Source organism: Miscanthus floridulus, chromosome 14 (genome assembly GCF_019320115.1).
Source record: "Miscanthus floridulus cultivar M001 chromosome 14, ASM1932011v1, whole genome shotgun sequence".
In the NCBI taxonomy this organism is placed as follows: Eukaryota; Viridiplantae; Streptophyta; class Magnoliopsida; order Poales; family Poaceae; genus Miscanthus; species Miscanthus floridulus.
Window position 1 is genome coordinate 55,327,376 of NC_089593.1, and position 72,089 is coordinate 55,399,464.

General features: G+C 44.3%; 3 protein-coding genes and 1 pseudogene across 4 annotated transcripts; all 4 read right to left on the minus strand.

The window, feature by feature from the left end:
- Positions 1-10,940: 10,940 nt before the first annotated feature.
- Positions 10,941-16,063, minus strand: LOC136505247 (isoflavone reductase homolog). Of its 2 annotated transcripts, none has more exons than XM_066500397.1 (4): positions 15,717-16,063; positions 12,018-12,258; positions 11,506-11,643; positions 10,941-11,143 (listed from the first exon to the last, which is right to left on the minus strand). In XM_066500397.1, exons 1-4 carry the CDS (start codon positions 16,044-16,046, stop codon positions 10,980-10,982), a joined length of 873 nt encoding a protein of 290 aa, XP_066356494.1. In that variant the 5' UTR covers positions 16,047-16,063; the 3' UTR covers positions 10,941-10,979. The 2 variants fall into 2 exon arrangements, with proteins under 2 accessions (XP_066356494.1, XP_066356493.1); XM_066500396.1 differs by having other exon boundaries at positions 11,506-11,709.
- Positions 16,064-20,211: 4,148 nt separating this feature from the next.
- On the minus strand, positions 20,212-21,459 carry LOC136502557 (isoflavone reductase homolog). The gene is made up of 3 exons (XM_066497816.1): positions 21,213-21,459; positions 20,613-20,816; positions 20,212-20,273 (listed from the first exon to the last, which is right to left on the minus strand). The coding sequence occupies exons 1-3, from the start codon at positions 21,457-21,459 to the stop codon at positions 20,212-20,214; spliced, it is 513 nt and encodes a 170-aa protein (XP_066353913.1).
- Positions 21,460-53,347: 31,888 nt separating this feature from the next.
- Positions 53,348-63,193, minus strand: LOC136504578 (isoflavone reductase homolog; annotated as a pseudogene).
- Positions 63,194-66,746: 3,553 nt separating this feature from the next.
- LOC136504577 (isoflavone reductase homolog) lies at positions 66,747-69,755 on the minus strand. The gene is made up of 4 exons (XM_066499527.1): positions 69,275-69,755; positions 67,882-68,122; positions 67,405-67,608; positions 66,747-67,065 (listed from the first exon to the last, which is right to left on the minus strand). Exons 1-4 carry the CDS (start codon positions 69,608-69,610, stop codon positions 66,902-66,904), a joined length of 945 nt encoding a protein of 314 aa, XP_066355624.1. The 5' UTR covers positions 69,611-69,755; the 3' UTR covers positions 66,747-66,901.
- Positions 69,756-72,089: the final 2,334 nt, after the last annotated feature.

Genomic DNA, 72,089 nt, shown 5'->3' on the forward strand with positions numbered 1-72,089 from the left:
GATAATATCTATCATGTCTTGGTACTCTGTTTGCTCTTTTCTTAATGAGTCTAAGATGCTCAACCGACTATTGGCAATATCGATGACCATCAATATCCAGTGATTGCTGCATATGTTTTTATACACAAATATGATCGACATTAACTAGAGTCAATATATATATATATATATGGGAGATAGCTTAGCTAGTAAGCAAATAATTGAACAAATGTCCGTATGATCGACATTAATTATTTAACACTCACTTGAAGTTATAAGGGAAGAGTATGTCCTTGTTTTGTTGGTTCACTAAGAACCTCATGAGATTTTTCTCGAGTTCAGCTTTCCATTGAGGCGGGGGATTAGGGTGTTTGAATACGACATTTGGATCAACGAAATCAACATCATTATCCTTTATCTTTCTGAGTTCTGTCATCTCATAGCTACATATATAAAAATATAGTGTGAGGATACATAATTTATATATATATATGTAGCTTTATATATATACACTTTAATAGTAGAAAATAATCACACTTACAGACAATAGAAGCTAATGAGACTTTTGTCGAGAGAGTCCAGGTGGCATAGTTGGTGTAATTCTAAAAACACGACATATATAACGTCATCGCCACGGAAGTAATGTTGGTTTCTAACTCTGACAGAAATAAAGTTCTCTCCCCGTTCAGACGCCGCCATGTACCACTTGTTTAGCAGGTACATTTGCGTACCCAGTTCACCTAAGGCCTCAGGGTTGTATAGACTCTTTCTATGTTCAAATTTCTTCCAAGGATCCACTTTCAGAGCAGATGGTCCTTCAGCGAGCACTTGGGCAAGGTCCAAACCAGTATCCTCGTAAAACCGAACCAGCTCCTCAAAATCGACGTCCGGTAAGTCTAAGTTTGAACCATATTCATTACGAATGATAAGAGGAGGGACTGATTGTTGCGATTGTTGTCCGAGTTGTGCAACACCTTTCCCTGCAAAATCGAGAGAGCGGTCGTAGTCCGATTTTGGCCGGGTCTTTTCAGATTCCCGCTTTTTCTGGTCCACCTTCTTTCTTAGACGATCTGGAGCTAGGTAGAAGTACGGTTTCTCTGGGTTCTCCCTCGCTTCTCGTTGCTTTCTTACTTTTTCGAAGAAACTTTTCACATCTTTTTGTACTGCATCCTTTAATTCCTTTTCACTTTTCTCGTAAGACAGTTTTTGGGGAATAACTGGATTAGAGGAGGCTTTCTTCTTTGCCGGCTGGTGGGCCAACGGCTTCATTTACGGGGTGGACCTCTTAGGAGCCGGCTGCTTCTTGATCATCAAGGGAGGCGGGGCACCCGTTGGAGACCTCCTTGGAGGCGTTGGAGACCTCCTTGGAGGTGGTGGCGGTGGCGGCGTTGCATAATCATTGCCCGGAGCACTATGATGATCTGGAGATTGAATAATTAGACATAGGTTGGCGGAGGCCCTGCTGTGTGATTACAAAAAAGAATAATTAGGTATAAGAAATTGTTATTATTAATCATGCATGTCAATAGAAAATTTGTGAAAAAATTGTTTCGTTCACTTTTGTCCGCACCTATTGTCTGGCAGTTGAGGAAGCTGCGGTGGACTAGAGACCCCGGGAATAATGATGTAGCACTTGCGCCATAGTATGAATGTCTTCTCTGCTTCTCCTAGAGTCTTCTCCCCATCACCTCCTAGAATGTCAAGAGCCAGATCACTAAAACCTTTGTTAACTCTATCCACTGAGACGCTAACATATCCAGGTGGTATTATTGCCCCATGGATTCTTGGTGTCTTGGTAGGATCTGGAGGAGAAAAAACACCGAGAGCCACCATGATTGTGGCATTCTCTTTTGGAATATGTAGCTCACATGATGTAAATGGTGCAGTGATGTCATCCACGGGGAAACGTAGCATTGCGTCATCTTGATTTGGCAACTCCGTGGAAGCGCAGGTGCTTTTCAACTGATCAGGGGGGCTAATATTAATGTTGATTCATGGATCTGATGCCTGCCTTTGGGCACTCATTGCTATTTGCACTTGCTTTATGATTTCGTCCTGCATTCTAGCTTGCATGTCTTTTTCGCGCTCCTGTGCTTGAAGCAACGCCTCCTGTAACTCACGAACCAATTCCTTCAACCTGTAGATCCGCGCTGCATCCTCATCCTTCCTTCTCTGTCGGCTTCTGTAGGTATCTCTGTCGTTAGGGAAACCATGCTCCCAAGAAATGTTCCGTCCTAAACCTCTCGTTCGGCAACTGTGTTCAGCGGTCCCGAGGGCATACGTTAGTTCATCCTTCTCTCTATTGGGCCTGAACGCACCAATAGCTTTAGCTTGTAGAGCATAAGAAAATCTTTGTGTTGCTCTTTCGAGTTTTGGGCCATGAACCAGCTTCCCGGTCTCTAGGTCCAGTCTTCCCCCATGAGCGAAAAACCAATTCTTCCCGCGTTTGGGCCAATTGAGTGATTCTGGTGTGATACCCTTGGCAAGAATGTCCGCTTCCATTTTTTCCCACTTGGGAATGGCAGTCGCGTAGCCACCTGATCCCATGCCATGGTGGTATACCTTCTATCGGGCATTCTCTTGGTTCCTTCTCACCCGTTCCTCACCCTCTTCCAATGTCTTGTACTGTACAAAATCATTCCAGTAGGGCCTCAACTTCACGAGCGGGCCACTAGTATTGAAATTGGGCATTAGGTTCTTCTTGATGTATTTCGTGTATAGGGATTTCTTCCAAGTCTGAAATTGTGTGCCCATCTTCTTCATAGCCCACTTTCGAACTAGTTCCTTCAATTCATCATCGTTGATAGCATCATAATTATCCGCTTGCAACATGAAATGTTGAAGGACATCATCCCAAATTAAATTCTTATCAAGATCAGAGACAAAACTAACATGAGGCCCGTTGATCTTTTGCTTCCATTCACGGGCACTGATCGAAAGTCTGTCCCTTACAAGGCACCCATAGTGTTGCACAAATTTCCTTGCATGTGGACCAAGTGGTTCGCCTGTCTCGATATTAAATTCCGATATTATGTAGCGCCCCTCCAATGGCTTTTTCGGGCCTCGAATATTTTTGCTTTTCGCCGTTGTGGTCGTCGATCCAAAGGGCTACGTATAAAAAAGAATAAATAAATATCATGTGTACACATAATAGATGATAGATATTCAAATATATATATATAATATTCAAATATATATATAAATATATATACCTCGCCAATATTTTCTTGCATAATATTTTCTTGGTTATCTTCAAGAGCTAGGTATTGACTCCCGTCATCTACATCCTGCTGGTCACCATCGGCAAATTGAGTGCCGGTGTTGATAATATCCATCATTTCTTCATCCATGTTGTCTCTCGCGGCAGCCATCTAGCTTTTACACCACTAGATATATCTATAAAAAATAAAAACTATATCTATAAAATGGACTCCTGCAGGACGTGCCACCTCGAGGATAGTAACATTTGTAGATGACATTTGTAGGTCTGAAGTTATCAAATATCCATCAAATTCTTGCTCAAAAACATGTTTAAATAAATAACCATCCGTACTAGTTGACCTTGCTTACGTGATCATCTTGGTGAGCATGTCTCCACCGGACGGTACCGTACTTGGCCACAGAAGAGCTCTGATTCTACGAGGAAGGGAACACGGTCTTCCACGACCGTTGCCGCTCTCCCTCGTAGAATCAAAGCTCCTCCATGATGTCCGTTACCGCTTGGCAGAGAACATGCCAGCCGAGATAAACACGGTCCGCAAGTTCAACTAGTACGGATTTTCTATAATTTTCTAACTATTTTCTAAGTTTTTCATTTCATGGAAAAATTAATTCTAAAAAATAAAAGACATGATTTCTAAGTATTTCATTTCATGGAAAAATTAATTCTAAGTGACCTGCTCGACATCGGCGAGCTCGCGGGCGTTTCATGGAAAAATTAATTCTAAGTGACCTGCTCGACAAAATTGAGAAAAAAACACACGCTCTCATGACCTCACACAACTTCTATGATCACGTAAGCCGCCGCTTGTCGTTCTGATCCGACGGGGTTTCACCAGCGTTGAGCGTCGTTTAGGTTGCCTGCTCGACATCGGCAAGCGGCACATACAAGTGACCTGCTTGACATCGGCACATACAAGACACATACAAGTGACGGTTCATGCATGATTCATGCTACTGACAGGCACATACAAGAGATCAAATGAGCCCTAGTCGTCGTCTTCCAAACACAGAGCAAACTCACACTAAGCATCGGGAGGTAAATTGCATCCAATACACCGGCAACTCCCGGGAACGCGCCAAGTGGACTGAGGCAAAACCCAGGAAGGTAGGAAAGCAGCGAAGCTAGATCGAATCACTGAATGAATCCACGACGAGCCAACAGATCAAAAGCCCCAGCGGCCCCACAGCCAGCGGGAATCGAACCCCCTACAGGGCCTAGGGCTTGGGCCTCAGAGCGGGGCGCCAGGCGGATCGAGACCGAGGGTATCGCCGCAAGCTTGGAGTGGAACCAAACGGAGACGGGGGCAGTCGGTGGCGAGAGTGTAGTGGTGAGGGGAGAGGGGCCGGAGCGGCGGCTTACGTCATTGGTGTGGCCGTGCAACTGCAGTCCGAGGCGCGTGGAGCCGGGGATGACGCGCGAGTGATGAGGCGGTGATGACGAGGACTAGGCACTTCGGCAAGGATGAGGGTCGACAAGAGCGGCTAGCCAGAGAGAGGAGGCATGCCCGTGCGGGCTGGGGATGAAGCCCGCGCGTGACGACGCAGTGCTGGATGTAGGCGCGTGGAGCTGGCGATGACGAGGATGTGGATCGACGACGGCGATGAGGCCGCAGTGGATCCAAATCAGATCTGGGTGAGGGCAAGGCTGATGGCGGCGGATCTGGGTCTAGGCGCCGTGCATGAATGGGAGAGGCATGAGTCGGGCCGCTGGCGGAGATGTTGAGAGACGGGAGAGGCGCGTGGAGGTGGCTGGAGGCTATGGGGAGCGGCGGCGGCGTGGTGGCTCTTGGGCGAAGAATAAAGACGATGGATTGGGAGAAGAAGACGAGGCGATATATATTTGACGGATCTTTAGTCCCGGGTGAAGCCACGGCCCGGGACTAAAGAACCTTTAGTCCCGGGTGCATCCATGACCCGGGACTAAAGGTATTTTTTTGGTGGGCCGCGAAAACATAGCCCACCTTTAGTCCCGGGTGGTTGATCGACCCGGGAGTAAAGGTGGGCTGCAGTTGGCTTTCTGCTGGTTCCAGAAGTTTTTCCTTTTTTTATATATTTCTTTTATATAAATATACAAACAGTTATTAATTGCCTAATAAATAAAATATCATCCAAAAAATTATAAAAAATATTCCTGGACTTGGTTTTGCATTATTATACACAACAAAAATTTGTAATCTAAACTCTTTTGTTTTACTGTATAAATATTTAACATAGTGTAAATAATAATTACAATTTGCACCATGCAAAAATATACTACTTGATTAAAATCATTAAAACTATTACTTTTCGACAGGAAATAAGTTTTCACATCTTATTAACGTTGATCATTTGGTTTTTCATCACACATTCTCCACGGGAAATCCACCGTCAAGCAGAAAATTCATTTAAACCGTAGAAAATACGAAAACACGAAAACACGACAAAAAAATCTAAAGTCACAATTATTACATAATAGGTCTAATACATCACTATATATATCAAGCGGGCACAGTAGTGAACTTCTTCTTAACGTATATCCCTTGGTTATGATCGCGCCATAATCATGGAGTGTCCTCATTATTTAGCTGGATGCTTAGGTCTTTGTTCATTGTGAAGGGTGGAATTCGGTCATCCTTTTCATAATCTTCTGATATGTCTGATTTGTCTTCAATTCCGATGATGTTTCTTTTCCCAAAAAGAACTATGTGGCGCTTTGGCTCATTGATTGGGTCATTGTTGTTTTTCCCTCTCTTCGGTTTTGTAGACATGTCCTTGATATAGAACACCTAATTCACATCCTTGGCAATGACGAACGGTTTATCTTTGTACCCAATATTGTTGAGGTCCACGGTTGTTATTCCATACTGGTTGTCGACTACTACCCCGCCTCCAGTCGCCTTTACCCATTGGCACTTGAATAAAGGTACCTTAAAAGTAGGTGCATAGTTTAGTTCCCATATCTCCTCTATGTGGCCATAATATGTTTGCTTATTTCCATTAGGGTCGGTGGCATCTATGCGGACACCACTGTTTTGGTTGGTGCTCCTTTTATCTTGAGCTACTGTGTAAAATGTATTCCCATTTATCTCGTACCCTTTGTATGTGAGGATATGCCACGATGGCTGCCTAGCCAACAAATATAGTTGCTCATCAATACTCTCATCACCCTGACATTCTTTTCGCAACCAGTCGCTGAAAGTTTCCATGTGCTGACGCGTAATCCAAGCTTCTGACTTCCCTAGAAACTCGGATCAGAGTAACTCTTTATGTGTCTCGATATACGGATCCACCAAGGAGTTTTGCAGAACTGTGTAGTGTGCTTTATTAAAATAATTGTCCTATGTACCAATATATGTTTTCTTCTCTAATGTCCCCTTTCCACTTAGTCTCCCCTCGTGTCGCGATTCAGGAACACCAATCGGGTCAAGGTCGGGAATAAAGTCAACACAAAACTCAATGACCTCCTCTGTTCCATAGCCCTTGGCAATGCTTCCTTCTGGCCGAGCACGGTTGTGAACATATTTCTTTAGGACTCCCATGAACCACTCAAAGGGGAACATGTTGTGCAGGAACACAGGACAAAGAATGCTAATCTCTTTGACCAGGTGAACTAGGAGGTGTGTCATGATATTAAAGAAGGAAGGAGGGAACACCAACTCAAAGCTGACAAGACATTGAACCACATCACTCTATAGTTTAGCTAGATCCATTGGATCGATTGCCTTCTGAGAAATTACATTGAGGAATGCACATAGCTTCACGATGGCTAGACGTACATTTGGAGGTAGAATTCCTCTTAGAGCAACTGGAAGCAATTGCGTCATGAGCACGTGGCAGTCATGGGACTTTATGTTTAGGAATTTCTTCTCTGGCACATTTATTATACCCTTTATATTCAAGGAGAATATAGATGGTACCTTGATGCTTGCTAGGCATTCAAACATGCTTTCCTTCTCTTCTTTGCTAAGAGTGTAGCTGGCAGGGCTTAAGTAATGGCGTCCATCATCTGTCTTATCTGGATGTAGGTTGTCTCGTTCTTTCAAACACCGTAGGTCCTGTCGTGCTTCAAGTGTGTCCTTAGGCTTCCCATACACACCCATGAAGCCTAGCAGGTTCACACAAAGATTCTTCGTCAGGTGCATCACGTCGATCGCACTACGGACCTCTAGGACTTGCCAATAGGGTAGCTCCCAAAATATGGACTTCTTCCACATGGGTGCATGACCGCCGGCGTCGTTCGGAACAGGTTCGCTGCCATGTGCCTTTTCAAATACTACTTTCACATCCTTGACCATATTGAGTATATCCTCACCAGTTCGGTTGCCCGGCTTGGTCTGGTGGTCTGCCTTACCTTTAAAATGCTTGCCTTTCTTTCTTAGGGGGTGATTCATAGGAAGAAATCGACGATGGCCAAGGTACATGACCTTTCGACATTTTTCAAGAATATACCTTTAATGTCATCGAAATAGTGCGTGCATGCATTATATCCCTTGTTTGATTGTCCTAAAAGATTACTTAGAGCAGGCCAATCATTGATTGTTATGAACAACAATGCTCGCAGGTCAAAGTGCTCCTGTTTGTGCTCATCCCACACACGTACACTTGGTCTGTTCCACAAAAGTAGAAGTTCTTCAACTAGTGGCCTCAGGTACACATCGATGTCGTTGCTAGGTTGCCTTGGGCCTTGGATGAGCACTGGCATCATAATAAACTTATGCTTCATGCATAACCAGGGAGGAAGGTTGTAGATACATAGAGTAATAGGCCAAGTGCTATGACTACTGCTCTACTCCCCAAAAGGATTTATACCATCCGTACTTAAAGCAAACCTTAAGTTTCTTGCGTCATTTGCAAACTCCGGGAATTCTCTATCGATTGCTCTCCACTAGAACCCATCAGCAGGGTGTCTCAACATATTGTCTACCTTACGGTCTTCTTTGTGCCATCGCAACAACTTTGCATGGTCTTTGTTTCTGAACAGACGTTTCAAGCGTGGTATTATAGAAGCATACCACATAATCTTGGCAGGGTTTTTCTTCGTGGGACGTTCGCCCTCAACATCACCAGGGTCATCTCGCCTGATCTTATACCACGATGCATGACATACCATGCATGCATCTAACTTCTCGTACTCCTCGCCATGGTAGAGGATGCAGTCATTAGGACATGCATGTATCTTTTGGATTTCTAATCCCAAAGGGCAGACTACCTGTTTTGCTTCATACGTAGTGATGGGCAATTCGTTATCCTTCGGAAGCATCTTCTTTTGGATTTTCAATAACTCCCCAAATCCCTTGTCAGATACACCATTCTTTGCCTTCCATTGCAGCAATTCCAGTGTGGTACCCAACTTTTTCTGCCCCGCATCACAAGTTGGGTATAGCAATTTCTTGTGATCCTCTAGCATGCGCTCGAACTTGATCTTCTCCTTTTCACTTTCGCATTCTCTTTGTGCGTCACGAATGGCCTAACCAAGATCATCAGCGGGCTCATCTTCTGCCACTACCTCTTCTTCAGCTTCCCCCATTGCAGTATCATTGAAGGCACCATATTCAGCAATAATGTCATCATCGTCCCATTGTTCTTCTTCACCTTCTTCCATTACAATCCCGATTTCTCCGTGCTTCGTCCAACAAATATAGTTTGGCATGAAACCCGACTTCAACAAGTGTGAATGAAAACTCCTTGAGCTAGCATATTCCTTCAAATTCTTACATATGGCACATGGGCAGCACATGAAACCATCGCGTTTGTTTGCCTCGGCCACACGTAAGAAAGAATACACGCCCTCAATGAACTCTTGGGAGCGGCGATCAGCATTGTACATCCAATGCCGGCTCATCTGCATTATATGACATACATACCATATTAAAACCTAGAACATAATTAGTTAATTATACGACATGCATGCCACCACACAAGGTATTAATTTATGAAAGTCTCGCTACAATGTAGACAATCCCAACTACCACTAAAAAACTAAAGCTAAAATGCACTTCAGCAGCATAAGGATTTCGCGACCAATCCCAACTAAAATAGACAGATCATGCGTTTGTTCAACATCTATGGGCTTCTTCAGTAGGATCACTGCCTCATCAGCCGCCGTAGCCGCCTGTGCAAGAGAGTTTTGCACATGTTCAACATACTCTTCCTCCCAGTACCAGCCTGAACATCTAGTGCCATCCCACTAAAATTAAAACAAAAAATTAGAACTTTAATCACAATCATCATAAAAATAAGTATAAATTAACCATAATCATCAAATGCGACAAAATAACTCACATTGCGATCCGGACACTTGCAGAAGATACGACCCTTGTAGGGACACTCCTTCCTCACCCGGTACTCCATCACAATCTTCTCCTCACACTTGCCGCATGCAATGAGAGGGAGGTCCGGCCTCAGTCGCTTTGGAACCCGATGAGAGGCCGTTGACCCGGAAGCAGTTGCCATCTACTCTCTATACTCATTTTTAATATAATATAAATTTCTCATTTTATAAACAAATAAAATTTAAAAAAACTCTAAAATTCTCTATATCTCTAAACCATGAAGTGTGCTATGCATGCTAGAAATGAAAGTTGAATACTAGTTTTGAATAACTACTTTAACCTTCCTTCATCCAAATATGCAAACTTTAAAGTGATTTTGAGCTTAAATGGCTTACAAATAAAAAAATCCACTATAAAAACCACATATATCTAGTCCACAAAATGAGATATGCTACTGATGAAACATGAGAGTATAAAGTTGGTAACCTTTAGAATCGAAGAATCGATGGAGGAATCGAAGAAATCTTGTGATTACTGGCGATGAGAAAGAAAAGAGGCCGGCGATGAAGCAAGAACACTGAGCTCGAAGTGGCTCGGGCTCGGGGAGAAAGAAGGGCTATATAGGAGGGGACCTTTAGTCCCGGTTGGAGACAGCAACCGGGACTAAAGGTCCCTTTCTAGTCCCGGACGGAGCCACCAGCCGGGAGTAGACTTTTACTCCCGGTTGGAGGTACCAACCGGGAGTAAAAGTTAACATTTAGTCCCGGTTGATAGCTCCAACCGGGACTAAAGATTCCCTGCAGCAAAAGCATGCCGCAGTAGCCATTGGGCAGGGACCTTTAGTCCCGGTTGGATCTACAAACCGGGACTAAAGGTCTCTCTAGTCCCGGGCGCGAAAAATACCGGGACTAAAGCCAAATTTTGAGCTGGATCAAAGGTCGTTTCTCTACTAGTGAAAACTAGTACGTGGGTTAGTGGGAGTGTATGGTCTACTCATCATGTATAGTGGATGTGAGTCATTTAGACTATAAGACAATACAAAGACCAAACATTTTCGAAGTGTAGAGTTGATATGAACCATTTAGATCCGGTGGCATTAGAAAGATCAATTATTTCTAACACACGGTGTTGATGGGGTTCTAATATTGTAAGACAAGTCTATAATTTGTATACAAATATGGCAAAAGAGTTGGCGATTATATTAAAATGATGAAGAATCTAGACAGGGAAATACAACATAGCTACAATAACTGAAAAAGGCCACATACAACAACAAGTGGTTCATTCAGGACAAGCCAACGATAAATTTACTTTAGCAATTACAGATATCTTTTCATGTACTCGTCCATGCGGGTATACTGAACCTCTGGGTACAACAAAATATGGTTCATTCAGGACAAGCCAACAATAAGTTTACTTTAGCAGTTATAGATACCTTTTCATGCACTCGTCCATGCACATATACTGAACCCTTTGCGCACAACAGAGTATGGTTTATTCAGGACAAGCCAATAGTTACTTTAGAAGTTACAGATATCTTTTCATGTACTCATCCACGCGGGTATACTGAACCTCTGGATACAATAGGGTAGCCTCTGCTCCATCCTCACCGATTTCAAAATTTGTCAAGCAACCTTCATAGAAAATGTGGTAATAGTGTCCCACTCCGACTTGATTGGCAAAGTCTGTATCTACACATCCATGGAAAACCATAATTTACGTTTAATACGGAGATGTGTAATGACAATTTTCGTGGACACTAAAATTGTTTAGGAAATACCAACAATATTTTTTACAAGTAGTAGTGTAGTACACTCCATACATCAGCCTTCAATGTCGAAGTAAGATGATACCATTTTTGGGATCAATTATGTGTACAGGTATCAGTGGAAATCACATCTGTTCACCCTAAACAATACTGATGTGACCCCCTCTCTACCAATTATGGTGTAACTAATAATTACACAAACAAGAAAGAATCTAAATCATATGCATTGGATTTTTCAATAAAAAAACCTTGCATTGCCCTCAGACATACAAATTTTGTAGTTACCTTTCATTGAAGCCAAGAATTCATCTGCAGGAATGTGGATTTTCTCCAGAACATTTCCGGAAAGCTTTTCCCATTTTGCGATCACATCATTTTGACTCAGGATGTTTTCATGTGGTCTTAGGTATATTGTCTTGTTCACTGCACGAGGATCATCAACAGACTTGATTGTATATGTTGCAACATCATCTTCATCACAAAATATAACTGCATGGTACATATATATGTGTCATAAATACGTAGTTAGAAACCATGTTGTTACTTCTAGTTTTATAAATCACCGTGTAAATATGTCCATTTTGGATATGGTATGCTTTACAAGGGACATGCACAATATTGATTTATGTTCAGATAAAATGGGAAAAATCATGTACATATAAAATCGTAAAGTTATAGCTAATATATAATTGTGATCAATTAAACAAACACTATAGTGAAAATGGATATTCATGTCAGATTAAATACAAAAGTAATGATGGGTGGAGGAGACGAACAAGTACTGTACAATGTTTTACCTTTGACATTGCCGTCTCCGTATACATGAACTTTCTCTTTGGGTGGCAAAAGGGTGCGCATTTGACATAGGTTTGGGCAAAAGTAACCAGCAAAGCAATTGGCAGAAACATAGGTGTGGGGAATGTTGGCATCTTCTATCGCCCATCTTAGGTCCATCTTCTCATCAAATGTAACCCTTCCTGGTTCAAGAGCATGCCCCATCTTGGATGGATCCATGCCGAATTCCGATGGTACAAAACGCTGCATCTCCACAATAACTTAAGTTTATTTAGACTCAGTACCTCTTCATCTTTTGTTGTTCTATATATTGAACTATATATACGAGAGTCTGCATCTGTACATGTTAAAGGGCATTTTTACAATGTTGTTTGCATTAGTTTCTTTATTCGTAGCTAATGTGAAGTTGGGAAGGCTCAACAAAAACACACTGCAGCTGCGTTGTTGGTGCTCATATGGGATTGGATAGGATTAGCAGCAACAGTTTGAAGACCAGACACTCAAAACCATTTCCGATCTATAAACAAGTATAACGTACTTCGTTCAACTCAGAATAAGTGTACATCATGTAGTTAACTAATTTTATTTTTGACTATTATCAAATAGTATTGACATTTATATCCCTAAATAATTTAATATGATAATATATGGCATGATTAATTTGATGATGTTTATTTGCTATCATAAACATCAGGGAATTTTGTACATGTTTAGTTAAACCTGAAATTGATTGACTCTTCGAAATACTAGATGTGAGCTTATCTTGGTAGGGACAAGAGTATATTTGTTTGGTTCTTATTCTATATATATATATATATATATATTCCATTTTTAAAAGAAGAGTACATTCCCTTCGTCTTTGCATAACACAAGCACATCCTCAGAGAGCCAAGGAGGGAGGAGTCGGGACATGGTGGTGTCGCCGTCAGGCGTCAGGGATGACAGTCGGGGGCTACCAGAAGGAGTGAAGGGCCGGGGGCAGAGTGAGGATTAGGAAACAGATTAGAGACGGTGATGTGAAACAGAGAAGCACGTAGTCCGGCGATCAGATGCGCCTGATTTTTTTAATTATTATTTTGGGTGCGTGTCCGACTCCCACGTCCTCCTCCTTCCCATTAAAGATTGAGCTTCTTGTTTCCACTCCACTGAAATTTCAAAAAAAAATTATGGTTGAAGTCGTTGGTGGTGTCCCCAAAACCAAATCTGTCGGCAAATAGACGGTGATAGGTAGTGTTGAAAACGGATCAGATTCTATGGAATCGAATCTTGATGTCACCTTTTACCACATTTTAATTCAGATTCCAATACAAATACGGATCTTTGCGAATATGAATACAAATTAGCGGTCCCGTATTCGGATTTCTATTCGAATATTTACTTAATTCAACTCAAAATGCATATTGTTAAATTTAACGTACATGAATAACATTTTATTACGAAATTCGTCGATAACCAAAGTGAAATAAAATCAAAGTACACTTCTAGTAATCATCAATATCGAAGTGAACCAAATTATAATGGATAATATTTAATAAAACGATAGGTTAAGTGAAGAAATTTAAATAAGAATTGTAGGCAACAAGTAGCCATTTTGTTTTATCATTTTTTTTAATTACAAAATTATTACACAAGTAGATAATAAAGTTTGTGGATATATAACATAGACAAGAATAGCTCATAAAAATAATTTAGTTATTAATAAATATTTAATAATTGAATATATAAATTAATGAATCATTATTTATGTAATATCTATCATAAAATCATAAGTTACATAAATTAATTTACATGAGAAAAATAAATTGCAATAACAAATATATTAGGTTTAAACTAAATTAGAAAAATACTAAAAAAATTAATATTTATGTATCATTAATAGTGTTAAATTAATACTAAAAGTCACTTATAGATATACTACTAAATAGTTTCAATGCATTATTAGTAATACCAAAATTAAAGAATTAGTCATTAGTCATATAGAGAGAAAACTTTTAAATAGATTCGTTACATCTTCTTCGCAGATACAGATAAATGTCGAATATTTCATGTTTCTGTCCAATATGTATCTAAAATCGGACAGAAAAACTATTGAAAAATAAATTCAAATACATCCATTTAATATTCACAGTAGAAACGGATACGAACATAGATATCCATATTATAAGTCACTACCGGAAACCTCAAATTTGCTGAGTGTTTTTATGTTTGCCGAGTGCATTCTCTCGGGCACTCGGCAAACAAATTATTTGCCGAGCGCTATCCTAAAAACACTCGGCAAAAAAAAACTCGGCAAAAAGGGGGGATTGCCGAGTGTCAAACAAAAAACACTCGGCAAATAGGAGGTTTACCGTGTCACAAAAAAAACACTCGGCAAAAAGGAGGTTTGCCGAGTGTCCCAAAACAACACTCGGCAAAGCCAAATTTTTTTTTGTATAAACAAAAAAGCCACCCGCCCCTACCGTCCCTCACCCGCACGTTCCCCTCACTCCCCTTCTTCCCCGCCGCACCCTCCCCTCCCCTCCCCAGCCCCCCGCACACTCCCCTCCCCTCCTCCCGCACCCACCCATCCACCGCCGGATCCCACCCCTCCCCTCCCTCCCCTTCTTTCTCGGCACGGCCGGTGCTGCCGCCTCCCTCTCCCCCCTCCCCTACCTTCTTCTCCCTCCCGCTCCCCACCGGCGAGATCCGGCGCGGTCGGCGTTCCCCGGCGCGGCCCCTCCCCTCCCGCTCCCCACCGGCGAGATCCGGCGGCCGGTGCCGCCCCCTCCCTCTCCCCCCTCCCCTACCTTCTTCCCCCCTCCCGCTCCCCACTAGCGAGATCCGGCGCGGCCCCTCCCTTCCCTCCCCCCCCTCCCCTCCCTTCTCCCCCCCCCTCCCGCTCCCCACCGGCGAGATCCGGCGTGGCCCCTCCCCTCCCGCTCCCCACCGGCGAGATCCGGCGCGGCCGGTGCCGCCCCCTCCCTCTCCCCCCTCCCCTACCTTCTTCCCCGGCGCGGTCCCTCCCCTCCCGCTCCCCACCGGCGAGATCCGGCGGCCGGTGCCGCCCCCTCCCTCCCTCCCCCAACGGCGAGATCCAGGGAGGGGGCCCGGCGGCGGCGCACCCCAGGTGGCGGAGGGGACGGCTGCGCGGGCCAGGGGCGAGCTGCAGCCCCCTGGCCGAGAGCGGCGGCGCGGTGGCGTGGTGGCGGAGGCGGATGCGGCGTGGATGGTGGCGGCGGTGCTGGTGGTGCGGTCGTGGTGTCGGCATGCCTTTTTTTATTTTTTTTGAAAAAAAAGTTTGCCGAGTGTTTTCTGGGCACTCGACAACGTCTTTGCCGAGTGCCCGACAAAAAAATACTCGGTAAACTAGCCTTTGCCGTTAAAACATTTGCCAAAGTGTAACACTCGGCAAACTCTTTGCCGAGTGTTTTTGAGACTTCGCGAAGCTCTTGTGTCCGGTAGTGAGTTTTAACAAATACGGATTTAGACAATACGGATTCTGAGACATCCATTTCCAACTCTAGTGATAGGGGGTGTGGCTCCGAAGATCAGAGATGGAGACGTACTGGAGACTGGAGTAGAGAGGCTGGGCAGCTCGCCCAGGAAAGAACAAAATGGATTCAGGAACACAACTCAATTAACAAAACGGATTAAAAAAGAAGCTTTCTGAACCGCCAATAAGTAGTGGCTAGTATACTGGAACAGTTTGCGAAGTGACGCACCTTGATGTTCCCAGCCTCCTTGATAGCCTCGACGAGCTTATGCTGCAGGGAGAGGTTGTGGCTGCGGAAGTGCACCCCGGACATGGCCGAGATGACCACGTCGGCCTGCGCCACGGCGGCGACGAGAGCCGCGTGGTCCTCCAGCGACGCCTCCACCAGGCGCGCGCCCTGCGCCTTGAAGGAGAGCAGCATCTGGAGCTTGTCGATGTCCAGGCCGATCTCCGGCCGCATCAGGACCAGCGTCGGGTGACCCTGCGCCAGGCTCGCCCGCACGATCCGCCGGCCGATGTACCCGGTGCCGCCCACCACCAGGACCCGACTCTTCTCCATGGTTGGCGAGAGGACGACTGACTGCAACAGAGATGCTGATCTACAGGCTGTTGCCACCTTGCTACTTTATTACACGGAAACAGAGACGTACTCCCTCCGTACTTATTTAGGTGACGACGTAGAAATGGTGCCAATCAAATCTTGTCAAATTTGATTTAGAAAATATTAACAATATTTGTATCTCTGGATAAATTTATTTTTAAAATATATTCAATGATCTATCTAATGATACTAATTATGTACTATAAATAATAATATTTTATTATATATATTTAATCAAAGTTAAGTATCTTTGACTTCTCGTGAAGTGAGAACGACACATAAAAAAAGGTACGGAGGGAAAATAGCAGCATGGGTCTATGCTCCAAATAAATCACTACCGGAAACGCCTAAGTTGCCGAGTGTCAGGTGCTTTGCCGAGTGTTCTTTTTCGGGCACTCGGCAAAGACGCCTTTGCCGAGTGTTTTTTTTTTTGACACTCGGCAAAGAGGCTATTTGTCGAGTGTTTTTTTTAACACTCGGCAAAGAGTCTCTTTGCCGAGTGTTTTTTTTTTACACTCGGCAAAAAGCTTCTTTGCCGAGTGTTTTTTTTTGACACTCGGCAAAGAGCTTCTTTGCCGAGTGTTATTTTTTTTACACTCGGCAAAAAAAATTTCAAAGCACATTTTGAAGTAGTAAATTAATTCAAATGAAAAAGTTTTCAACTACAAAGTTGTATAACTCATCAAGATGTACAATGTTTATTTTGGTCTTTTCTTCATACGACAAAGTGAAAATAAATTTGTTCACAAATCTAACATATCTCTCTTGTAGTTTATGAAACTACAAGAGAGATATATAAGATTTGTGAACAATGTTAGAACGACAATGTCGGATGAACAGATGACCAAACAACCAAAATAAACTTTGTAGATCTCGAAAAGTTATGAAACTTTGTAGTTTACAACTTTTTGATTTGAAAATATCTTGTCATGCAAAACTGTGTTTGAATTTCAAAATTTTAAAATTCAAATTTTGTAAATGACCTCGGATGGAAAAACTTCCTATACTAAAAGTGTAGATCTCGAAAAGTTATGAAACTTTGTAGTTTACAACTTTTTGATTTGAAAACATCTTGTCATGCAAAACTGTGTTTGAATTTCAAAATTTTAAAATTCAAATTTTGTAAACGACCTCGGATGGAAAAACTTCCTAAACTAAAAGTGTAGATCTCAAAAAGTTATGAAACTTTGTAGTTTACAACTTTTTTATTTGAATTCGTTTAGGGCCTCAAACATGCAATTTACACTCGGTTTAGTATAATATATTGGGAACTAAAACGGAATCCAGACACAAGTGAGAGTGTGGTGTAGTGGTAGAGGAGGTACGTGCACAGCGGGAGGTCTTGGGTTCGAATTGCGTCGGCCGCGTAGCCATGAAATTCACGCGAAAAATGTCGTAGATGGGTGGGCGCTGACTGGTGGGGGCCTCCATCGATAAAAAAAAAATCCATGTTTTTTTGGTAAAATTTCCTATTTTTTCGGGTTTTTTTCGGTTTCAACTTTGCCGAGTGTCGGGCACTCGGCAAAGGCTTTGCCGAGTGCCCGATAAAAGACACTCGGCAAAGTTGGCTTTGCTGTCACTTTTTTTGGCGAGTGCTGTTCGCCGAGTGTTACACTCGACGAACCATTTGCCGAGTGTTTTATGCCTTTTGCCGAGTGTTTCGGGCACTCGGCAAACTCAAGGAGTCCGGTAGTGAATACAACTCTTCCCTTCAATTTAAAAGTCATTTTTTACCTCCTGCAAATGTCTGCGTATGCTAGAAAGGAGTGAATGGGAGCTGCTAAAAATTCTTCGCCGAGAAAAACTATATATGCCAATTTTAGCCCAACACGTCTCACTCCAAATTGCCAAGGTCACACACGGCAATCAGTTATATATCGACCCTAAGAATAATTAGTAATTTCTCAAAGCGGTACGAAGTGAAGCAACAACGCACGAATTAAACTACTTGCTAATTAGCCGGCTAACAAAAGCTCTAAACAGCATGCGAAATATTAATCCATGTGCTGAAGAGAATAATTGCCCACTAGGCACTAGGTGGAAACTTGTAGCGACTGTTGTCGACTGAGCAAACAACGTACTCGCGCCGTCTTGTAAAAGTGTCATTCTTATTAGTTTTCATCAAGTCAAATATTTTTAACTTTTACCAAATATATATAAGAAAATATTAACATTTCAAAGTTGTGTGCTTAACATTCCTAATCTAGATTGCTTGGTTATAATATCTCGAGTAATAGCGCTCAAATTGGAGCCCCTACTTTAGATTTGAAGGCTCCCCAACTTTTGAGGGCCTTCTTTAGGCTCAGCTCCAACAACAACCCTCAAATTAGAGCCCTCAAATCTATTTCAATAGACATTGACATATGTGACCGGCTCGTCATTCCTATTCCCGCCTCATCATCTGACTAAGCTATGCGGTGGTAGCTGGGGCAGAGCAGCCACTTCGGAGAGAAGAGGATGCTGGAAGGATCCACTAGGGCAGTAGTCCCGACGGATGGGATTCGCCGTTGGGGCAACAGTCCATATGGACGAGATCCGCCGTTAGGGCTGGTGGATCTGCCAGAGCCAAGGAAGAGGACGATATGGAGGTGGATCCACCTGGGCGAGGTTAAGAGAGACCAAGCTTGGGAAGGTTGATGGGGACAGAGTGCGAGGGCAGTGTTGTGGGTTCCGAGTAGCTATGAACCGATTCCTAGTGCCAAGGAAGGAGGCCAGATGGAGGCGGCGGGCGGCGGCCGATGTACCTGGTGCCGCCGACCACCAGGACCCATCTCTTCTCCATGGTTCGCAAGAGGATGATTGATTGGAATCAGATAGTAGCTCGCTGCCACCTTGCTACTACTCTATTACAAGAAACAGAGGTTTAGGGCCGATTTGGTACCGGTACAGATTTTGGCATAGCTTCATAGTGTTGTTTTTGCCATTTATCTACCAAACGGTTCCCATGAAACAGCTTCGTCCCATAATATCTGTAATATGTGCTCTCACATGCAAAAAGTAGATGGTGAAGCTGAAAAAACCCATCTTCACCCAGCTTCCTCTGACACTGGTGGGGCTGAGCATGGCCATGGTGAGGGGCTTAGCTCGGTTACAGGCCGGGAAGGGAGCGCTGGCGAGCGCGCGGTGACCAGGGCACAACTCAAGGTGGACCGTCACGGGCGAGGCCGTCAGGGTTTGGCTCGGGGTGGGCCGTTGCTAGTGTGGCTGCCGGGGCTCAGCTCGAGGCGAGCCGGGGCAGGCGAGGTAGTCGGCGAGTGTGCAGCCGCCGGCGCCGGAGCTGGACTCGTGGTGTGCCAAGCGGGGTGGGTGGCACGCGAGCATCGGCGGTGCACGGAAGGAGGCCGCATGGGTGCCCTGTTGTGCGGTGGAAGAAGAGGCCGTGTGAGTGCCCATGACCAGATAAGGCTGAGGGAGAGAAGAAGCAGAAAAAAAGAGAAGGGTATTTAGACTATGAAGGGCTTCACCACATTCATTGTTAAGGTGGATTAGCATAGCAATTGAAGTTTCTATAGTTCATAACACTAACCCTGCTAGGTTAGTCCTTTTACGTGAAGTAGTGACGGAAGTATAAGTGGTTTAGTGGGAGTGTGCGGTCTACTGAACACGTACAGTGGATCTGAGCGATTTAGACTATGAGATAATACAAAGACCAAACATTTTCAAAGTGTAGAGTTGATATGAACCATTTGGACCCTATGGCATTACAAAGAACAAATATTTCTAACACATGATGTTGAGGGATTCTAATATGATAAGACAAGCCAACAACTTTTTTTGAAACAACAGGCAGAAAAGCGGCCGATTATATTAAAAAGATAAAGAATCCAAACTGAGTAATACAACAGAGCAACGATAACCCAAAAAGGTCACATACAACAACAACTGATTCGTTCAGACAAGCCAACAATAAGTTTACTTTAGCAGATATCTTTTCATGTACTCGTCCATGTGGGTGAAGGTCGCATACAACAACAACAACTGATTCGTTTAGACAAGCCAACAATAAGTTTACTTTAGGAGTTACAGATATCTTTTCATGTACTCGACCATGCGGGTATACTGAACGTCTAGGTACAACAGAGTAGCCTCTGCTCCATCGTCGCCGATTTCAAAAATTTGTCAATCAACCTTCATAGAAAATATGGTAAAAGTGTCCCACAGCGACTTGATTGGTGAAGTCAGTATCTGCACATCCGTGGAAAATCATAATTTATGTTCAACAGGGAGATGTGTAATGACAATTTTCATGGACACTAAATTTTTTGAGGAAATACCAACGGTATTTTTTATATGCAGTAGTGTAGTACACTCCATACATCGGCCTTCAACGTAGAAAGTTTTGGGGTCTTTTATGTGTACAACTATAAGTGGAAATCACATCTTTTCACCCTAACAATACTGATGTGACCCCTCTACCAATTATGGTGTAACTCATAATTACACAAACAAGAAAGAATCTAAATCCTATGCATTGAATTTTTCAGAACTATGCATTGTGCTCAGACAAACAATTTTTGTAGTTACCTTTCATTGAAGCCAAGAATTCATCTGCAGGAATGTGGATTTTCTCCAGAACATTTCTGGAAAGGTTTTCCCATTTTGAGATAACCATTTTTGAGTCAAGATGTTTTTCTGGTGGTCTTAGGTATATTTTCTTGTTCAATGCACGAGGATCATCAACAGACTTGATTGTATATGTTGCAACATCGTCTTCATCACAAAATATAACTGCATGGTACATATATATGTGTCATAACTATACGCCTTGTTCGCTTGGCTTATAAGCCGTACTTTTTCAGCCAACGAATAGTATTTTTCTCTCACAACAAATCAACCAACAGTACTTTCAGCTATGGCCTATCAGCCAAACGAACAGGGCATATGTAGTTAGAACCATGTTATTACTACTAGTTTTATAAATCTCTGTGTAAATCTGTCCATTTTGGATTTGCTATGCTATACAAGGGACATGCACAATGTTGATTACACACTCCACATATGAAAAAGCTAACATATATTTGTGATGAATTAAAGAAACATTAGTGAAAATGGGTCTTGATGTCAGATTAAATAAAAAAGGAATGATGGGCGGAGGAGAGGAACAAGTACTATACAAAGTTTTACCGTTGACATTGCCGTCTCCATATAGACGAACTTTCTCTTTGGGTGGCAACAGGGTGCGCATTTGATATAGGTTTGGGCAAAAGTAACCAGCAAAGCAATTGGCAGAAACATAGGTGTGGGGAATGTTGGCCTCTTCAATTGCCCGTCTTAGGTCCATCTTTTCATCAAACGTAACCCTTCCTGGTTCCAGAGCATGCCCCATCTTGGATGGATCCATGCCAAATTCTGATGGTATAAAACGCTGCATCCACAATGACATAATTTTATTTAGACTCAGCATCTCTTCATCTATCATTGCTTTATATTATGGAAACATATCAGGTGCAAACCAAGCAACCTGTGGAAACTTGAAAACTACCGATCAAAGACACATGATGTCAATCCAATGGATATGGTGAGAGACGGCACGATTTTATGCTTAAGCCCCCCCCCCCCCCCCCACTGGCGGCTTTTTTACCAAAAACCCCCCTGCCTCCTCCTCTGCAAATTCACCGTGAGAGACCTGCGCCGCCCCCAGATCCGGGAGTTACTTCCCTCCATTTGTGTTTACTTGTCAGCAACTTTTTAATATAGCAAATTTGACCATCTGTTTTTTCTTCTAAAAAATCTTAGATACTTCAATGTATATAACACGCGCGGACTATTTTAACTCGCCGTCGCCGGTAGCAGGTCTCTGGCGGCGTATTTTAAAATAGTCCGCGTGTTCCAGGCTGACAGAGATGACAGGGACGACTGACAGGCTGATAGCTACTCCTACAGCCTACAGGGATCCGGCCGGCATCCAGGACAGCAATTGGCAGAAACATAGGTGTGGGGAATGTTGGCCTCTTCAATCGCCCGTCTTAGGTTCATCTTTTCATCAAACGTAACCCTTCCTGGTTCCAGAGCATGCCCCATCTTGGATGGATCCATGCCGAATTCTGATGGTATAAAACGCTGCATCCACAATGACATGATTTTATTTAGACTCAGCATCTCTTCATCTATCGTTGCTTTATATTATATATTGAACAATATGTAATATATTTTGTTGCTCATATGGGATGGGATCGGATTAGCAGCAACAGTTTGAAGACAGAGACACTCGAAACCATTTCCGATCTGTATATGAACAAGTATCATGTACTTGGTTCGGCTCAAAATAAGTGCATATATTGTAGTTAACTAATTTTAAATTTGACTATTATCAAAAATAGTTTGACATTTATATCCCTAAATAATTTACTATGAAAATATATGGCGCGATTAATTTAATGATGTTTATTTGCTATCATAAATATCAGTATATTTTATTTGTACCTGTTCGGTTAAACCTGAAATAGATTGACTCCTTAAAATACTAGATGAAATAATAGATGTGCGCTTATCTTGGTATGCGGAAGAGTATATTTGTTTGGTTTTTATATTCTATATATACTCCAGTTTTACAAGAAAAGGCACAAGCACATCCTCAGAGAGCCCACGAGGAGGGAGTCGGAGAGAATTTTTGTTTTTATTTTTAACACTTTTTGTAAACTAATTTTAAATCTAACATTGTTTTTTTTTTCAAAACTAACACTTTTGCCCGCGCCTATTTCTCTGGCGTGGCGAAACGCCTGTGCCACGCCATGCATGGTGGCGCGGCGAGGGGGATGATGTGGCCACGACCGGGGCGCTGACCGGTGACGTGGCAGGTTCTGCCGCGCCATAGCCCACGGCGCGGCACTGACGCGCTAAGGCCCACGGCGCGGCACTAACGCGCCAAGGCCCACGGCGCGGCAGGACCTGGACGCAGACAGAAGCCGACCATCCTCAATTGTAATTGAATGGGAGCTGTTGTCGGTGCTGTAAACAACTACAAGTGCTGTCGCGATGCATTGAAACGAATATGAAGCAAATAAATGGAGTCCGTGCGCAAGTTGACAAGTTAGCACATAACATTTTCATTGGTTTGACATAAGTTCGACATAAGTTCGACATAACCAACTAAGTCTGCAAGTTTTGGACGACAATATTCGTTCGACATAACCAACTAAGTCCCAGGAGTGTAAGGATCCATCGGACGCCTCTGTCTCTTCAGATTTGTAGGCAACACATTGGAAGTGTAGGCAACATCGGTGTGGTCACGTTGTCGGTGCGTACGGCTCGTACCCTGCAAGTATATGATATGCACGATTACTTATAATCTTTATGATCGTTAGTTCATGGAGCCTACGTATTTAAAGAAACTACCTTTGTTACTACCTATGAGGTTCCTTGGGTATCAAGCAGGGCACCACCTAGCTGAGACATGCCGATCTCGTCCTGCTGCAGGGTCCCACTGGTGGTGCTGTATGCAGAAGCCCGGGGGGTCCTCGTCGTCACCATCGTCGTCCTCGTTTGTAGGGTCCTTCCCAGCGCTATAATATGGTGGTGTACGCACAGCGAAAGCGGCACCTGTCACCGGCTGAGAAGAGACGTCTGGTATCCTCAAAGAGCCAGAAGACGTGCCACCCGACCACGCCGGGTAATCGGGTTCCACCCAAGGAGTGTCCATGCAGCTCAACTTCTGAGCTAGCTTCCTGTAGCTCCGCTTCACCTTCTGCATGAATAGAAGTTAAAGTTAGTGTATTTTTCCAAACACATATGCACTAAAGAAACATTTTTGGAACGGACAAGTTTATGTTTACCTCCACAAAAGCCTCGAGAACGCTTGGTCCCTGCCCTCTAGACTCGTAAAGCCGAAACGCTGCTTCGTTGGACAGCCTTGATAAATGTGTCGCCTGGGTACAGAAACGCGGTTGGACAGTTTTAGTACACATACTTAATACCAAATGGATAACAATTATACCATTCGAGTATCTTACCACGTATCTTTGAAGCGGGGCTCTCTGTAGTTGTGTGTCGTCCCTAGTGGCAACGTCGTACACATCTTCAATCACATCTTCCTAGTCGTCCTCGTTAATCGTCTCCTCAGTGTACGGGGGCTTGATATGGGTCCTCATAGACCTGTGAAACCACCGCAGGTACTCGTCGAAGGTGTGCTGGTCATGTGGGGGACCCGCATCGACTGGCTGCCGGTCCCTAGTCTGCCACAACTGGACGTACGCGTGGTGTGTCACGTGCCAATCCTTGGTCTTGTACCTCTTCCTGTGGTCATACCTGCAACAAAACGATCGTTAGTTGTACCATACACACCTCTGAATTGTAGCTTTGTTATTAATCGATAACGCACCCATGCAATTGTTGGTTGGTGGAGTAAAGCGGTGGTGGGTAGCCTATCATTCTTCCAAACTGCCTGCAAACCCTGATGGGCAAGTGAATCTCGACCACGTGGAAGAAAATAAGAGCGGCGTTGCAGCGATACTCGTCTGACTCATCCCTAGTGACAGGACTCAGATAGTCCTGGAGCTCCAAAGCATCCCAAGGACACCAATGCACCTGAACATTTCGTAATTGAGTTAGGTTGTGATATAGTGTACATCGAACAAGACACATGTATGATAGTAAAGAGAGCGTAACCTGGTGCTGTGTCAGGACGTCGAGACAGTCTGTGTACTCCACGTACTTGCGCCTCGCATTCCCTCTAACTAACTCTGCTTGTGTCCAGATATACAGAGCTGTAGGTAGTGTATCCTGCCTGTTCCAATGCTGCATTGAACACGATAATGAATTAGCCATTAATAATTTCATCATATGTAACTGCCTCGAAGAATATAGTGAACCGAAGTACTTACAGGGAAACCAGTAACATGGGGCCTCCCAATGGGCCATCGTTGCGAACACCAAACCTGGAGTAGGTAGGAGCAACCCCCAAGGTTCGCATACCCTGAGGTGTGATGGCAGGCAACGCATAGCTATCAATACGTCCATGCCAGGACTGCGCTGCCCTAGTTGTACGCTGCTATGTTATCCCACAGCTGGCGTAGTATATCAAGAAAGATCCAGCTGATGGTATTGCCCGAGGCGTTTAGGAATAGGAAAGCACTAAGGAAGTGCCAGAGCCACACTCTAGTGAATCTGTCGATCTGAGCCTCATCAGCCTATGGGACCAAGTAATCAAAGCGCTCTGTGATCCTTGACGACGAAACACTGAAACTTTCCCTAAAATTCACCAAAGAAAATGAGACCGGCTGTAGGAAAGCAATGCAAGTATTAAATAGGCTTGAATTGCTCACTTATTTTTCTTGGAAACCTCGTCGTCCGGTGGAAGAAAGCTAGTTAACTAAGCCACCAGCTCCCTTCAGTGATCGTTGTCAACTATACCTGTCACTAGAAGTCCCCCAACTGAAGGCCAAAGATAGCCATCACGTCCTGCATGGTCAAGGTCATCTCATCGCAAGGTAGATCGAACGTGTGGGTCTTAGGGCTCCACCTGTTATAAGAATAGAACGACTGTTAGTTACCTCAAATTTGTTATAAGAATGTTTACGTACAATGAAGGCACTCGTACCTGTCTACAGCTGCAGTAAGTAGTGCTGAGTCAAGGGGCGGAAGACCGTAGTTGACAACACGGACAAGCTCAAGGAAGCCGACATGCCGTATGTATGACACGTAACGCTCGTTCCACTGATGCACCCTGGTGTGCGTGCGGGGCCTCAAAGAAGGCAAGGGCACCTCTACGTCGGTGTCAGTCAAGAAGTGTGCTCGGTGCGGGTAGTCGTACTCCACCTCAAGAAGGGGGTACAACTGGTGCTGCGTGGGAGGGGTCATCCTGTTACAAATTGATAAACAAAGGGTTAGAGTATTCAAATTAACAATATTCAAATTAACATTATGTAGCACTGCAAATTTTGAACTACTTATTATGCAATACAAACACAATATGAAAGCATATGTATACATTCAAAGTAACATTAACAGATATATTAAACAACTTCACTAGGAAAATAAGCAACTTCTATGTATAGCTGTTCAGACACAATATGAAATCTGGGGTTTGCCGAGTGTCAGATCAGGGGCACTCGGCAAACCCCCCTCATATCCACCCCACCCGGGCCGGCCGCACGCACACACGCACGCACACACACAGCCACCCGCGCCAGGTCGCCTGCCTCGCGCCCGCAGTCGGCCCCGCTTGCATGCCAGCGCTGCCTCCTCCGCGCCCGCCGCCTGCCCCACCCCTGCCGCCTGCCCCGCGCCTCTTCGTCACCAAGCCAGAAGCCGCCGCCCAGCACCTACTCCACCATGGCCACGACGCCTCTCGGAGCCCTGGACCTGCCTCGAGCCTTCGCCACCACAGAATGTGGCGCCGTGTCCAACGCTCTACGCTCAGAACCCTGGCGCGACCTCTCGGAGCCACCTCATCGTCACCACGAATGCCGGCGCGCGCACCTCTGCACCGGCCCTGCCTGCACTGACCCCGACCGGCGTCACGCGATCCGCCTTCACCTAGCCCGCCGGTGAGCAACCCGGCCCAAAGCTCCACCTTTTGGCCTTGACAACATCCCTCTCTTGCTTGACTTGGTCAGACACTAATTTCTGTGAATATAACTTATCAATCATTGCTTTACTTCAAGTCTGGCATTGCCAGATGTCTCTGTATGCTTGATAGCTGTTTCTAAACCTTGAAGTAACAGATTGGCATTGGTTGTTCTGTCGATGATGCTTATGTACGGGTAAGCTAGATAGGGATGCAAGCAGCAGAATATGCCATAGTCTTGCTTGGTGCATATATTATGTACAATTGTGCCTGTCTTTTCAGGAATGGGGAAAAAAGTAGGCTCCTTTTTGAAAGGCACACATGAGCATGCCTATACCATGCTGTTGCGTGCAGATTCTTGATTAGTTCAAACATGGGGTCCGGTCCTGTGTTTATTCTTGTTCTTTATCAGTTCAAACAGATTACCACGAACATGCTTGATTGCCTTCATTTGACAGAGAAACCAATATTCTAAGATTGGCTGGTGAACATGGGGGACATGATTTAGGCTGGTGGTGCCGTTCCACAGCCTTGTCATGCCCTGGTGTTTGTAATATATAAAATCCATGAGCAGAGGTCCCTGAACCATGGTATTATCACTACTGGAAAGTCGAAATACCCTGACGGTTTCGGTTTTTTTACGGTTATTGAGAAAACCGTCAGGGTAAATTCAATTTTTTTTACGGTTATCGTAAAACACACAGGGAAAATGAATAACCATCAGGGAAATTTGTATTAACCTGTGTGTTTAAGAAACCAACAGGGTAAATAATTACTCTGTCGGTTTTTGAATTTACCCTGACGGTGATTTTAATTACACACAGGGAAATTATTGGAAGGCGTGAAAATGCTGAAAAAGGCCCGCCAGAAGTTTCCGCCATCCCTCCAAAGAATGAGAGGCGGGCTTTCTCCAAAGAATGAGAGGCGGGCCAAAAGCCCGCCAAAAAATTCCATCCCGTATCCCCAATGCCTTCAAGCTCTTCAGGTGGCCGATGCTAAAAAAAAAGTGGCTGCACGCCGTAGAAGAGGGAAAAAAGAAAAAAAAAAGAAAAAGGCAAACCCTATCTCCCCACACCACACCGCACGGTACTCCCACCTCTCCCAAGCGCTGCAACAATTTCTTCTCCACTGCGCCCGGCGCTGCCTCCCCACGCCGACTGTTCCTGCTCACCCTCCCCCACGCCGCCGCCCCCATCTTCCCCACGGAGCTCCTGCGCACGGGTGCGGTCTCCCTCTCACGCCACCCCCATCTTCCCCACGGAGCTACCGCACGCCGCCGCCCCCAACTTCCCCCACGCCGCCCCGCCTCGTCGGCCTCCCTTACGCCGTCCGCAACCCCATCTGTGCCCTCCACCACGCCGCCCCGCTTCGTCCGCCTCTCTGCTACTCCATGCCGCCATGGCTCCCCTGCGGCTCCTCCACACCAAGTGCCGCCCTTGAGACGGACAGGACGTCGCGGCTCCTCGGGACACCACTCGGCTCCTCCACAGTCTCCATACAGGTGTGTTCCTGTCTTCCACTATAGATCGATTGATTCTTCCTGTTAACTGAGCTGTGCATGTATCAGTTATCACACCTGTTAATGGCAATATAGAGTTATTTTATTTGAGACAAATCAGTCTCCATTATAGGCACGTTCCGTATCTAATTGATGTACGTAGACTATTGAGTCTTGGATGCAGGAAAACATATATTACGTACTGTTTCTTTGTACAGCTTCTGTTACAACTTGATAGTTCGGACCCTTGTTAGATAGATCTTTTAACAATTAAGATCTTCATTATTGGGATAACTAACAGGAGTCCAGGATTCCGCAGTCTCCATTCAGGAACTCATCTGCTGCTCCATCGAGAAACACGCGAGCAGTGGAGGTCCGACGGAAGTTTGGTGACACTGGATCTGGAGAAGACAGGATCCACGCTGGAGGTGAAGGGCCCGTGAGCTGAGCTTCCTGGTTCCAGAATCAAGGTTAATCTATGTTCCTTTCTTGTTGTGATGTTGCCTGCATTTATTTTCCTTTGGCATTTGGCTGTGATGTTGCAAAGCATGGCACGAGAAGTTGCACATCTACGCTCTGAAAACACAAGGCTACAACAGGAAAAGGACAATGTAGGCAAAATGGCACTAGGCTTGATAGTGGTATGTGCAAATATCTGAATCTAAGATTTGTTGTTTCGAACAACATTTGTTCACATTAACGTGGTACATATTCGTGTGCAGTGACTTTATCGGCGCGTGGGCGAGGAAGTTCCAGAGGAAGCACTAAGCATTCTATCAACAACACAACCAACTGTGAGTATATAAAAAATATTCTATTAGCTATAAATCATGGATGGAAAATAAACAAAGTGAAGGGAATTTTACTCTTCTTTGTCTGGCATTCAATTTAGGCATTTGGCTCCTATGTTTCAGTTAGCCTAACTAGAGCTTTTTGGTATTCAGCATGGCAGTACCCAGTGCACCAGTGAGGAAGTGGCCTCATGTTGATTCTTTTGTAGCTATGGACTTTAGTTGCACAGAATCACATAATCATGTTACACTGAGAGTCCAATGTTCACATCTGGTGGTAAGGTAGAAATTCACACTTTTTCGGTTTTGAAGAACTGGGAAGAATTAGTATGTTATGCAAATAGGGCACCACAATTTCTATTAGCTGAACTGATTCTGGACTAGTGGTATTAAAATAATTAGTAAATTATTCTTAGCTGAACATGTATACCTTGGTCAGTAACACATTCTTAGGTGAACATCTTTTGTTTTCAGCTGAACATCTTAGCTGAACATTCTTAGCTAAAAACAACTTTTGTTTTTAGCTGAACATGTTTTAGCCTTGTACTCATATTGACTGAAACACATGCAGTCCGGTGACTAATAATCTTTTACTTTTTCACATGCCGCCGGTGACTGGATCATCTCATGTGGGTTCCAAATCGACTAATGACGATGTTGCAGCAAATGAGAGACTCCATGGTGGAAGTAGAGCTGCATTGGAAACCAGGAACTATCATAATAAAGCCACATGTGCAGGTGCTGGTGCTGATCTCACTGAAGACTGAATGGCTGTGTAGCCTGTTCTTTTGAAGTGTTTGCCCCTGCATACAATTTGGTTGGTACTAACCTTCAGCTAGTTCTTAGTGGCGTGGATGTTGAGCTAGTACTAACCTTTAGCTCATATTCTTTTGAAGTGTTTGCCTCTGCATACACTTAGGTCAGTACTAGTGGTGTGGTTATTGGGCTAGTACTGATCTTTAGCTAGTACCGGTGGTGGAAGGGAGTTATGTTGATGCCAAATATTTGGAGAAGTTATTTTGGGTAGATGGGTGCTAAATATTTGGACATCTCATGTATTTACCAATGTTGATGCAAACAAGACATCTATGTATGTAATGAATTTATGCTAGACTAATATATATATATAGGATGGTGTATTGTATTTATCTTGGTATATGTCTCCATGGTTCAGTGTATATTATATTCAATATATCTGTTTTAAATTATATGGAAAACAGTATGTCAGTTTTTTCCTGTCGGTGTGATTTTTCCTGGCGGTTTGGGAAAAGAATTTTCCTGATGGTCCTCTTTCGACAGGGAAATCACCACCGACAAGGAAAAATATATTTCCTTGATGGGAAGAAATCGACAGGGAAAACAGGCACCGGCAGGAAAAAAGCGAATTTTTTTGACGGTGTGCAGACCGTCAGGGTAAATGATATAATAGCTTGTCGGTTTTGCACCGCCAAGGAATTTTATTTCCTTGTCGGTAATCCATTTTTTTACGGTTTCTACCGTTAGAGAAAAGAGATTTTTCTTGACGGTTTTGCAATTGACCTGTGGGTTATCCACCGTCAGGAAATTAAAATCGTATTTTCCTGACGGTACACCGTCAGGGTTATAGCATTATCCCTGTCGAGCCAGCCCTGATGGTTATTCCCTGGCGGTTCACCGTCAGGGAATTTACTTTTAAATTTCCTTGACGGTGTTTTACATTTCCCTGACGGTCTGTACACCGTCAGGGAATTTCGGCTCTCCAGTAGTGTATAGTGGGTCTCTGGGTACTCTGTATCTGATCTAACCTTAGACTAATCCAGGCATTAGTTTATGTGTTGCTACCTGTTTGTTTACTTGATATAATATATGGTTGCAGTTAGATATTTGGGGAAATTCTGGTGTGCTCTTTCTTTTTGTGTGTGTGAATTGTCCTGCTGGTGTAGTGGTGTTTTTGATTCATGATGAAGAGAGTGTTTTTGATTCGTGGTGAAGAGAGGTGCGTCTCTGAGATTGGGTGAAAGTGACCTGTTTCTGGTGCTTGTGCCGTGTAAGCAAAGACGGTTGATTTTGTTGGTGACCTGGCGCGTTCGGGACTAGAAATAACAAGAGATGAATACCAGTAGTTTGGATGTCGAAATGCATGATTGATCTCCCTGCGAATACATTACTGAATTTCTTTTGTGTGGTAAGGTCATATATTTCTGTTGTTTATATGTTGTCTTTTTCACATTTGTGTGGGTAGTACACACTACTGGAAACAGAGACTTTGCCGAGTGCAAAATTCTTTGCCGAGTGTCAAAAATCGGGCACTCGGCAAAGAATTGCACTCGGCAAACCAGGGCACTCGGCAAAGGACTTCTTTACTGAGTGCCAGACTCTCGGTAAAATCTCTACACTTGGCATAGGCTGCCCGCGAAACGGCGTTCGGTCACGGCCTTCTTTACCGAGTGCCTGTTGTTAGACACTCGGCAAAGATTTGATTTTTTTTTTAAAAAAATTCTTTGCCGAGTGCACCAGATCTGGCACTCGGCAAAGATTTAATTTTTTTTTAAAATTCTTTGCCGAGTGTCTCAGATCTGGCACTCGGCAAAGAAAAAAAAATTTAAAAAATACTTTGCCGAGTGCCCCTGGCACGGCACTCGGCAAAGATTTAATTTTTTTATATAATTTCTTTGCCGAGTGCTCCTGTGGATGCACTCGGCAAAGAGGAAATTTTTTTAAAAAAAATTTAAACACTCTTTGCCGAGTGCCTTATGCCTGGCACCCGGCAAAGACACCCTTTGCCGAGTGCCATACCCCGGCACTCGGCAAAGATTTTTTTGTTTTTTTGTTTTTGGCCTCCAATTTTTTTGTGCAGCCCTTTTAAAGCACCAGGAACTCCAAGTTACAATTTGGGGATTTTTTGTGGCTTTTTGATATATTTAGTTACTTTATTTTGTTTACTTGAATTTTTTCGAAAAATAGAAATTTGAACTGCACGTGGTACGAATAATGGAGTTTAATGATTCAAAAATTGATAGTCATGTTAGTGAGTGTTGTGAGAGACCGTATGCAGGAACGGACCCGAAATTTCGGACATCTTGTTCACGAAACATGTCCGCGAAATTGCGTGTGAAGTGTTTTTAAATTCTATAAAAAGCAAACGAAGTCCGAAAATCATGAAACTTGTTGAGATGTCGTGATATCATATGTGGAGGCTATGATAAAAATTTCAGAAGATTTCATGCACGTTGTCACGTACGATGCTTACAAACCAGGACATCTCTACATGTGATATCAGATCACACATGATATCAGATCACACCCGTGGACTGCCCGCCCCGACGCCGTCCGTGCCCGACGCCGTCCCCGACTCCGGCGACCCCGACTCTGCCTGATCCCGACGCCGCCCGCCCCTACCCCGGCGCCCGTCAGGTATGCCTTCTCTCTTATTGTTGTCGAGGTAGTGGTAGTTGTAGTAGTATTAGTTGTACTAGTGGTAGTAGTAGTACAACTAGTGGTAGTATTAGTAGTAGAATTAGTGGTAGTAGTAGTAGAAGTAGTGGTAGTAGTAGTACAACTAATGGTAGTAGTTATAGCAATAGTTGTAGTAGTAGTAGAACCAATGGTAGTAGTAGTAGCAATAGTGGAAGTAGTAGTACAAGTAGTGGTACTACTTGGATATATTCTTCTGCATGGATTGATATCCAAACTACATGGCTTCTCTTGAGACATATGTGCTTGTCGGCCATCGTGCCGTTATTTTTTGCAGGTTTTGGAAACCTCACTGTGCAGGGGAGGTTCTGCCAAATTTTTTTTTGTAAATGACAGTATTTTGTTCCATTTTTGTAGAGAAGAGCCCGTCGGAGTTGAGTCGGAGTTCTCGCCACCGTGCCGGTCTGCCTGCACCGTGTCGTCTCGCCACTGCACCGACCCGCCATGGCCCCGCTAGCCTGACTCCGCCGCCACCCTAGGTATAACCCCTCTTTTCGTATCATGGTCGTAGATCGCGTAACCCAGTTAGGCGTCTCCCGTTCAAAAGAGATACGGTTGGAGGTATGCAGATCTTTGCATATCTATGACCGTATCTATTTTGGATTGTCCACACTTTTTGGACAGCCCGCGGATGCGTAGATGGGTTAGTTCCTATGTTCTGCTCTGGTCCGAGACAGAGTTTCGGCATCACCTCCCTGTTGTTCTCCGGATACGCACTCTTCTTTGGCAGGACGTGTATCTGGAGAACAGCGGGGAGATGCTGCCGAAATTCTGTCTCGGATAGGAGTAGAGCATGGAAACTAACTTCATCTACGCATCTACGGGTGGGATTAGGACCTATCCTCACCTATTAGACAGTAGGACACCATGTAGATGCAATTGATGGTTACATTACTCGCTGATACATATGTTAGAGGATGGATGACCGTCAGTGGATGTACACGGGCTGGAGAAGTCAGAGTGATTACACCACGGAATGGATGAACAAGACCGATGCTTTTTTGAACAGTGCATTTGGCAATGCTGCTAAAGGACATTGCCTAGTTTTGTGTCCCTGCAGCAAATGTGGAAACAGGAGAAGGGTAAACAAGGTGGAAATGGGTAAACATCTTGTGAAGAATGGATTTACGCCGGACTACACCCGGTGGGTCCACCATGGTGAAGCCCATCGTATGAGAGAGGAGGTGGTGAGACCACGGGTGGAGGCTTTTGATGCTGATGCTGGGGTAGCAGACATGTTAGATGACTTTCACCAAGGACAGTTCGATGAGGGACGTGAGAAGGAGGAGATGGAGGCAGCCGCATAGGCGTTCTACGACATGATGGACTCAGCACAGAAACCCCTTCACGATCGGTCAACAGTGTCTCAACTGGATGCCATTGGATGCTTAATGGGGTTGAAGTCTGAGTTAAACTTGAGTCGACCTGGCTTCGATAAGACGTTGGCCGTGATTGGCACCCTACTTCCGGAGGGCCACATTCTGCCAAACAGCATGTACGAGTCACAGAAACTCCTTCGAGCACTTAAGATGCCGTATGAGCAGATACATGCTTGTCCGAAAGGGTGCGTCCTATTTAGGAAAGAACACGAGCATGCAAAGTTCTGTCCAAAGTGTAAATCCTCCAGGTACCTAGAGGTAGACTCTGATGATGGCCAGAAGAGGCAACTTACGATCCCCATGAAAATCCTACGGTACCTTCCGTTCCTACCAAGGATCCAACGGCTATACATGATCGAGGAATCTGCGAAACAGATGACATGGCACAAAAATGGCAAACGGTACAATCCCGACAAGATGGTACATCCATCCGATGGTGAAGCTTGGATCCGCTTTAATGACAAACATCGTGACAAAGCAGAGGAGGCTCGTAATGTACGTGTCGCGTTGGCAACAGATGGGTTCAATCCTTATGGAAAGATGGCTGCCCCATACACATGTTGGTCCGTCTTCGTTATCCCCCTTAATCTCCCCCTCGATGTCTCCTTTCAATGACATAACGTATTCTTGTCGTTGATAATTCCTGGACACCTAGGGAGTAATATGGGTGTGTTCACGGAGCCCGTGTTTGATGAATTGGTCCGTGCTTGGGACGAAGGCGTATGGACATACGATCAAGCTACAAAGACAACCTTCAAAATGCACGTTTGGTACCACTACTCCCTGCATGACTTCCTGGCGTATGGGATATTCTGCGCCTGGTGTGTTCACGGGAAGTTCCCATGCCCAATATGCAAGGAAGGTGTGAGGTTTATTTGGTTGCAGAAGGGTGGCAAGTATTCATCGTTCGACAGACATCGTCAATTCCTACCTCTTGACCATCCATTTAGACAAGACATCAATAACTTTACGAAAGGTGTCAAAGTGACAAACCCTGCACCGCGGATGATGACTAGTGTCGAGGTTCATGCTCAGATAGGTGCTCTCGTGCCCAATGAAGAAGGTGGTTTTGTGGGATATGGTGAGCAGCATATGTGGACTCATATCTCGGGCATGACGAGGCTCCCCTATTTCGATGACCTTCTTCTACCATATAACATTGATGTAATGCACACTGAAAAGAATGTCGCCGAGGCACTTTGGGCAACACTCATGGACACTGAAAAGTCTAAGGACAACCCAAAGGCTGGAGTAGACCTGGCAACGTTGTGCGATAGACCAAATCAAGAAATGCAACCTCCTAGTCGTGGCAAGACCTGGAGAAGGCCTAAGGCCGATTTCGTCTTAAAAAAGGACCAAAGGAGGGAAGTACTTGAATGGATCAAGAAGCTAATGTTCCCTGATGGGTATGCAGCGAATCTAAAGAGGGGAGTTAACTTATGCACTCTGCGAGTCAACGGGATGAAGAGTCATGACTACCACATATGGATTGAGTGGCTTCTTCCGGCGATGGTTCGAGGCTATGTCCTGGAGCATGTCTGGCAAGTGCTGGCAGAGTTGAGCTACTTATTCCGCCAGCTTTGTGCCAAGGAGCTGTCTCAGACCGTCATTGATGACTTGGAAAAAGCGGCACCCGTGTTGCTCTGTAAGTTGGAGAAGATCTTTCCACCCGCCTGCTTCTTGTCGATGCAGCATTTGATTGTGCACCTCCCGTATGAGGCACGAATGGGGGGGGGCCGTGCAGAACCATTGGTGCTATCCAATCGAGAGATGTCTGAAGACTCTTCGCAAAAAATGTAGAAATAAAGCCATAATTGAGGCTTCCATTGCAGAGGCATACATTCTAGAGGAGGTGTCGAACTTCACAGAGAAATACTACACTGAGAAACTTCCTAACGTTTATAATCCACCCCCTCGTTACAATGCTGGTGAAAATGAATCGAACCTCAGCCTTTTCTAAGGGCAACTCGGAAGCGCAAGTGCATCGACCACTAAGCAATTGAAAAATGAAGAGTGGCGCAGTATCATGCTATATGTGTTGACCAACCTTGTCGAGGTGCAACTGTTCATTGGGTAAGTTCTGAACGAACTTGTTTTATTTTGCCGTATGTCCTTGTTTCTTCGTCCAACCCCCTTGTTTCTTATTGGTACAGGGAATTTCTTCGTCAATCCTGGCATGGATCGAGGCAACCTACCCCGCAAGAAAATGATACCCTTCTTTCACGGGGTGCAGGACCAGGGAGCCCCGATTTCATTTGTTGGTTCAAACAGAAAGCCCAAACTGATGCGCCTATTTGTTGGACTTGTGGACTTATTTGGATGGACTTGAGCACTTATTATTATATATGTGATATATATTGTGATGGATGTGATATGGACGGATGGATGTGTGGATGGATGAGATATATATGTGATGGATGAGATATATATGTGATGGATGAGATATATATGTGATATATGTTTGTATGAATGTATTTGTCATCATGGAATGTAAAAATAAAATAAAATTTACCGTTTTGGGTCACTTTGTCGAGTGTTGCACTCGGCAAAGGACCTCTTTGCCGAGTGCAATGGTCACAGCACTCGGCAAAGCTGGAAAAATGGGCGACCAGAAAACAGATTTTCCAGCTTTGCCGAGTGCTGTGACCATAACACCCGGCAAAGAATTTTTTTTACAAAAAATTCAAACTTTGCCGAGTGCCGGCCATAGGGCACTCGGCAAAGAATTTTTTTTAAAAAAAAATTCAAAACTTTGCCGAGTGCCATCCATAGGGCACTCGGCAAAGAAATTTTAAAAAATAAATAAAAAATCTTTGCCGAGTGCCTTCCTGGTTGACACTCGGCAAAGAAATTTTTTTAAAAAAAATGAAAAACATTTGTCGAGTGCCCTATGGCTTGCACTCGGCAAAGAAATTTTTTAAAAAAAATAAAAACACTTTGCCGAGTGTCTGTTGGGTTGGTACTCGGCAAAGAAATTTTTCAAAAAAAATAAAAGCTCTTTGCCGAGTGCCTTCCGGGTTGGCACTCGGCAAAGAAATTTTTAAAAAAAAATAAAAAATCTTTGCCGAGTGCCTGACGGGTTGGCACTCGGCAAAGAATTTTTTTAAAAAAAAATAAAAAAATCTTTGCCGAGTGCCTGCAGGGTTGGCACTCGGCAAAGTGACCGTCAACGGGACCGGCGCCGTGACGGTCGCTTTTCTTTGCCGAGTGTCCCCGGGGCACTCGGCAAAGCCTTTGCCGAGTGCACGATAAAAGACACTCGGCAAAGAGGGCTTCGCCGATCAAATTTTTGCCGTGTGTTCTTTGCCGAGTGCCGCACTCGGCAAAGGCTTTGCCGAGTGCCTAACCTGAATCCAGTTGTGACAGTATAAAATTTGGAAATCAGTGGTCCTACAACTTTTGTTGATTAATTTGTACTTTTGTAGAATTCATTCTGTAACTTCTTTTACTAATTTGCTGAGGGGATCATTTACATGTCTCTGCAATTTCACATACCATCGCACTCCTTAAACTGTACCGCTAAACGAAGAAAACATGTAATTTTGCCTTGTGGATAACATAATTGGGATGCTGGCAAGGAACATTCTTTTGTGAAGCATGGACTGTTCCTTCTCTAGCTTTATTGTTAATGTAGGTTTCCGGCTTTTAGATAATTGCAAATGAGAGATTTGCAATGACTTTAACTAAATGAAAGGTACTGCCACACTGTTTTAAAACTTCATTTATCTATCATTGTTGGCTGAGAACAACAGTATAAATTGAGTGAGGCAGGGGGGGAGCGGTTGGGAAAGTGCTTGTGCTGAATCGGATTTACATTTAGTCTATTGACAACTTGACATTTTAGGAATTTCTAACTTAATGGAACCTGTCAAAGAAAGTAGTTTTGGTTATATCACCGTGCAGGGGAGGTGCTACCGAAATTTACAATTGACACTATTATGTTCGTTTGTTTCAGGAGAGGCTATTGCAAGGATCATTCCCCACCGTCCTGTGCATTCTGGGACAAAAATGGCTTCTTTGCCGAGTGTCTGCACTGTGAGACTCGGCAAAGAAGCCAACATTTGTATGTTCTGGGCCAGTCTTTGCCGAGTGTCAGGTATTTGACACTCGGCAAAGAAGGCAGGTTTGCCGAGTGTCCCAGAGTTGACACTCGGCAAAGGAGCCAGGTTTGCCGAGTGTCTGGGAGTTGACACTCGGCAAAGGAGCCAGGTTTGCCGAGTGTCAGGTCCGGGACTCTGGGCAAACGCACTGTGACCGTCTCGGCGCCGTCACGTTACTTTTTTTTCGCCGAGCGTCAGTTTCAGCTCTCGGCAAAGTATTTGCCGAGTGCCCGATAGAAAACACTCGGCAAAGAGACGCTTGCAGGCACTGTATATGCCGTGTGCTGTTTGCCGAGTGTTACACTCGGCAAAGCCTTTTCCGAGTGTTTTTTGGTCTTTGCCGAGTGCCTGTTGCACACAGCAAAGCCAGTGTTTCCAGTAGTGTATGTGCTTGCACACATCCTGTGCTCTGCATTGGGAACCAACTCCTGGACTGCCTTGAGTAGACCCTGCATAAAAGTAACAGAATCACAGTTAATTTAAGACATCAGTACCGTCAACTTAAGACATGTATGCATTAAACTTAAGACATCAGTACAATAAACTTTAGATATTAGTACAGTTAATTTATAGCAGCACTACAATAAACTTTAGACATCAGTACAATAAACTTAAGACATCAATACAGTAAACTTAAGACATCAGTACCTTTTGCTGGTCAGATATGAGTACCCAACCTTGTCCACCATTACTGATCTCAAGGTCTTTTTGCAGCAAGCCCTGCTCCGGTCTCCCAACCCCGCCTCTGCAGATGCAACACCTGCCTTTCAAGCTGTATATACTGAACTCATTTTTTTTTTGCAGGGAAGTTAATGATTTTGCATGTTTCTTTGTTCCTCAGGTTCACCTGGTGAACCTCTACTACCCTTATGCTAAGCATGTAGGGGTTCCTAATCCTTTTGGTAATCAGATTCAACTAACTTCATTGGGGAAGGTTCTCAAAACCGAGTCTAATGGATATGATGTTAATCAGAGGAAAAATGTTATTATTTGAGGAGTCCTTTCTGTAACGGTCATCTTTGCAGAGTACATGCCACCTATGTACATTGGTGGCAAAGCTAACCCATTTGTGGTCCTGTGCTTAAAGAGGTGAGAAACCAAAAAGAAGACAAGGGTTATTGTCTTTCCCAATCTCAGAGTTATGTATGTCCATATATTTTTTTTCAAGGCTCTCATAATTCAGTATTATTGCAGGTTGTGACAGTCACGCTAAATCCAATATGGAACCAGACATTTGATTCATTGTACAAGATGCACTGCATGATTTGCTCATGGTGGAATTATGTGACCATGATACATTTGGAAAGGTGTGCATTCTGTCTCTTGCATATTGTTTGTTCATTTGAAATCTAAAACTTCCTACCTTGATTCTTTGTGGCTTCGTGACATTACTTCCGATTTGTCCCTGTGTTATTCTTTATAAGTTTTTTTCCATTTCGTCGGCTTGACCAGATAAACATTCTGGTTTAACAAGTTAGAGAAAAACTGTGCGAGAGGCTAACCGAGTGGCACAGCTAGGTTTTTGATTGCTGTATGCAAGATTCTCTTGTTTCACAATTTCAATGGTACCTAAACACAATAATATATTATTATAAATAGCTGAATACTTTAATAACATTAGACCAATGAGTTTAATAATAATCTTGCAGTAACCAAATCTGTAATCAAACCTGTGTTGTTTGCAATCAGCATGCTTGGATTAGGATGACGTTGTTAGTTAACATCGACCTTAGCCCTTAACTTTGCACGATAGTTACGGTGATATTCCCGAATTTTAGCCCGTCTTTCTGTGTCTGCGTCTTTATCATTACATTGTACACCAGTATGTTCTGTTTCACATTTCAGTGTGTTTTGCCTCAAATATATAACATTTAATAGTACTGCAGTAATATTTTAAATTTGTAATCAAACTTGTGTTGTTTGCTATCATCATGTTTGGATTAGGATGATGTTCTTCATTAGCACTGGCCTTAGCTCTTAACTTTGCACGATAGTTACGTTGATATTCCTGATTTCTAGCCCGTCTTTCTGCCTCTTTATCATTAGACTGCACACCAGTACGTTCTGTTGCACATTACAATTAATTCTATTACACATTTATAACATGTAATAGTATTGTAGTAACATAATTAACATAAGTTTAAATAAAACCTGGTTGCTTCGCTATTATCATGCTAGGATCAGGGTGTTCTTTTTGGCTATTAACAGCCTTAGCCCGTAACCGTGCACGATAGTTACGCTGATATTCTCGGCTTCTAGCCCGTCTTTCAACATCTTTATCACAAGTCATTACGTTTCCTTTTATATCCTATTGAATTTCTATTCACCAAGCCGACTTCATCCTCTAACAAATATACAAAAATGTTATTTGATTTGGAAATAAAAAATCCACGTAGACTGATTTTTAAAAAACAAATAACATATCACCTTGAACATTGCCATCTTGTCTTGTGGTCGAAGCCATAACGAGGTTTAGGTTGTCATGTTTATATTAATATGGAGCACTGCAAACAAGGAATTTTAAAGCAATGGTGAAACAAAAAATTTAAGATAAAGGCATTTAAGCAATTCAGGATGTGAACAGACAGGCAGGACAGGAGGCGCAGGTGGGTAGAATTTAGTCTCGGGTAGAATTTTGTCTCGGTGAAAGACGCCATGATCGTTCGGGAGTGGGTGCGTGCGGGTATAAAATTGTCTCGGTGAAAAAAAAAACAACGCCGGCAATGGAATTGTATGGCAGGAACGCAAAAATCTTACGTTTTTGTAAGATGTGGCCCACTTGTTAGGAGGTAATGACATTTATTATCCCTTAGATCAAGATCTCAAATCACATCTAAGGGTTAAAACATAGGGTGGGTAGGAATTTTCAGGTAACAGGTATTTTTCAATTCTTTCGCTCTTTTTAGTATATATAGATTAGTATAGCATATTTGGACTGAAAATAGAAAAAGAAAAAAGAAATAAACATTGGGCCGCATCGGCACAGCCGGCCGTCCGCTTCCCAAGCTATCTCATGGCAGCCTTCGCGTCCTCCCTCCTTGCAGTCGCCGCATCCTCATCCTGCGCGGCCATCTCTCCCCAGCTGCCTCGTGGAGCTCCGGCCCCGCCTCCGTCCCCTCGCCGTCGCGTCAGCTATTCCCTCCACGCTTCCCCTGCGAGGCGCCATCGGATGGCTTCATAGCCAGCGCCGCTCATGCAGCCTACGGCGGAGTCCAGGGTCTCCACGGTAGTGGATGTCGACCTCGGCAACCATAGCTATCTGATCTACATTGGCGCAGGCTTCCAAGATGAGCCAGACCTGCTGCAAAGGTAGTCAAATTATAATTTTTTTCTCGACTGTTAAGTGTATGATCCTTATTTCTGTTTGCGCAGGCATGTTCATGGTAAGAGATGGCCGAGCTCACCACCAACTATGGCTATATAGGTAGTTTACTTCTGAAACTTTTGGTAGTTCACTTCTAAAATATTTTCTTACGGTAACAATGCAGGTCCATGAGCCCATGGGTAACCTTTGGACATTCTGCTGTTCCTGAAACCAATCAATTGTAGTGTTGCCTTCTCCGGTTCGCCTAAACGGTTCATAAATATTTAATTCTCTCAGATTTTTCTGTAGTTAATTTCCTGGTAGCTAAGTTAGCCTTTTCCTGGTAGTTTCAGTTTGCTGTAGCCTTCCTACCTTGCTTGTGCAACTTAAGTAGTAGTAGTTCAGTTGCATTTTTCCAGTGCAGAAGTTTCCGAAATGTAGCCTCTATTGCTAGCTATTTCAATTCTTCTCAAGTGTATTAAGCGCCATGCTTCTAAATCCTGTGTTTGGTCTTTGATTTTTCAGGCTACCGGAAGCAGAACTAGTAGCGCAGAGAAGAGGGCAAATGTATTTGTTCGAACCTATCCTTTTTTGTTTTTAGGGCTGGATGACAACTTTATGTAAAGCTGGATGAAAACTTGTGTATGTGATGCTAGATGAAAACTTGTATGTAATTGAAAATGAGCTGATATATGGGCTGTATGTTGTATGTGCCATAATAATCGGCTGAAAAAAATAAATTGAAAAATATGCTGAAACAGGATGTAAATGGGCTAAAAACATGTTGCAAATGGGCTAAAAACAGGCTAAAAAAGTGGCCCATCTTTCATATTGGGCTGGGATGCCCACGTAAGCATCTATGATGATTGTTTTTTTTAGAATTACATAGTACAATGTCGACGCCCACAACACGAACGCACACTCACACCTATGAATACACGTACGTAAACCCTACCCCTATGAGCACCTCCGAAGTACTGAGCCGGCAGATCTCGAGATTCACGAAGTCACCACAGGTGCCTTGCTGTCGACGGAGACGTCGCCTACCCCTGAAAGCATAGCGATGTTAAAGCCTAGAATAAATCCAGGAAAATACGAGCATCCGTGCCAAGTCGAGGACTTGAACCTAGGTGGGCAGGTTCTACCACAAGGAACCCAACCAACTTATCTATGATGATTGGTGATGTGGAAATTTATCCATGACGGTTATTTTTTGTCACAGGAAATGGGTTTGGGCTGGGCTAACTAGGCCTCGGGCTCTACAGTGACGGTTTAAAACCGTCACCGATTCTCTTAATCCGTGATAGTTTTCAATAAACCGTCACAGGGGTTAATCCATGACGCTCAATCCATAATGATGTCTGAAACCATGACAGATGTTGCATAGTGACGGTTTTTTGGTGATTGGTGACGGAAATTTTCCATCATAGATCAGCAGGATTCTTGTAGTGTTAATTAAAAAAACTCTTAGGTGTCATGGTCTCTTCACTGGGTTTCGCCACCTTCGTTATATATTAAGGTGGCTTAGTACAACAAATAAAAGTTTCTAGAGTTCATAACAATAACCCTAGGTTAGTCCTTTTACGTGAAGCGGTGACAAAACTGTACGTGGGTTAGTGGGAGTGTACGGTCTACTCATCATGTATAGTGGATGTGAGTCATTTAGACTATGAGACAATACAAAGACCAAACATTTTCGAAGTGTAGAGTTGATATGAACCATTTAGATCCTGTGGCATTAGAAAGATTAATTATTTCTAACACACGGTGTTGATGGGGTTCTAATATGGTAAGACAAGTCAATAATTTTTATACAAATCTGGCAAAAGAGTTGGCGATTATATTAAAATGATGAAGAATCCAGACAGGGTAATACAACATAGCAACAATAACTGGAAAAGGCCACATACAACAACAACTGGTTCATTCAGGACAAGCCAACGATAAATTTACTTTAGCAATTACAGATATCTTTTCATGTACTCGTCCATGCAGGTATACTGAACCTCTGGGTACAACAAAGTATGGTTCATTCAGGACAAGCCAACAATAAGTTTACTTTAGCAGTTACAGATATCTTTTCATGCACATATACTGGACCCTTTGCGCACAACAGAGTATGGTTTATTCAGGACAAGCACTACTGGAAACGCGTGCTTTGCCGAGGGCCTGAGGCTTTGCCGAGGGCCAAATCTCAGACACTCGGCAAAGACACTCTTTGCCGAGGGCCAGCCACAGGAGCCCTCGGCAAAGAACGGCCCTCGGCAAAGAGGCCTTTGCCGAGGGTTCGGCCCTCGGCAAAGACAGGCCCACGGCAAATCAAATCTTTGCCGAGGGCCGCGGCCCTCGGCAAAGATGCCCTCGGCAAATTAGGCCCGTTGGGTCACGGCAGCCATTCCCGTCAAGCTTTGCCGAGGGCTACCCGTTAGGCCCTCGGCAAAGGTTTTTTTTTTCTGTGAAACCAGTTTTTTGGCAAATTTTTTTTTTTTAAAAGTCTTTGCCGAGGGCCCTAGACCAGGCCCTCGGCAAAGATTTTTTTTTTGAACCAGTTTTTCGGCCAAATTTTTTTTTTATAAATCGTCTTTGCCGAGGGCCCGAGGCGAGACCCTCGGCAAAGAAGCCCTTTGCCGAGGGCCAGGCTAGGCCCTCGGCAAAGATATTTTTTTTTGGTTTTTTTAGCCCAGTTTTTTTGTGGTGCTACAATACATTGTTTTGAACTCAATTTTAAAATTTGGGCCAATTTTAACTTTTTTTTGTATATTTCCTTAATTTATTTCGTTTCTTTGATTTTTTTTCGAATATGTCAAATTTGAACTGCAGGTGCATGGAATATTGCAATGTAGTGTTTCAAAAAATGTTATTCATGTTAATTGGTGCATGTTGAGTCCCTATCCACGAACTCGCATCAAATTTCGCGCATCTTCTTCGCGTAACATGACGACCGACTTGCCGGAAAAGTGTTTTAAAATTATATAAAATCCATACGAAGTCCGAAAATCACGAAACTTGGCGAGATGTCATGTTATCGCATGTGTAGGCTGTGGTAAAAAATTGAGAAGGTTTTGAGAGAGTTGCGACGTCGGATGCCTGAAACCAAGCCTACACATACGATAACATGACATCTCGCCAAGTTTCGTGATTTTCGAACTTCGTATGGATTTTATATAATTTTAAAACACTTTTCCGGCAAGTCGGTCGTCATGTTACGCGAAGAAGATGCGCGAAATTTGATGCGAGTTCGTGGATAGGGACTCAACATGCACCAATTAACATGAATAACATTTTTTGAAACACTACATTGCAATATTCCATGCACCTGCAGTTCAAATTTGACATATTTGAAAAAAATCAAAGAAAAGAAATAAATTAAGGAAATATATCAAAAAAAGTTAAAATTGGCCCAAATTTTAAAATTAAATTTTAAATAAAGTATTATAGCCCCACAAAAAAACTGGGTCAAAAAAACCAAAAAAAAATTACAGAGGGCTCTTTGCCGAGGGCCTGGCCCGTGGCCCTCGGCAAAGAATTTTTTTAAAAAAAATAAAAAAATCTTTGCCGAGGGTCCCTGGATCTGGGCCCTCGGCAAAGGGCCGAAACCTAAATCGGGCCGCAGCCTGTCAAAAAAAATCCCGATCGAAACCACATCTCCCTCCCCACGCGCCCGCTCGCGGCCGGCCCCCGCGCCTCCACCGCCGCCGCCGCGCACCCCGCCGCCCCACGCGCCCCACCACCGCGCGCGCACCCCGGCCGCCCGGCGCCTTCACCACCGCCGCCGCGCACCCCGCCGCAGCGCGCCCGGCCGCCCGCGCGCCCCACCGCCGCGCGTGCACCCCGGCAGCCCCGAGCCCGACCGCCCCGCACGCCCGACCGCCACGGGCGCACCCCGGCCGCCCCGCGCCTCCACCACCGCCGCCACGCACCCCGCCACCGCGCGCCCGCCGCTGCGCGCCCGGCCGCCCCGCGCGCCCCACCGCCGCGCGTGCACCCCGGTCGCCCAGCGCCTCCACCACCACCGCCGCGCCCGCCACTGCGCGCCTGGCCACCCCGCGCGCCTGGCCACCCCACGTGCCCCACCGCCCCGCGCTTGGCCGCCCAGCGCGCCCCACCGCCCCACCACACCCAGTGGCGGCCGAGGTCGCGCCCTGCCTCCCTTCCCCGTCTCCGTCGAGCAAGGGGAGGTCGGCCGCCCCGGCCGGCCCTTCGGCGGCCCCCACTCGCCGGCCTTCCCGCCCCGACCCCAGCCCCCAGGCCGCCCCCGTCGCCGGCTACTGTTGGAGGGGAGGAGGCAGAGGGTGAAGTTGGAGGAAGAAGAGAAGGAGACGAGAAGGAGAAAGGGGAAGAAAAGGAGAAGAAGAGGAGAAGGAGGAAGGGGAAGAGAAGGAGAAGAAGAGGAAAAGGAGAGAAGAAAGGGAAGAGGGGGAGAGGAGTACTCCAACGCCGCTCGACCTCGCCGGAGAAGAAAGTGACCCCCGCACCGCGACGCCCGACTCCACCGCAACCCTAGGTAAAACTCTCGTTGTCAGCCTTCGTGCCGTATGTGGTTGTGTGGGCCTTCGTGCCGTAGGTTGATATGAGGGCCTTCATGCCATAAGTTGATATGAGGGCCTTCGTGCCGTTGTGGTTGTCGGTAGGTTTTGGAAAAATCCCCGTGCAGGGGAGGTGCTGCCGAAATTTTGAACAAACAATAACCTATTGTCTTTTTATGCAGGAGAAGAGTACGTCAGAGGGGACCCGGAGGACCCCAATTGTCTTCGTCGACGTCGTGGTTCTGCCTGCACTACGTCGCCTCGCCACTGCGTCGATTCGCCACTGCCCCGCTAGCCTTACTTCACCGACACCCTAGGTATAAATAACCTCTTTTTCTGCATGTCTGTCGTAGCCCGCGCGTAACCCAGTTAGGCGTCTCCCATCCGAAAGAGATACGGTCATAGGTATGCGGATCTTTGCGTATTTGCGACCGTATCTGTTTTGGATTGTCCATGTTTTTTGGACAGCCCGTGGATGCGTAGATGGGTTAGTTTCCATGGTCCGCTCCGGTCCGAGAAGGAGTTTCGGCAACACCTCCCTGTTGTTCTCCAGATACACACTCTCCCTTGTAGGACGTGTATCGGGAGAACAGTGAGGAGGTGCTGCCAAAATTCTGTCTCGGAGAGGAGCGGAGCATGGAAACTGATCTCATCTATGCATCCGCGGGTGGGATTAGGACCTATCCTCACCTATTAGACAGTAGGAACACCGCGTAGATGCAATTGATGGTCACAATACTCTATGATGTAAATGTTAAAGGATGGAGGACCGTCAGTGGATGTACACAGGCTGGAGAAGCGGGAGTGACTATGACTATGAATGGGTGAAGGGGATAGATGGTTTCTTGAAACATGCATTTGGCCCAAGAGCAGGAGGACATTCTCTAGTTTGGTGTCCCTGCAGCAAATGTGACAACAGGAGAAAAGTAGACAAGAAGACCATGGGTAGACATCTTGTGTTCAATGGTTATACGCCTGGCTACCAGTAGTGGATCTACCATGGTGAAGCAGATCATATAAGAGCGGAGGTGGTGAGACCATGCCTCGAGGCTTTTGATGATGATGCCGGGGTAGCAGACATGCTAGATGACGCCCACCAAGCTCACTTCGCTGAACGACGTGAGAAGGAGGAGATGGAGGAATCCGCAAAGGACTTCTACAAAATGTTGGACTCGGCACAGAAACCCCTTCACGAGCATACAATGATTTCTCAGCTGGATGCGATTGGACGCGTAATGGGGTTGAAGGCTGAGTTAAACCTGAGTCGAGAAGGCTTCGATAAGATGTTGGCCGTGTTTGGCACCATGCTACCGGAGAAGCACACTTTGCCGACAAACTTGTACAAGGCAGAGAAACTCCTTCGTATGCTTAAGATGCCATATGACAAGATACATGTTTGTCCGAAGGGGTGCGTCCTATTTAGGAAAGAACACAAGGATGCAAATTACTGTCCGAAGTGTAAATCCTCCAGGTACCTGGAGGTAAACTCTGGTGATGGTCAGAAGAAGCAGCTTCTGATCCCCACGAGAGTGCTATGGCACCTTCCTTTCCTACCGAGGATCCAACGGCTATTCATGACTGAGGAATCCGTGAAACATATGACATGGCACAAAGATGGCAAACGGTACAATCCTGGGAAGATGGTACATCCGTCTAATGCTGAAGCATGGACGTATTTCAATGACAAACATCGTGACAAAGCAGCTGAGGCCCATAATGTACGTGTCGCGCTAGCAACAGATGGGTTCAATCCTTATGGAATGATGGCTGCCCCATACACATGCTGGCCCGTTTTTGTTATCCCCCTCAATCTCCCTCCTGGCATCTCCTTTCAACGGCATAACGTATTCTTGTCGTTGATAATTCCTGGACACCCGGGGAGTAATATGGGTGTGTTCATGGAGCCTGTGATTGATGAATTGATCCACGCTTGGGAGAAGGGGGTATGGACATACGATCGAGCTACAAAGACAAGCTTCAAAATGCACGTTTGGTACCACTACTCCCTGCATGACTTCCTGGCGTATGGGTTATTCGCCGCCTGGTGTGTTCACGGGAAGTTCCCATGCCCAGTATGCAAGGAAGTCGTGAGGTTCATTTGGTTGAAGAAGGGTGGCAAGTATTCGTCGTTCGACCAGCATCGTCAGTTCCTCCCTCTAGACCATGAATTTAGAGAAGACATTAAGAGCTTTACGAAAGGTGTCAAAGTGACAGACCCTAAACCGCACTTGAGGACTAGTGCCGAGGTTCGTGTTCAGATAGTTGCTCTCGTGCCCAATGAAGAAGGTGGTTTTGTGGGATATGGTGAGGAACATATGTGGACTCATAAATCCAGCTTGACGAGGCTCCCCTATTTCGATGACCTTCTTCTGCCACATAACATTGATGTAATGCACACTGAAAAGAATATCGCCGAGGCACTTTGGGGAACTCTCATGGGCACTGACAAGTCTAATGACAACGTTAAGGCTAGAGTGGACCTAGCGACGTTGTGCGATAGACCGAATCAAGCGATGCAGCCTCCTAGTGGCCGAAACAAGAACTGGAAAAGGCCTAAGGTCAATTTCGTCTTGCAAATCGATCAAAGGAGGGAGGTACTAAAATGGATCCAGATGTTAATGTTTCCAGATGGATATGCAGCGAATCTTAGCAGGGGAGTGAACTTAGGCACTCTGCGAGTCAACGGGATGAAGAGTCATGACTACCACATATGGATTGAGCGGCTTCTTTCGGCGATGGTCTGAGGCTATGTCCCTGAGCATGTCTGGCAAGTGCTGGCAGAGTTGAGCTTTTTCTTCCGCCAGCTTTGTGCCAAGGAGATATCTCGGACCGTCACTCAGGACTTGGAAAAAGCGGCACCTGTGTTGCTCTATAAGCTGGAGAAGATCTTTCCACCCGGCTTCTTCTTGCCGATGCAACATCTGATTGTGCACCTCCCGTCCGAGGCATGTTTGGGGGGGGGCCATGCAGGCCCATTGGTGCTATCCAATCGAGAGATGTCTAAAGACTCTTCGCAAAAAATGTACAAATAAAGCCAGAATTGAGGCTTCCATTGCAGAGGCATGCCTTCGGGAGGAGGTGGCAAACTTCACAACGCTATACTACAAGCCGAACCTTCCTAGCAATCATAATCCACCCCCTCGTTACAATACTGGCAAAAATGAATTGACCCTGAGCCTTTTCCAAGGCCAACTCGGCAGCGCAAGTGGATCAACCCCAAAGCTATTGGGAAATGAAGAGTGGCGCAGTATCATGCTATATGTGTTGAATAACCTTACCGAGGCACAGCCGTTCATCAAGTAAGTTCTCAACGAACTTATTTCAATATGCCGTCACTATTCTGCATCCAACCCCATTGATTCTTGTTCGGACAGGGAATTTATTCGTGAATTCTGGCATCAATCAAGGGATCCTACCTCGCATGAACAAGACACCCTTATTTCGCGGGGTGCGGGAGCGGGGAGGCCTGATTTCATTTCTTGGTTCAAACAAAAGGTAATGTCCAATTTAGCTCTTACGTTCGATCATCCAAGGTGATCGTACGTTTGATTAATATAACGATCTATCATGCTTCACCTTGCAGGCCCAGACCGATTCGTCCATGAGTGACGAGTTGAAATAGGTTGCAAACGGCTGTGACGTTAGGGTGAAGTCATTTACCGGCTATGATGTGAACGGATATCGCTTCCACACAACAAGTTACGAGCAGATTCAGCCCAAACAAAAAACCACAAATAGCGGAGTTTGTACGCCCGGCACTGATGGCCTCGACTATCATGGTAGAGTTGAGGAAATCTATGAACTCTCATTTCATGGAGACGAACCTCTTAAACCTGTCATGTTCAAATGCCACTGGTTTCATCCTCGATCAACGAGACGAACCCCTCATCTTGGGCTAGTCGAGATTTGAGAAGATTCCATCTATCCTGGAAAAGATGTCTACATTGTGGCTCAACAGGCCGTGCAGGTGTATTATACTCAATACGCCAACCAAGACAAAGAGGATCTTAAGGGTTGGGCTATTGTGCACTAGGTATCTCCACATGGTAAACTACCTGCCCCAAACGATGATGATTACAACTTCAACGCAAACACATATGATGGACAGTTCTATCAAGAAGATGGGCTACCAGGCACGTTTGAGATAGTCTTACCCGAAGCAATCGAAATGGAAGTAGACAACGAAACGGTTGATGACGAGGTCGATGGAGATGTGGTGGTAAATGCCAAGGACATAGCAATGCTTGAGCGATTACTTCTAGGCAATGACGACGATGACAACATAGAACCTTCGGATAGTGTTGCCCATTTGGACAATTTTGACAGTGATAATGAGACCTATGATCCCAATCATGAAGATTATTCGTAATACATGTAATACTATGGTTTTTTAATTTGTGTTTTGTTTATATATTTTGAATCTATTTCTAATATATGTACTAATTAGTCTTGTTCATTCTTTGTGATTGTAGGTGATTGGACAAAGATGGCGAGCAGACATCCACGCCGTGACACGCCCTCAGTTTATGGGAGAGACCGCCCTCTCCTTCGAGGTGAGGGGTCGTCGTCCGGGGCAGCATCCGCAGGAGGTGATGAGAGGAGGACTAGGGACAGCCGCCGCAGGAGGCAGCGGTCTCCTCCCTCGACACGTGATGAGGTGCTGGAGGAGGAGCACGTGACGGCCATGGCCACGTCCTCGTCGGAGGACGAGAGGGGTCAGCAGATGGGCGAGGGAGGCGAGGCGCTCGAGGGCGAGGGAGAGGGTACCGCTACCCAGACTCTCTACGAGCGAGGTCCCGCGAGCCTCCCTCTGGTTCCGCTTCCTCACAACCGCCCAGTGATTCGGCCTATGTCAAAGAGGTAAGTAACTATGGATGTTATCACAACTACTTCATAAGATATGTTGGAAATCTTAAGAGAAACTGATAAATTTTCTTAATCACTTGTGCAGGGCCTGGTTGGTTTTGTCGGGTACTCCAGCACGCACCCCCACGAGCATCCTTGGTGTTTTGTGCAGGAAATGGTACCCCGGCATTGTGCAACTGTCCGAAGAGCCGGTGGTGCGGGAGCCGACCTCCAACTGGGACAGGTACGCGCCGGTCACGGATGACACTTACCGCAACAAGCAGGAGCGAGTATTGGCGAAGTTTTAGGTAAGTCTCTCTCGCACAACATTGCTTAATACATCGCATTCATTGGTTAAATCTTTTATTGAAATAATGAATGGATACATCGGTTTTGTATGCAGAAATATTTCAAGGCCGAAGAAGGACTTGAGGCCCAGGCGGATCGAGCGGCTGCCGCAGCTTGTAGGAAGTACGTCACCGAGATGCACCACCATGGGCGCGTCCAGGCCCACATAGACTACTATAGGTCGGTACTTAGGCAGTCCCTCCCCAAGCCTCAAGCAAGATGGATTACGCTGACCCGGGACCAGTACCTTGAGGTAGGCGAATAACATTCATAATGATTCGTTTTGATATTAAGTAGGTTCAATTTCATCTTCTTATATGTCAAATACTCGATGACTTGTAGGTGATTCCCTGGTGGTGCCGATTGTATCCCGAGTGCTGGGCCATGATCGTGGATAAGTGGTTATCACAGGACTTTGTTGACACGCACGAGAGGCAGCGGGAACAGCGTCTGATGACGCAAGGTCCTACTCACCATCAAGGCAGCCGTAGCCTCCCTGAATACAAACAAGCATATGTAAGTGATTTCTTTCATTTATTTTGACGCTCAATTCTGCTTGATTTCTCACATGGGCAGGGCGTCGTCCTCTGTCTCCTTCGACCCGGCTGCCCCGCCCCGGGCGTACTCCGACCCGAACGTGTACACTAAAGTCCAAGAGTACACGTCAACGGTAAGGGAGATCTATGGGGAAGATTACAATGTGCGCACTGAGCCCATTGATGCAGAGGCGATCATGAGGCTCGGAGGAGGCAAGAAGCACGGGCGGCTGCGGATTGCAGACGGCGCCATCGACTCCACCACTATTCCCTCCCTCGACACTATCCGAGCACGGAGCACGAGCTCTAGCCAGCCCATACATCCACGGCCTTCTCCAGTACTATAGCAGGTCCAAGCACTCCAGGTAATTCCTGTTTTACTCGTCGTACGTAGATATTTACACACCTAAATTAGATTTGCATTACTGATACATTGGAGTGAAATATTGCAGGCCGAGCTGCAAGAAACAAAAAGGCAAAGTCAAGAGCAGAACGCGGAGCTGACCGCACAGCTGCAGGCCCAGAAGGTCGCGTTCGAGGCCGCGCAGAAGCAGATGGCGGAGATGATGGTGATCATGCAAAGTCTTGGGCAAGCATCGGGTGTACCTGTGCAGTTTTCAACTCCTCCACCTCCTACTCCTACAGCTACTCCTGTAAGTATGAAAGTTCACTTTTCGCTTGTGCTTTGCATGTATGTCGGCCTTCGTGCCATTGTGGATGTCGGCGTTCGTGCCGTTGTGGATGTCGGCGTTCGTGCCGTTGTGGATGTCGGCGTTCGTGCCGTCGTTTCTTGCAGGTTTTGGAAACCTCCCCGTGCAGGGGAGGTGCTGCCGAAATTTTCAATTGAGTCTAATCTTTTTGCATTCCTAGATTACTAGATGCAATCTCTAAGTTTCAAAACTGTTTTCCCGGATTACTCACACATGCAATCTCTGCTCCTTTGTGCAGCTTCCGTCCGCGGGTTCCAATCAACCCGCTAGTGCGTCACCGGGTGATCCTGCTTTTCCTTCACCATCGTCTCATAGGCTAGCTTGATGAGGACTCGTGCTATGTGATGTGGTTGGACTTTAGCGTGATTTGTGATTTATGGTTGTGACTTGTGCTTGGATTTCATTAACTTGTCGTAATAAACATGTGAATGATGATGAACATGTGACTTGTCGTTATAATATATTGTGACTTGTGGTTCACAATTATGGTTGTGATATATTGTGAGAAAATGGGTTCTATGTGATATATATATATGTATATATATATGAAATACTTGTGTCGATGGAATGCAAAAAACAAAACAAAAATTTAAATTTCTGCCTCTTTGCCGAGGGCAATGACCAAGGCCCTCGGCAAAGAAGGGTCCTTTGCCGAGGGCCCTAGCAATAGCCCTCGGCAAAGATTTTTTGGGAAAATCCTGAAAATTTCTTTGCCGAGGGCCAGGGAGCAGGCCCTCGGCAAAGGTTTTTCAAAAAAAAACCATTTCTTTGCCGAGGGCCGTCCCTCGGCAAAGATTTTTTTTAAATAAAAAACCTTTGCCGAGGGCCCTGGCAATAGCCCTCGGCAAAGATTTTTCTGGGAAAAATCCTGAAAATTTCTTTGCCGAGGGCCAGGGGGAGGAGGCCCTCGGCAAAGGTTTTTTAAAAAAATAAAAAAATTTATTTGCCGAGGGCCGGCCCTCGGCAAAAATTTTTTTTAAAAAAAACCATTTCTTTGCCGAGGGTCGGCCCTCGGCAAAGAAACCGCCAATGGTGCCGGCGCCTGACGGCTTCTTTTCTTTGCCGAGGGCCGTCCTGGCCCTCGGCAAAGGCTTTGCCGAGTGCCCGATAAAGGGCCCTCGGCAAAGACCGCTTCGCCGTCTAAAAATTCCCCGAGGGGTCTTTGCCGAGGGCAGCCCACGGCAAAGCCTTTGCCGAGGGTTTCTGGGCCTTTGCCGAGAGGCCCTCGGCAAAGCATGCGAGTCCAGTAGTGAAGCCAATAGTTACTTTAGCAGTTACAGATATCTTTTCATGTACTCGTCCACGCGGGTATACTGAACCTCTGGGTACAATAGGGTAGCCTCTGCTCCATCCTCACCAATTTCAAAATTTGTCAAGCAACCTTCATAGAAAATGTGGTAATAGTGTCCCACTCCGACTTGATTGGCGAAGTCTGTATCTACACATCCATGGAAAATCATAATTTACGTTTAATAGGGAGATGTGTAATGACAATTTTTATGGACACTAAAATTGTTTAGGAAATACCAACAATATTTTTTACAAGTAGTAGTGTAGTACACTCCATACATCAGCCTTCAATGTCGAAGTAAGATGATACCATTTTTGGGATCAATTGTGTGTACAGGTATAAGTGGAAATCACATCTGTTCACCCTAAACAATACTGATGTGACCCCCTCTCTACCAATTATGGTGTAACTAATAATTACACAAACAAGAAAGAATCTAAATCATATGCATTGGATTTTTCAATAAAAAAAACCTTGCATTGCCCTCAGACATACAACTTTTGTAGTTACCTTTCATTGAAGCCAAGAATTCATCTGCAGGAATGTGGATTTTCTCCAGAACATTTCCGGAAAGCTTTTCCCATTTTGCGATCACATCATTTTGAGTCAGGATGTTTTCATGTGGCCTTAGGTATATTGTCTTGTTCACTGCACGAGGATCATCAACAGACTTTGATTGTATATGTTGCAACATCATCTTCATCACAAAATATAACTGCATGGTACATATATATGTGTCATAAATACGTAGTTAGAAACCATGTTGTTACTTCTAGTTTTATAAATCACCGTGTAAATATGTCCATTTTGGATATGGTATGCTTTACAAGGGGCATGCACAATATTGATTTATGTTCAGATAAAATGGGAAAAATCATGTACATATAAAATCGTAAAGTTATAGCTAATATATAATTGTGATCAATTAAACAAACACTATAGTGAAAATGGATATTCATGTCAGATTAAATACAAAAGTAATGATGGGTGGAGGAGACGAACAAGTACTGTACAATGTTTTACCTTTGACATTGCCGTCTCCGTATACATGAACTCTCTCTTTGGGTGGCAAAAGGGTGCGCATTTGACATAGGTTTGGGCAAAAGTAACCAGCAAAGCAATTGGCAGAAACATAGGTGTGGGGAATGTTGGCATCTTCTATCGCCCATCTTAGGTCCATCTTCTCATCAAATGTAACCCTTCCTGGTTCAAGAGCATGCCCCATCTTGGATGGATCCATGCCGAATTCCGATGGTACAAAACGCTGCATCTCCACAATAACTTAAGTTTATTTAGACTCAGTACCTCTTCATCTTTTGTTGTTCTATATATTGAACTATATATACGAGAGTCTGCATCTGTACATGTTAAAGGGCATTTTTACAATGTTGTTTGCATTAGTTTCTTTATTCGTAGCTAATGTGAAGTTGGGAAGGCTCAACAAAAACACACTGCAGCTGCGTTGTTGGTGCTCATATGGGATTGGATAGGATTAGCAGCAACAGTTTGAAGACCAGACACTCAAAACCATTTCCGATCTATAAACAAGTATAACGTACTTCGTTCAACTCAGAATAAGTGTACATCATGTAGTTAACTAATTTTATTTTTGACTATTATCAAATAGTATTGACATTTATATCCCTAAATAATTTAATATGATAATATATGGCATGATTAATTTGATGATGTTTATTTGCTATCATAAACATCAGGGAATTTTGTACATGTTTAGTTAAACCTGAAATTGATTGACTCTTCGAAATACTAGATGTGAGCTTATCTTGGTAGGGACAAGAGTATATTTGTTTGGTTCTTATTCTATATATATATATATATATATATATATATATATATATTCCATTTTTAAAAGAAGAGTACATTCCCTTCGTCTTTGCATAACACAAGCACATCCTCAGAGAGCCAAGGAGGGAGGAGTCGGGACATGGTGGTGTCGCCGTCAGGCGTCAGGGATGACAGTCGGGGGCTACCAGAAGGAGTGAAGGGCCGGGGGCAGAGTGAGGATTAGGAAACAGATTAGAGACGGTGATGTGAAACAGAGAAGCACGTAGTCCGGCGATCAGATGCGCCTGATTTTTTTAATTATTATTTTGGGTGCGTGTCCGACTCCCACGTCCTCCTCCTTCCCATTAAAGATTGAGCTTCTTGTTTCCACTCCACTGAAATTTCAAAAAAAAATTATGGTTGAAGTCGTTGGTGGTGTCCCCAAAACCAAATCTGTCGGCAAATAGACGGTGATAGGTAGTGTTGAAAACGGATCAGATTCTATGGAATCGAATCTTGATGTCACCTTTTACCACATTTTAATTCAGATTCCAATACAAATACGGATCTTTGCGAATATGAATACAAATTAGCGGTCCCGTATTCGGATTTCTATTCGAATATTTACTTAATTCAACTCAAAATGCATATTGTTAAATTTAACGTACATGAATAACATTTTATTACTAAATTCGTCGATAACCAAAGTGAAATAAAATCAAAGTACACTTCTAGTAATCATCAATATCGAAGTGAACCAAATTATAATGGATAATATTTAATAAAACGATAGGTTAAGTGAAGAAATTTAAATAAGAATTGTAGGCAACAAGTAGCCATTTTGTTTTATCATTTTTTTTTAATTACAAAATTATTACACAAGTAGATAATAAAGTTTGTGGATATATAACATAGACAAGAATAGCTCATAAAAATAATTTAGTTATTAATAAATATTTAATAATTGAATATATAAATTAATGAATCATTATTTATGTAATATCTATCATAAAATCATAAGTTACATAAATTAATTTACATGAGAAAAATAAATTGCAATAACAAATATATTAGGTTTAAACTAAATTAGAAAAATACTAAAAAAATTAATATTTATGTATCATTAATAGTGTTAAATTAATACTAAAAGTCACTTATAGATATACTACTAAATAGTTTCAATGCATTATTAGTAATATCAAAATTAAAGAATTAGTCATTAGTCATATAGAGAGAAAACTTTTAAATAGATTCGTTACATCGTCTTCGCAGATAAATGTTGAATATTTCATGTTTCTGTCCAATATGTATCTAAAATCGGACAGAAAAACTATTGAAAAATAAATTCAAATACATCCATTTAATATCCACAGTAGAAACGGATACGAACATAGACCATTTCCACCTCTAGTGATAGGGGGTGTGGCTCGGAAGATCAGAGATGGAGACGTACTGGAGACTGGAGTAGAGAGGCAGGGCAGCTCGCCCAGGAAAGAACAAAATGGATTCAGGAACACAACTCAATTAACAAAACGGATTAAAAAAGAAGCTTTCTGAACCGCCAATAAGTAGTGGCTAGTATACTGGAACAGTTTGTGAAGTGACGCACCTTGATGTTCCCAGCGTCCTTGATAGCCTCGACGAGCTTATGCTGCAGGGAGAGGTTGTGGCTGCGGAAGTGCACCCCGGACATGGTCGAGATTGTTAGAAATTTAGGCATTTTCACGGTTAATTTAATTTAGAAATATAATATCAGTAGGTTCGTGATGACATATATATGCATGTGTATATCTCTAATGAACGCTACAACATGCATACATGACATATGGATAGATACAATAAACGCACAAAATACAGTAATAAAAGAGATTAGAATTTACCCAGCGGAGGGTCCCATGCCGAGGACATCGGAGGCTCCATACGCACTAGTCAACATAGCGCGTTGCTCGAAGTCGTGGACCACAGTCGATGCAGGACGATGTTCGCAGTGCAGTCCCACGAACGGATCACTAGGAAGAAGACGGCTTGCTGTTCCACAAGCAATCACCGGGAAGAAGACGGGTTCCGAGAGCGATCACCACCAGGAAGAAGACGTACGAGGACGACCAGTCACGGATCGCTCCCCACAAACCTAATCGCCACTCACCCCGTGCAAGGTTCTCAGGCGGACGAGGGTTCCGGAGGCAACTGCTCACCCGCTACTCCGTGCGCGCAGAGGTACGGGACGGGGAAGCGAGAGGGCTGCTGAGATGTGGTTTCTCTCGGCAGCGATTGCAGAGGCAGAAGCCTAAGATCTGGACTGACGGAGGACTACGGATATATGGTTGCGACGGGAAGGGAGAAAGACAGCGGAGAATCCCAGGAGACGGAGACGAAAAGCGGAAGGGACGGTAACTGACGCAACCAATTCGCCTCCACCATCAAGAAGAGAAACTCCCATGATTATGTGGATTTAAATAGCAAAAGACTGGCCACGCCCGCCCGCTCGCTGCCCGCCTTGCCTCGACACGCCATGGCCATGGCCACGGCCATGGCCTCGTCCCGGCCCGGCCCGGCCCGCGCCCGCGCCCGTGCCCACACCCACGCCCACGGCCACGGCCCGGCCGGCGGCGGGGGCGGCAGCGCGCGCGCGTGTGGCACGCCTATGTCCTTTTTCCAGCTTCTCAATTAAGATGAATAATTTCCAACCATATAAGTTGAGTCAACGTTCAGTCAAAATTTCGTATAGTATTAAACCATACAACGCTAATGTTACGTACCATAGAGTTTTATTTGATTTATTAAATATTATATGGGCCAAGCCCATAATATATCCAACAATCCCTACCAAACTCTAGGGTTTGTAACAAAGTAGTCTTAGAACCATATTTCTTTTATATATCAGTGTTTCAATGGAGAATGTTAAGTTGAACATCCATCTAGAGTAATAGTTTCACTCAGTCACAACTGAACAATGGACTAAGCCTTGAATTGACAGTTTTGTGTGAGGTGAATGTCACTAAAGTCCTTAGCTGATACTTGACTGCAAAAGACATCCCCTCTATTTGAAGCATATAAGTCATACTCCAGTGCCTTTCATGAGTATTTAGAGATCACCCAAATCTCATAGACTGTTACCAGCAGTCTGACTCATATAGGTGTGTTCCTCAAAAGATGTTCTGTAGGACAACATCTTTGCTTTAGCAAGCCACTTGGAACACATTAAGGTAAAAACCAACCTGCCTTACAGAAAGGAAAGATATGCATCAGAAATAATTCTTACTACGGAACTTTCCTCACAATTTACTACTAGCTTGTTTCACCATCCTACTTCACGGGATCTCCGATCACATAGAACAGGTTACCACTATAGTAAATTTCAAGTGGGTCTCAAACCCATCTCTCTCGATGCACTTTCTATCACATTGCGTGACAGACCCTTAGTGAATTGATCTGCCAGATTGTTAGACGTGTGAACATAGTCCAACGCTATTACTCCAGAGTTTCTCAATTTTCTGACAGATTTTAGTCGTCTCTTAACATGCCTTGTGGACTTCATGTTATCCTTAGAACTGTTAACCTTTGTAATCATAGTCTGGTTATCACAGTTCATAGAAATAGCCGGTATGGATTTTTCAACAACCGGTAAATCTAAAAGGAGATCATGAAGCCACTCGACCTCAGAGCCAGCGGTGTCTAATGTTGTGAGTTCTGCTTCCATTGTAGACTTCGTTAAGATAGTCTGCTTGCAAGACTTTCAGAAAACAGCACCACCTCCAAGCGAAACACACATATCCACTTGTGGCATAAAGCCCATCAGCATCAGAGATCCAGTTGGCATCACAATAGCCTTCCAACACCTTTGGATGTCTGGTATAATAAATACCGTAGCTTATAGTGCCCTTTAGATAGCGCATCACTCTCTCAAGAGCACGCCAGTGATCATCTCCCGGGTTTGACACAAACCGGCTCAGCTTGCACATAGCAAATGAGATGTCAGGCCTCGTTGCAGTAGCAAGATACATGAGCGAACCAATGATCTGGGAATATCTCAACTAATCCCTTGCTATTCTCCGATTTTTCCTCAATAGCACACTAGGGTCATAAGGTGTAGGAGCAGGTGCACAGTCACTAAACCCAAAGTGACTCAGCACCTTTTCCACATAGTGGGATTGTAACAGAGTTACCCCACCATCACCTTCTCTCAGAAGCTTGATATTAAGAATAACATCAGACTCTCCTAAATCTTTCATCTCAAAATTATTAGATAAAAATTCCTTTACCTCCTCGATCACTTTGAGGCTGGATCCAAAGATCAGTATGTCATCAACATATAAGCACAAAATGACTCCTTCACCCCCACCATACCGATGGTACACACATTTGTCAGCTTCATTTACAACAAAGCCAGCAGATGTTAAAGTTCTGTCGAACTTCTCATGCCACTGCTTAGGAGCTTGTTTTAGGCCATATAATGACTTTAATAACTTACACATCTTGCCTTCTTGACCATTTGCTACAAACCCATCCGGTTGATCCATATAGATCTCCTCCTCTAACTCTCCATTTAGGAAAGCTGTCTTAACGTCCATTTGATGAACGATGAGACCATAAGAGGCTGCCAGGGAAAGCAAAACTCGAATTGTGGTCAATAGGGCAACCGGTGAATAAGTATCAAAGAAATCCTCACATTCCTTTTGACTATAACCCTTGGCCACAAGCCTTGCCTTGTACCTCTCGATAGTACCATCAGGCCTAAGCTTTTTCTTAAACACCCATTTGCACCCTATAGGCTTGTACCCATAGGGACGATTAACTATTTCTCAAGTTCCATTAGACATAACAGAATCCATCTCACTTCGTACTGCTTCCTTCCATAAGTCAGCATCAGGAGAGGAATATGCCTCTTCAATGGTCGTCGGTGTGTCATCCACAAGGTACATAATATAGTCATCACCAAAAGACTTTGCAGTCCTCTGTCTCTTACTTTTCCTTGTGACTATAGTGTCATCCTCCTCAGGATTTTGCATATAGGGTTCCTCAGTTTGTTCTATCAGAGTAAAATTTTCATGCTTATGGGGAATTATAAATTCATGACCAGTCATGGTAGGTGCATTTTTCATGGGAAACGCATTCTCAAAAAAATGTAGCGTCTCTATATTCCATGATTGTATCAACAGCCATTTCAGGAACACTAGAGTTTATAATTAAAAATCTATAACCCACGCTGTAAATAGCATAACCAAGAAAAACACAATCAACAGTCTTTGGTCCAAGCTTTCGCTTTTTGTTTATTGGCACATTCACCTTTGCCAAACAACCCCAAGTTCACAGGTAAGAGAGATTTAATCTCTTCTTCTCCCATTCCTCGAATGGTGTAATTTCTTTATTCTTTGTGAGCACTCTATTCAGGATATGACACGCTGTCAGTATAGCCTCACCCCACCATTCCTTAGATAGTCCCGCAGTCTCTAACATGGTATTAACCAAATCAGTTAGAGTGCGGTTCTTTCTCTCAGCAATCCCATTGGACTGTGGTGAGTATGGTGGCGTCCTCTCGTGAATAATTCCATGCACCGCACAAAACTCAGAAAATTCATTTGAGAAATATTCTTCCCGCGATTGGACCGCAAACGCTTGATTTTCTTCTCAAGTTGATTTTTTACCTCAGCTTTATAGACTTTAAAATAATGCAACGCTTCATCTTTAGTTTTCAATAAATACACATAACAAAATCTAGTACAATCATCTATAAATGTCATAAAGTATCGTCTACTGCCTTTAGTCAATTCGCCATTCATTTCGCATAAATCAGAATGAACGAGTTCTAATGGTGCCAAGTTCCTCGTCTCAGTAGCCTTATGAGGCTTGCGCAGTTGCTTCGATTGCACACACACCTAGCACTTAGAATCTGTGACTAAGTTAAATTTCAGGATTAAATTCAGATTCGCAAGCCGCGTGAGACAGCCAAAATTAATGTGATAAAGTCGTGAATGCCATATATTTGACTCATCCGAAATATTAACATTGTTCACTACTTTATTACACACATCATCAAGTAAAGATAAGCGAAACAAGCCTCCGCAGTCATAACCTTTTCCAACAAATGTTCCATGTCTCGACACAACACACTTATTGGACTCAAGCACAATTTTAAAGCCACCACGACACATTTGAGAAACGCTAACAAGATTCTTCTTGATGGAGGGGACATGCTGCACGTTCTTTAATAGCACCGTCTTTCCTGAAGTAAACTTCAGAACAATCGTACCAGCACCAAGAACACGCGCATGCGAACCGTTTCCCATCAGCAAGGTTTCAGTCCTGCCGGCCTGATAGGAAGTAAACAAAGAAACATCAGCACACACGTGAATATTAGCACCGCTGTCCATCCACCACTCAGGTGAAAGACAAATTGAAAGAACAAAAGGTAAAGAATTACCATACCCAGATGTTCCTCCTCCAGTTTCGCTAATCACCACGTTTGCTGATTTCTTTTCTTGCTTATATTTGTGGTCTAGGCACGCACTTGCCCAATGCTCATCACTCCCACAAACAAAGTAATCTCCACCTTTCTTGTTATTTTTCTTTTTAAATTGAGCAGTCTGCTCAGGCTTTGCATTGTTGTTCTCTTGTATGTTCTTCTTCTTTTTATTATGGGATGTAAATGAGTTTTTCTTCTGCACCATATTGGCAACGGAAGACTCAACTTCTTTTCCATGTTTGTCTTTTGCTCTCGCCCTCTCCTCAACATCAAGAGGTCCAATAAGCTCAGCCACGCTAAACTCTTGTCTCTTGTGTTTTAGAGAAGTAGCAAAATCCCTCCTAGAAGGTGGTAGCTTGGCGATTATACCGCCGGCCACAAACTTGTCGGGCAAAAACATGGGAAATGTTGTAGTTCCTTTGCTAGCGCCTGTATCTCATGAACCTGTTCGACTACAAAACGGTTTTAAACCCTTTTATAGTCATACAGCTGCTCCATAAGGTACAGCTCACTGCCAACATCAGAAACTTCAAACTTTGCCTCAAGAGCATCCCGTAACTCTTTGCTTGATGTGCAAGATATGTAGTTTTTCAATTGTTAGAAATTTAGGCATTTTCATGGTCAATTTAATCCAGAAATATAACATCAGCAGGTTTGTGACGTCATATATGTGCATGTGTATATCTCTAATGAACGCTACAATATGCATACATGACATACTGATACATATACAGTAAACGCACAAAATATAGTAATCAAATAGATTAGAATTTACCGAGCGAAGGGTCCTATGCTGAGGGCATCGGAGGCTCCATTTGCACTAGTCGACGTAGTGCGTTGCTCGAAGTCGTGGATCACAGTCGATGTAGGACGATGTTCGCAGTGCAGTCCCACGAACCGATCATCAGGAAGAAGACGCATTGCTGTTCCGCAAGCAATCACCGAGAAGAAGATGGGTTCCGAGTCCGATCACCACCAGGAAGAAGACGTACGAGGACGAGCAGTCGCGGATCGCTCCCTAAAAACCTAATCGTCGCTCACCCCGTGCAAGTTTCTTAGGCGGACGAGGGTTCCGGAGGCACCTGCTCTATGCCCACCTCGCCCTCGGCCTCGGCCCGGCCGGCGGCGGCGGCGCGCCCGCGCGTGTGGCACGCCTATATCCTTTTTCCAGCTTCTCAATTAAGATGAATAATTTCCAACCATATAAACTGAGTCAACGTTCAGTCAAAATCCCATATGGTATTAAACCATTCAACGCTTAATGTTACGTACCGTAGAGTTTTATTTAATTTATTAAATATTATATAGGCCAAGCCCATAATATATCCAAGAGATGACCACGTCGGCCTGCGCCACGGCGGCGACGAGAGCCACGTGGTCCTCCAGCGACGCCTCCACCAGGCGCGCGCCCTGTGCCTTGAAGGAGAGCAGCATCTGGAGCTTGTCGATGTCCAGGCCGATCTCCGGCCGCATCAGGACCAGCGTCAGGTGACCCTACGCCAGGCTTGCCCGCACGATCCGCCGACCGATGTACCCAGTGCCGCCCACTACCAGGACCCGACTCTTCTCCATGGTTGGCGAGAGGACGACTGATTGCAACACAGATGTTGATCTATAGGCTGTTGCCGCCTACTTTATTACATGGAAAGAGCATCTCATAACTCTTTGCCTAATGTGTAAGATATGTAGTTTTTCGATTGTTAGAAGTTTAGGCATTTTTATGGTCAATTTAATCCAGAAATATAACATCAGCAGGTTCATGACGGCATATATGTGCATGTGTATATCTCTAATGAACGCTACAACATGCATACATGACATACTGATAGATATAGTAAATGCACAAAATACAGTAATCAAAGAGATTAGAATTTACCCACCGGAGGGTCCCATGCCGAGGGCATCGGAGGCTTCATTCGCACTAGTCGACATAGTTCGTTGCTCGAAGTCGTGGACCACAGTCGTTGCAGGACGATGTTCGCAGTGCAGTCCCATGAACCGATCACCAGGAAGAAGACGCCTTGCTGTTCCGCAAGTAATCACTGTGAAGAAGACGGGTTCCGAGAGCGATCACCACCAGGAAGAAGACGTACGAGGACGAGCAGTCGTGGATCGCTCCCCAAAAACCTAATCGCCGCTGGTTCTCATGCGGACGAGGGTTCCGGAGAGGCACCTGCTCTACGCCCGCCTCGCCCTCGGCCCGAGCGGCGGCGGCGCGCGCGCGTGTGGCACGCCTATGTCTTTTTTCCAGCTTCTCAATTAAGATAAATAATTTTCAACCATATAAACTGAGTCAACGTTCAGACAAAATCCCGTATGGTATTAAACCATACAATGCTTAATGTTATGTACCATAGAGTTTTATTTAATTTATTAAATATTATATGGCCAAGCCCATAATATATCCGAGAGAGGACCACGTCGGCCTACGTCACGGCGGCGACGAGAGCCGCGCGGTCCTCCAGACCAGGCGCGCGCCCTGCGCCTTGAAGGAGAGCAGCATCTGGAGCTTGTCGATGTCCAGGCCGATCTCTGGCCGCATCAGGACAAGCGTCGGGTGACCCTGCGCCAGGCTTGCCCGCACGATCCGCCGCCCGATGTACCCAGTGCCGCCCACCACCAGGACCCGGTTCTTCTCCATGGTTGGCGAGAGGACGACTGATTGCAACAGAGATGCTGATCTACAGGCTGTTCCCGCCTACTTTATTACACGGAAACAGAGGTTTAGATGGGACGTACTCCCTCCGTAGTTATTTAGGTGACGACGTAGAAATGGTGCCAATCAAATTTTGTCAAATTTGATTTAGAAAATATTAGCAATATTTATATCTCTGGATAAATTTATTTTTAAAATATATTCAATGATCTATTTAATGATACTAATTATGTACTATAAATATTAATCTTTTATTATATATATTTAGTCAAAGTTAAGTATCTTTGACTTCTCGTAAAATGAGAACGACACATAAAAAAGGTACAGAGGGAAAATAGCAGCATGGGTCTATGCTCCAAATAAATACAACTCTTCCCTGCAAATTAAAGGAGTGAATGGGAGCTGCTAAAAATTCTTCGCCGAGAAAAACTATATATGCCAATTTTAGCCCAACACGTCTCACTCCAAATTGCCAAGGTCACACACGGCAATCAGTGATATATCCACCCTAAGAATAATTAGCAATTTCTCAAAGCGGTACGAAGTGAAGCAACAACGCACGAATTAAACTACTTGCTAATTAGCCGGCTAACAAAAGCTCTAAACAGCATGCGAAATATTAATCCATGTGCTAAAGAGAATAATTGCCCACTAGGCACTAGGTGGAAACCTGTAGCGACTGTTGTCGACTGAGCAAACAACGTGTCATTCTTATTAGTTTTCATCAAGTCAAATATTTTTAACATTTACCAAATATATATAAGAAAATATTAACATTTCAAAGTTGTGTGCTTAACATTCCAAATCTAGATTGCTTGGTTATAATATCTTGAGTAATAGCGCTCAAATTGGAGCCCCTACTTTAGATTTGAGGGCTCCCCAACTTTTGAGGGGCTTCTTTAGGCTCAACTCCAACAACCCTCAAATTAGAGCCCTCATCTATTTCAATAGACATTGACATATGCGACCGGCTCGTCATTCCTATTCCTGCCTCATCTTCTGACTAAGCTATGCAGCGGTAGCTGGGGCAGAGCAGCCGCTTCGGGGAGCAGAGGATGCCAGAAGGATCCACTAGGGAAGTAGTCCCGACGGATGGGATTCGCCGTCGGGGCAACAGTCTAGATGGACGAGATCCGCCGTCAGGGCTGGTGGATCTGCCGGAGCCAAGGAAGAGGACGATAGGGAGGTGGATCCACCGGGGCGAGGTTAACAGAGACCAAGCTTGGGAAGGTTGATGGGGACAGAGCGCGAGGGCAGTGTTGTGGGTTCCGAGTAGCTCTGAACCGATTCCTAGTGCCGAGGAAGGAGGCCAGATGGAGGCGTCGGGGCGGCAGCCGATGTACCCGGTGCCGCCGACCACCAGGACCCGGCTCTTCTCCATGGTTCGCAAGAGGATGATTGATTGGAATCAGACAGTAGCTCGCTGCCACCTTGCTACTACTTTATTACAAGAAACAGAGGTTTAGGGCCGATTTGGTACCGGTACAGATTTTGGCATAGCTTCATAAAGTTGTTTTTGCCATTTATCTACCAAACGGTTCCCATGAAACAGCTTCGTCCCATAATATCTGTAATATGTGCTCTCACATGCAAAAAGTAGATGGTGAAGCTGAAAAAAACCATCTTCACCCAGCTTCCTCTGACACTGGTGGGGCTGAGCATGGCCATGGTGATGGGCTTAGCTCGGTTACAGGCCAGGAAGGGAGCGCTGGCGAGCGCACGGTGACCAGGGCACAACTCAAGGTGGACCATCACGGGTGAGGCCGTTAGGGTTTGGCACGGGGTGGGCCGTTGCTGGTGTGGCTACCGGGGCTCAGCTCGAGGCGAGCCGGGGCAGGCGAGGTAGTCGGCGAGTGTGCAGCCGCCGGCACCGGAGCTGGACTCGTGGTGGGCCAAGCGGAGTGGGTGGCGCGCGAGCATCGGCGGTGCATGGAAGGAGGCCGCATGGGTGCCCTGTTGTGCGGTGGAAGAAGAGGCCGTGTGGGTGCCCATGACCAGATAAGGCTGAGGGAGAGAAGAAGCAGAAAAAAAGAGAAGGGTATTTAGACTATGAAGGGCTTAACCACCTTCGTTGTTAAAGTGGATTAGCATAGCAATTGAAGTTTCTAGAGTTCATAACACTAACCCGGCTAGGTTAGTCCTTTTACGTGAAGTAGTGACGAAAGTATAAGTGGTTTAGTGGGAGTGTACGGTCTACTGAACACGTATAGTGGATTTGAGCGATTTAGACTATGAGATAATACAAAGACCAAACATTTTCAAAGTGTAGAGTTGATATGAACCATTTGGACCCTATGGCATTACAAAGAACAAATATTTCTAACACATGATGTTGAGGGATTCTAATATGATAAGACAGGCCAACAATTTTTTTGAAACAACAGGCAGAAAAGCGGCCGGTTATATTAAAAAGATAAAGAATCCAAACTGAGTAATACAACAGAGCAACGATAACCCAAAAAGGTCACATACGACAACAACTGATTCATTCAGACAAGCCAACAATAAGTTTACTTTAGCAGTTACAGATATCTCTTCATGTACTCGTCCATGTGGGTGAAGGTCACATACAACAACAACAACTGATTCGTTTAGACAAGCCAACAATAAGTTTACTTTAGGAGTTACAGATATCTTTTCATGTACTCGTCCATACGGGTATACAGAACGTCTGGGTACAACAGAGTAGCCTCTGCTCCATCGTCGCCGATTTCAAAATTTGTCAAGCAACCTTCATAGAAAATATGGTAAAAGTGTCCCACAGCGACTTGATTGGCGAAGTCAGTATCTGCACATCCATGGAAAATCATAATTTATGTTCAACAGGGAGATGTGTAATGACAATTTTCATGGACACTAAATTTTTTGAGGAAATACCAACGATATTTTTTACATGCAGTAGTGTAGTACACTCCATACATCGGCCTTCAACGTCGAAAGTTTTGGGGTCTTTTATGTGTACAACTATAAGTGGAAATCACATCTTTTCACCCTAACAATACTGATGTGACCCCTCTACCAATTATGGTGTAACTCATAATTACACAAACAAGAAAGAATCTAAATCCTATGCATTGAATTTTTCAGAACTATGCATTGTGCTCAGACAAACAATTTTTGTAGTTACCTTTCATTGAAGCCAAGAATTCATCTGCAGGAATGTGGATTTTCTCCAGAACATTTCCGGAAAGGTTTTCCCATTTTGAGATAACATCATTTTGAGTCAAGATGTTTTCTGGTGGTCTTAGGTATATTGTCTTGTTCAATGCACGAGGATCATCAACAGACTTGATTGTATATGTTGCAACATCGTCTTCATCACAAAATATAACTGCATGGTACATATATATGTGTCATAACTATGTAGTTAGAACCATGTTATTACTACTAGTTTTATAAATCTCTGTGCAAATCTGTCCATTTTGGATTTGGTATGCTATACAAGGGACATGCACGATGTTGATTACACACTCCACATATGAAAAAGCTAACATATATTTGTGATGAATTAAAGAAACATTAGTGAAAATGGGTCTTGATGTCAGATTAAATACAAAAGGAATGATGGGCGGAGGAGACGAACAAGTACTGTACAATGTTTTACCTTTGACATTGCCGTCTCCATATACATGAACTTTCTCTTTGGGTGGCAACAGGGTGCGCATTTGACATAGGTTTGGGCAAAAGTAACCAGCAAAGCAATTGGCAGAAACATAGGTGTGGGGAATGTTGGCCTCTTCAATTGCCCGTCTTAGGTCCATCTTTTCATCAAACGTAACCCTTCCTGGTTCTAGAGCATGCCCCATCTTGGATGGATCCACGCCGAATTCTGATGGTATAAAACGCTGCATCCACAATGACATAATTTTTATTTAGACTCAGCATCTCTTCATCTATCGTTGTTTTATATTATATATTGAACAATATGTAATATATTTTGTTGCTCATATGGGATGGGATCGGATTAGCAGCAACAGTTTGAAGACAGAGACACTCGAAACCATTTCCGATCTATATATGAACAAGTATCACGTACTTGGTCCGGCTCAAAATAAGTGCATATCTTGTAGTTAACTAATTTTAAATTTGACTATTATCAAAAAATAGTTTGACATTTATATCCCTAAATAATTTACTATGAAAATATATGGCACGATTAATTTAACGATGTTTATTTGCTATCATAAATATTAGTATATTTTATTTGTACCTGTTCCGTTAAACCTGAAATTGATACTCCTCAAAATACTAGATGAAATACTTGACGTGCGCTTATCTTGGTATGCGGAAGAGTATATTTGTTTGGTTTTTATATTCTATATAAAAAAACATTCACTTCATCTTTGCGTAGCACAAGCACATCCTCAGAGAGCCAACGAGGAGGGAGTCGGAGACATGGTGGCGTCAGGGATGACGGGGTCAGGGGCTAAAGGAAGGAGTGAAGGGCCAGGGACAGAGAGAGTGACGACTAGGAAACAGGTTAGAGCCCGTGGTGTGAGACAGAAAAGCACGTGGACCCGGGATCAGCAGCCTGTTCGGTTGGCTGGTTCGTTTCGTTGCTGGTTCGTGAAGAAGTATTGCTGACTGGTTTGTGTGAGAGAAAAATACTATTCCGGCTAGAAATTTACGATCGTTTACGACAAGTCACAGTCAAACGAACAAATGCGCCTGTTTTTTTTTTATTATTATGTTGGGTGCGTTTCCCACTCCGACGCCTTCTTCCCCTTCAAGATTGAGCTCCTTTTTTCCACCGAAATTTCAACAAATTCTAAATTTGACAAGATGAATTTTCAATCCTTTTTTTCCCCAAGTGAAATCTGCCGCCCATCATCACAAAGCAAAGGTGATCGAGGCAGGGCAGGTCGCCCAGGAAATAAGAAAATGGATTCAGGACTGCAACTCAATTAACAAATTAAAATGGATAAGCTTCTGAACCGGCAGTAGGTACTAGTGGTAGTATACTGGAACTGGAAGAGCTTGTAAATTAAGTGACGGACCTTGATGTTCCCAGCCTCCTTGATAGCCTCCACGAGCTGATGCTGCAGGGAGAGGTTGTGGCTGCGGAAGTGCACCCCGGACATGGCCGCGGCCGAGATGACCACGTCGGCCTGCGCCACGGCGGCGACGAGGGCCGCGTGATCCTCCAGCGACGCCTCCACCAGGCGCGCGCCCTGCGCCTTGAAGGAGAGCAGCATCTGGAGCTTGTCGATGTCCAGGCCGATCTCCGGCCGCATCAGGACCAGCGTCGGGTGACCCTGCGCCAGGCTTGCCCGCACGATCCGCCGGCCGATGTACCCGGTGCCGCCCACCACCAGGACCCGGCTCTTCTCCATGGTTGGCGCGAGGACGATTGATTGGAACAGAGATGCTGATCTACAGGCTCCTGCAAATGTCTGTGTGTGCTAGAACGGAGTGAATGGGAGCTGCTAAAAATTCTTCACCGATAAAATTTTGGTCTATATGCCAATTGTAGCCCAACACCTCTCGCTCCTAATTGCCAAGGTCACAACGGCAATTATGATATGGTGACCCTAAGAATAATTAAGAATTTCTCAAAGCGGTACGAAAGTGAAGCGACACCACACAAATTAAACTACTTCTAATTAGCCGGCTAACAAAAGCTCTAAATAGCATGCGAAATATTAATCCAAGTGCTAAAGAGAATAATTGCCCACTAGGCACTAGGTGGAAACTTGTAGTGACTGTTGTCAACTCAGCAAAGAACATACTCCCTCTGTCTTGTAAAAGTGCCATTCTTAGTTTTTGAGAAGTCAAATATTTTTAACTTTGACCAAATATATATCAGAAAATGTTAACATTCCAAAGTTGTGTGCTTAACAATCCTAATCGAGATTGCTAGGTTATAATATGTCGAGCAATTGCCCTCAAATTATAGCCCCTACTTTAGATTTGAGGGCTCCCCCAACTTTTGAGGGCCTATTTTACACTCAACTCCAACAACAGCCCTTAAATTAGAGCCCACAAATCTATTTCAATAGACATTGACATAAGGGACCGTGTGGCAGAACCACCTAATCTAATGCCTCACAGTAGTACTTATCTTCCATTAGACACTAAGTACTCAAGGGAGAACACTAAATTACGCAGTTCCATCGGACACACCCCAAGGGAGAACAAAAAAATCCACATTTTTCCATCAGGATCACAAATGAGATAATAAAACTTACATCATTATTAACCATTTCTTACATCACTTTTAATACAACATCATAGTATAATATTTATTGTTTATAATAGTGGAATACGATCATGTTATCAGAGTTATGAACAATTTAATTTAACAGCAGAATATAAACATGTGATCAGAGTTATAGCGAAAATAAATATCTATCCATGACATGATGAAACATTGATATATAAACTATGACAACATATTATAAAACTTCTATTTATAAAAACATTTAGTGAGAGTTATAAATAAAACTATGATCGCAGCGTAAAGGAATCCTCTCTGAGCCCACCAGGAGGGATCCACACACAAGAGTTAGTTCTAGCATCCGCCTGTTACCTGCAATAGGGGGGAATAAAACCCTGAGTACTCAATTGTACTCAGCAAGACTTACTCAACAGGAGGAAAGAAAAGACTCCAAGAATATGCAAGGCTATCTAGCTTGTGGGTTCATTGCATCTACAGGAAGCATTACTAAGCGTGCGTCCTTATATTCAATTTTATTAGCAGTAATCATTAGTTCATTAACTAACCATTATATGTAAGCACATGTGCTACTTTCAAGCAGGTGGTAAGCAATCAGAATCATTTTACCATCTTTCATGTTCCAGTTCTTACTACGGTGCTAGATTGTAGACAAGTCATATCGGATCGCCGGCGATTCGCAAATCAATGTGCCCAGCTGGGTACCCTGAAACACACGCCCCGCTTGTACCCTAGGCACAAGCAGGACCAACCCACTACCCTTCTGTCATGGGGTCCAGGTCCCCGTCCAAACTTGGATTCCAAGCCCCCGTCCCTGAATCTCGAACTCAGTGCGGTGCTTGGACCTCCACCCAAAATCCACCCTGAAAGTCGGTCCAGAAAGAGATGGAACCCATGACAAGAGAGTAACAAGTCTTCCCGCGCCCATACAAAAGTATGTGTTCAGGATAATAAGTCTGTGACTTGCCTAGAGTCCAATGCAATGGCCAGTCCTTAACCAACACAGACAAGGAACACAGTGTAACCAAGCTATGCCCTATTGGCCGCATGACACAACCTCTTACACCCACCAATACCCAAATCATATCCCTGCCCGGTCTACATTTATCATTTATATATATATATATATTCCAAGTGATAATAATATAGTAACAACAATAATATATTTCCTATCTCTCGCGAGTGACAGGCAATCACTCGACTTCTACCAGAGTCCTGTAGTATAGCAATCTACACGATCCTGTCATACTAGTAAGACTCATAGGATAAAGATATATATGCAAGTGGGTTTTATTCAAATCCTTAAAACTTAATGCACAAACATAATATAAAGTGCAGAGAAGTAGGGGTTATGCACCGGGGCTTGCCTGGGTAACATATAACCAAAAGTTAGTATTCCATCTTGGTGACATGATCATCGAGACACCATCTTTTTTCGATACTCCAGATGACTCCACGATCCATCATCGTCCCTATTATGGTATGAAATGCAATGCAAAGATGATGCAACAGTTAATTAACAAGGCAACAACAACTCTTAAAACCGAGCACATACTACGAACTAACAAGCTAGCTCTAATGACTAACGTACTAATCTACGTATCAACATCATCAAGAAAGATGTCATTTTCCAACCA

Bases quoted from the DNA above. Each gene is read 5' to 3' on its own strand.
- LOC136504577 (XM_066499527.1), bottom strand. From the start codon at position 69,610: ATGGAGAAGAGCCGGGTCCTGGTGGTGGGCGGCACCGGGTACATCGGC. The intron at 67,609-67,881 runs GTAAAACATTGT...TGTACCATGCAG, and splicing joins TGGAGACGGCAATGTCAAAG to TTATATTTTGTGATGAAGAC. The intron at 67,066-67,404 runs GTAACTACAAAA...ATGGATGTGCAG, and splicing joins ATTCTTGGCTTCAATGAAAG to ATACTGACTTCGCCAATCAA.
- LOC136502557 (XM_066497816.1), bottom strand. From the start codon at position 21,459: ATGCAGCGTTTTATACCATCAGAATTTGGCATGGATCCATCCAAGATG. The intron at 20,817-21,212 runs GTAAAACTTTGT...TGTACCATGCAG, and splicing joins TGGAGACGGCAATGTCAACG to TTATATTTTGTGATGAAGAC. The intron at 20,274-20,612 runs GTAACTACAAAA...ACGGATGTGCAG, and splicing joins ATTCTTGGCTTCAATGAAAG to ATACTGACTTCACCAATCAA.
- LOC136505247 (XM_066500396.1), bottom strand. From the start codon at position 16,046: ATGGAGAAGAGTCGGGTCCTGGTGGTGGGCGGCACCGGGTACATCGGC. The intron at 12,259-15,716 runs GTGCGTCACTTC...GTGGAGATGCAG, and splicing joins AGGAGGCTGGGAACATCAAG to CGTTTTGTACCATCGGAATT. The intron at 11,144-11,505 runs GTAACTACAAAA...ATGGATGTGTAG, and splicing joins ATTCTTGGCTTCAATGAAAG to ATACAGACTTTGCCAATCAA.